At 41.2% G+C, this 60,868-nt stretch overlaps 3 protein-coding genes and 1 long non-coding RNA gene across 4 annotated transcripts; 3 read left to right on the top strand and 1 right to left on the bottom strand.

Annotated features, from left to right (window-relative positions):
• Positions 1–12,820: 12,820 nt before the first annotated feature.
• LOC311054142 (uncharacterized protein) lies at positions 12,821–43,651 on the top strand (the record flags this gene model as incomplete). Its single annotated transcript, XM_084070021.1, has 11 exons — positions 12,821–12,915; positions 13,686–13,790; positions 35,187–35,330; positions 35,786–35,964; positions 36,367–36,575; positions 36,909–37,053; positions 37,512–37,979; positions 38,614–38,887; positions 39,546–39,663; positions 40,878–41,022; positions 43,588–43,651. The coding sequence occupies exons 1-11, from the start codon at positions 12,829–12,831 to the stop codon at positions 43,649–43,651; spliced, it is 1,938 nt and encodes a 645-aa protein (XP_083926147.1). The 5' UTR covers positions 12,821–12,828.
• On the top strand, positions 31,752–33,833 carry LOC311053248 (uncharacterized protein; the record flags this gene model as incomplete). The annotated part of the gene is made up of 4 exons (XM_084068706.1): positions 31,752–32,001; positions 32,435–32,784; positions 32,895–33,457; positions 33,578–33,833. 4 exons carry the CDS (start codon positions 31,752–31,754, stop codon positions 33,828–33,830), a joined length of 1,416 nt encoding a protein of 471 aa, XP_083924832.1. The 3' UTR covers positions 33,831–33,833.
• A 257-nt stretch (positions 43,652–43,908) lies between the features above and the next one.
• LOC311053642 lies at positions 43,909–45,903 on the top strand. The gene is made up of 3 exons (XR_014601664.1): positions 43,909–44,028; positions 44,860–44,970; positions 45,696–45,903. It is a non-coding gene; the product is annotated as an uncharacterized lncRNA (long non-coding RNA).
• A 5,556-nt stretch (positions 45,904–51,459) lies between these two features.
• Positions 51,460–59,796, bottom strand: mthfr (methylenetetrahydrofolate reductase (NAD(P)H)). The gene is made up of 12 exons (XM_084069277.1): positions 59,663–59,796; positions 58,753–59,009; positions 58,009–58,247; positions 57,480–57,590; positions 57,102–57,295; positions 55,405–55,655; positions 55,089–55,223; positions 54,741–54,921; positions 54,305–54,487; positions 53,708–53,809; positions 53,345–53,464; positions 51,460–52,769 (listed from the first exon to the last, which is right to left on the bottom strand). The coding sequence occupies exons 1-12, from the start codon at positions 59,690–59,692 to the stop codon at positions 52,533–52,535; spliced, it is 2,040 nt and encodes a 679-aa protein (XP_083925403.1). The 5' UTR covers positions 59,693–59,796; the 3' UTR covers positions 51,460–52,532.
• Positions 59,797–60,868: the final 1,072 nt, after the last annotated feature.

The following is a 60,868-nucleotide window of genomic DNA, read 5'->3' as shown; positions in this document are numbered from 1 at the left end:
GTTGGAGGTGGTCTCCCTCCTCTTCCATTGAGACATTTTGCGTAGACCCTGGTGACAGGTAGGTCACTGGTTGACTAATAGAACTACCTAAGCTCATAAGCACAATATCTCCCCTGGCCAAATAGGGATTGCCTCTTGGTTGAGTGGTAGTGTTAGATTTCTCACACGGAGACCCAGATATGACATCAAAATTACAGATTGCAGCTTTAACAATAGACCGTGCCAGCACACCCTCTTAACCGCTTCCTTTTGTTTTCTCATTCAGCCTCCTGACGCCACAGCGACTCGTAGCCGCAGCCCAGAGCACACAGTAGAAGAGAGGTGAGGAGTGGCGTGGGACATCCTTCACAGGTCAAGTACCTGTTATAAGTCATCGGCTGTCACAGCCCCCAGGAAATAATTGGAGGGGACGCTCGTGAAAGGCTATATATCATGTCAGACAAGATGTTTGGGAGCCACAGACTGAAGTCAGCACCATTAGCCTCAAGTTATTCAAGGGAGTGAATGAGATGGTATTATTAGTACTACACTTTTTGGTCAGTAATAGTACTGGATTTTAGAGGTTTGGAACAAGGTTATTATAGTTTAGCTGAATAAAGAAGGCGTTGGAGCAACTCGGACGTTTGGAGCCTTTTACTTTAATATAGAACAGGGTGCAAAGCAAAAAAAACGACAATGTTTTGATGTCAGATTACATCTTCGTCAGGCCATAAAGAAATACAGGCTACGAGTGATTTATAAGCAGGTGAGAGGCAGGGGCAGGCCATTCAATTAGCCAATGCCTAGACTGCTGGTTAACGGCCAAACATGAATTGGAAGACCAGAGACAAACAGCACAATATACAAATAAGAAAAAAAAAACTAGGGAGGACAAGAGCAGGAGACAGCAGCACAGCCTGAGGGACCGTCTATGAGGGGCATCTATAAAAAGCATGAAAGGCTTAGTTCCTCATTAAGGCTCCAAGGTGTTGAGAGTATGAATCCAGTATGCTTCTCTGCATAGTAATTTCTTAATGATATCACCACCTCGTGACATGGTAGGAATTCTTTCAATTCCCCAGAATTTTAAAGATGATGGGGAGCCATGGTTGGCTTGAATATAGTGTCTTTTCTTGACGTCAAGATTGCCTGTGCAGATAGTGGTTTTGTGTTCCCCTATCCTTAATTTTAGAGGTTGTAGTTTGCCCAATGTATGCAAGTTTGCACGGACATTTGAGTAAATAGATTACTTGGATTGAATTGCAATTTATGAAAGATTTTATTTATCATGTTCTGCTAGTACAGGGGTGAGGGGAATGTTTAGTGTTAGAGGAATTGGAGCACTGGGCACAATTGCCGCACTTGAAAAAGCCCTGAGGGAGGTTGGAAAGCCAAGTGGAGGGGGGTTGGGGGAGGGGTTGTAGGTCTGAATGGATGAGACGGTCTCTCAGGCTGTGGGAGTGCTTAAAATTGTGTTTTTAATTTGAGTATTTCCTCCACCCTGCTGCTGGTGTATATTGGGTGGAAAAACATAGACGGTTGAATTGTTGTTTGGGTTTTTTCTTTAGTAGACTGTCTCGACTGGTGCATAACGCCCCCTCATATACAAGGTCGAGGTCTGCTTTATCATAACCTCTTTCTTGGAAACGGTTGGCTAATTCTGTGGCTTTGCTTAGGAAGTCTGAAGTGGAGCTACAATTCCTCCGCTATGCAAGAACTGATTAATTGGTATATTGCGTACGAGCTGTTTAGGATGATTACTGTCATCTCTGAGGAGGGTATTCCTACTGAGTGGTTTGGGTAGTGGTCTCTAAAGTTTAGTTTAATTTTAGTTTAGTTTAGTTTTTGATATAACATTATCAAATACTAAACCTGTAATTTTTCATAGTAAATATTTTATATAAAGGATTTCACCATTTTCTGCATCATTAAATACTCTCCTACCGAAACAGTTAATTTATTTTCGACTTTTCCCCTTGTGTGTACATACAGTACATGTGCATGTAGTTATGCTTGTTGTATTTGTGTTGCTTCTTTAGGTTCCTGGCATTATACACATTCCACCTCCAGCAGCGCTGCTTTGGAACCTGGCTCATGCAGTGGAGGATGTACACCCAGGCCAGACTGCATTGTAGAAAGCACTTACTGAATGCTGGACTGTCTGCTTTGAGAGGAGCTGTCCTGTCCCAACAAGCCCGCACAGACATGTTCCACAGGCGGATGGAAGCTCTGACCCTCGCCCACTGTTTCCAACAGGTAGTCAACTGCACGCCTTCCTCTAGAACAGTGGCTCTCTTTTCAGGCTGTGACCCCCCAAAATAATCATATTTGAACTGGGGACCACCCACCCTGACAAGCACTTGGAATTGTAGGAGTTGAGGCATTACCTACACTCGGTTCCACAGATAAATAATGTGGAAATAGCTGTTGTGAGCGTGTATATCAGCTATTTTCAAATGTTTTGCCTCTTTCAATTTCAATTTGTTTAATATTACTTGACAATTTGGCCAATGTTTGACCAGTTTTTATAGTATACTTAGTTTAACTTTTGATGCAGTAATGGTCTTTTTTTAAATTTAATTTATTTTCTTTATTTTTAGGTATTAGGTGTTAAAAGTCCTTGTCACCTCACTGTCATCTGGGGACCCCCCAAAATCATGTGGTGGTTGAGAACCACTGCTCTAGAACAGTGGTTCTCAAACTTTTTAATTGTAAAGACCCCCATAACTCCATTTGGTTCCATTTGTACACTCTCAGAGTTCCAGAAGCCTTCCTGTTACAATATCAAGTCACAGTATACTGTTATTGATTTAGACCTATTCCCAGACATATAAATGATATTACAATATATCTGGCTCAAGTATATTCATCTATGTAAACACCTGGATTCCAACCCAGGTCTCCCTCATGGGAAACCAAACCAAGCATGTACAGCTCAGTCAAACAGGATTCCCTCCATGGCCAACGGCGATATTAGGCTTATGGGCTACAGGCAGGGCTCTGCTTTAGTTGTCAGCGTAGTCAGATCCAAAACCCAGCCATTCAGTTAGCACTGAAAAATGTTTGCTGAGCATTGAGGCATAATTTTTTTATTGAGTAGTGTAGTGACAGTCTGGTGACATATCTTTTTTTTTTGTAAGATATTGTTTGGGGCTTTTATGCCTTTATTTGACAGGACAGTAGGCTGACAGGAAATTGGGAGAGAGATGGGGGGAGATACAGCAAAGGTCGTCGGGATTTGGAGTCAAACCCGCGACACCCTGTCAAGATGGATTACCAGCATATGTGGTATGCGCCTGGACCGCTAGGCCAGCGGACGCCCTGTTTGGTGACATATCTAAGAGAGAGATAAGAGATAACAATTTTAATTGAAACATGTTGATTAAAATCCTATCTATGTTGACATGCTGTTGAGTAAATAGAATATCAAATTATAAAGATACCGTAGGTAGTTTTTGTTTGACAAATAGCAGTGTTGACAACAGAATCGTGACAGAATGTTGTCTGTTATCCTTACCAGTCTCCATGTTCCGGCCCTCAGGCTACTGTAGGTGTAAATCAATTCTACTATGTTTTGGCACTCTGTCATAGTTGGCAAGGCTCTGAAACATTATTACGTGTCTGTGACGAGCTGTCTTGTGTGGAATGGGAGGAATGGGGACAACACAGACGTGTTCCAACTTCTGCCATGGTGTAGTCGACTAAATGTTCCAGAATGACATAAGCATACACACAGACATAGGAAAAAACACACACTCCCACCAATACAATGGAATTTTGTGTGTGTTTTCAAAATGTACCCACACTCCCCACAGACATTACATCATATCTAGGGTCTGTTTTTATGTTCCACACTGGAAATTCTTACTCAGGTTACCCTTAGCACAAAGAAAAGAGTTGTCCCAAGGGACTAATTTAACTGCTTGTAGTTGTGTCACATTTCAACCAGTATGGTTCAGCTGGCAGAGTCATTGATCCTGCAGTTACATAGTGATGAAATGCAGATCTAGAAGAGACTAGACGTTTTACATTTCAAATGTTCATCTCTGTCTGTCTGTTTGTCTGTTAGTGGAGGATACGCGTGGAGGACAGAAAGCGAGAGCCAGGAGTCAGCTGTACTTCCTACCTGTGTGACGAGGAGCTGGACGGGCTGCGTAGAAGACTGACCCAGCCCAGCGACACTCTAGCACTTAGGACGGCCCACTGCACCTGGCGGAGCCGCACCCACGGACTGCCACTCCACAGGGCAGCACTCATCCACTACCAGTAAGAGAGTGCTTACATGGGTCTAGTCAGGGACATTGTGCACCCCAAGTGTTTTAATGGGGCACTAGTTCACGTAAATTCAGTACCATTAGAGATCATCAGATTGTTCTGCATTATGTAGGGACCTCAGGTGATTTGTAATAAATTAAATTATTCATTCACCACTATGTCATTCTTATCCTTTTTTATCGCAACCAGGGGTGCACACTTGTTTGTTATAGCCTGTAGATCTGCTATTATGAATAACTACAGTTCGACACATACAGTACCTTGACTTTTTGAGTATATTGTAGACTATCCCTGGTCCAGAGCCTTAGTGAGTTCTCTCTAATGCCCTGCCAGGCTCTCTAACGCCCTGAATTCCACTGCCCTGCGAGCGCTCCCACTGTAGTAAAAATAAACAAAACTACTTCACTACTCACCGAAACAAAGACTGTTTTGTGTTGTTGAAAGTTTATTCACCAGGGTGGGAAGCCTCTCAGCACCCCATCTTCTCTGTATAATACACTTTTTGAGCATAAAATTAAATATGTCCACGAGACGGAAATTATTTATTTTCTCCACTGCGCCCTCTACAGATATGGTCAATGGTAATTATAAATAATATGCAACTCGTATTCATCCCATGATCTGGGAGAACGATGTGATGCGCTGCCTGTCGTTCTGGGAGTCTCTAACGCCTCTGGTACATTGATCATTTTGTTTAATTGGCTCGTTGGACTCTCAATCAGAATCAGAATGATTTCAATCAGAGTGAATAAATACTGTAATATTAAATAAATACTGTTAATGTAAACGCTAACTCTGAGAGTGTACAAATGAATGGTCCTTCTGTTTTTGGATTATGGATAATGTCCGTAATTTCAAGTAAAATACAGACTTCGCTCATCCAGTGCGAATGCGCCACAAAAAACACAGACGTCAGGGGGTAAATTCTAAATTACCAGAGGTCCGTGCGAATAGGGCTTTCGACTCAAATGTTGTACACATAAAGCTGCCTCCACCAAAAAAAATAACCCCACAATTACACATGGTGCACCTAGACCGGTGCCCGTTGGGCACCTACTCGGGAATGATGCAAGTTGGGAATTCATACAAGTTGGGAATTCATGCCCCACCCAGTTATGAATACCCATTGCACCTGTCTGTTGTCAGAGTACCCGTTGTACCCATAGACTCTAGAGCTATACTGTAATACCTAGAGGACGGACCGGAATCCCCGCTCATTCATTTCAATGAAGTTGCTCACCCAGTGCATGCTCCCCTAGGACACCATCATCATTATGTTGTTGTGGCAATAATCGCATGTGCATTAGTGTCCTACATCATGAACTACCTCGAGCCCATTGGTCGAGCCATGAACTGCTGTGGTCAAACTGGGTTAAACAGCAACCTTATGTATGTGTTATTGTTGGACCCCCCCCCCAGTCTGAACGTACTGTGGAAGTACTGGTTGCTGTGGAGGAAGATAGGGTGTCGTCGTCGAGCGCTGTCATGCCTGGAGCAGAGGGCAGCTCTTCACTGGGAGAACAGGCTGATGAGACTGACCTACACCATCTGGACTGGAGCTGTCCTGACCCGACAGCACCACAGGTCAGCAGCTACTGTCACCGTTGCATTGCACGTTGTGAGCTTGTAGATCAGCAATCTTTGCTATGTTTTTGACTATTTAACTATTTTTGACAATAATGCCATGCCCACAATTGAGACATCATGGTGAAAGTGGTTAGAATCTACATATTTGGGCCCCTCACCAATAGCTGTTTGTTTTGTTCAGGGCATACCTTCTTGCTACAGCTTGGAGACAGTGGCGAGATCAAGCGGTACAGAGGATGGAGACGTGGTCTGCTCTGGCCAATCGGAGCGAGTGCTTTCACAGAATGAGGCAGTTGCAGTACAGTTTCCAGCAGTGGAGAGCGAGGGCAGAGGATCAAACCAGACAGAGGAACATTCTGCTTCACAGCGGCAGGTCAGAAGCATTCTCTTCTCCTGATAGACTAGGGTATAATCAGTCTAACTCCTGGATATCTGGGTTGGGTCAGTACCATTAGGAGACTTTCCTCTGACTAACTATAACAACACCTATAGAGGTACAGAGATAGCTTTGGGGTGGCGGTAGCTTAGTGGGTAGAGTGCCCGTCTGGGTTTGCCTCCCGGCCCGCCCAGTAATTCATGTCGAAGTGTCCCTGTGCAAGACACTTAACCCCTAACGCCCAATTCACATAAAACTGTACCTTCCCCCCCACACTCATTATGACCCATCTGAGCAACCATCAGCTGGGTGAAGCTGAAAATGAATTTCCCTGTGGGATTAATGAGGCCTACAAAAAATGTTTGATTACTGAATTGAACTTACAACTGGTCGAATTAATTTGGATAGTGGCAAGGAATGACTTGTGCTCGTACTACTATAGGCAGCCCCTGGATGTTAATGTAGTTGTTGATAAAAGTGTAAACTAGAAAAAGTGCTCCTCGGAGCACAACTCTCCGCTGTTGGGAATGTTGGGAATGTTCTATCTGTATAAGTGTCCTATCCGTCCTGTCTGTATAAGTGTCCTATCCCTCCTGTCTGTATAAGTGTCCTATCCGTCCTGTCTATGTAAGTGTCCTATCCGTCCTGTCTGTGTAAGTGTCCTATCCGTCCTGTCTGTGTAAGTGTCCTATCCAATTGTTACAGTATCCGCCATTTCTCAACCATTTCGTGATTGTTCCTGTCTTACCTCACTCTTACCAGACTTGTGTTGGGAATGTTGGGAATGTTCTAATTCTTATGTTCTAACTGTCCTATCCATCCTGTCTGTATAAGTGTCCGATCCGTCCTGTCTGTATAAGTGTCCTATCCGTCTGTATAAGTGTCCTATCCGTCTTGTCTGTATAAGTGTCCTATCCGTCCTGTCTATGTAAGTGTCCTATCCCTCCTGTCTGTGTAAGTGTCCTATCCCTCCTGTCTGTATAAGTGTCCTATCCGTCCTGTCTGTATACTGTAAGTGTCCTATCCGTCCTGTCTGTATACTGTAAGTGTCCTATCCGTCCTGTCTGTGTAAGTGTCATATCCCTCCTGTCTATGTAAGTGTCCTATCCGTCCTGTCTGTGTAAGTGTTCTATCCGTCCTGTCTGTATAAGTGTCCTATCCGTCCTGTCTGTATAAGTGTCCTATCCGTCCTGTCTGTATAAGTGTCCTATCCGTCCTGTCTGTGTACTGTAAGTGTCCTATCCGTCTGTGTAAGTGTCATATCCCTCCTGTCTATATAAGTGTCCTATCTGTCCTATCTGCCAATTATGTATCAGCCATGCAGCCATTTCGTGATGGTTCCCGTCTTACCTCACTTTGACAGTGGCACAGACACTGTCAAAGTGATGCCATGTATTTATACAGTATTTCACCGTATTGTCACGTGTCACGTGAGGCTTGACCAATCGGTGTGTCATATTTAGAAAGTGAAAACAATACTCTCCTGCGGAGAGTAATAAATAGACAGAGCCCGAGGATAATTCAGTCGCCATAGCAGCACTGCAGTATGGATAAAGTATATGTAGATAAAGGACAGGTAAGGGTAGAGTACAGAATAAGTAGTAGGGTAACAGTAATTAAAATATATAACATACATGCAGTACATATCCTGTATAAATAAGGGTTCTCTCTTCAAATCTTGTCATCTCTACAGGAGGTGCATGCAACGCTGGCACGTTCACACGCACCGTTCCAGACTGCAGCGCTTGTGCACCGAAGCCCAGAGGGCATTCTCCAGCAGGAAATTAGCAGGTGAATTATAACCTGTGATTGGCTTTTTGGAAGATTTCCATCACTCAAGGTGTTCACTAGAAATCCTCATTTCCCAAAACACACCGGCACAGCAACCCCCAATTAATTTGAAACGCTGTGACAGAACATGGGAGGCAGATGCTATCGGGTTAGCGTCGGCCCACGCGCTCTATCAAAACGTCTATTTAGGAACGCGGGGAAGATGGATGTCATCCTCCCCTGCCGTTCTTCTCTCCTCCCCATTGTCTAAAATGTGTGCAATTTCCTGACTACAGATGAAAGGAGGCCGGTGCTGCATACCGAAAATAGTAAATCTGCAAGTTCGCATTACGAGGCGTCTGCTCTTGTAGATCTGCTATTTTCAGTGTGCAACATGGCACACAACCAAGTATAAATCAGGCATTAATGTGAATGCATGATATCTTTTCTGCCAACTCTCACCAGTGGCCTTTGGGGAGTGGAGACAGAGGAAGGTTGCGGTGGACGTTGCCCGTGTTGACATGTTCAGAGGGCGCCATCTGCTGGAGAGAAGGAGAATGGAGGCTGTTTTTAGGGTCTGGCACGGCAGGGCTGAAGAGATGAAAGGGGCAACGGACCTGCTGGGAAGAAGGATGAAAGCTCACCTTGTTATGTGTGTTTGGTGGCTTGTTTTTGTCTGTGACTGTGTGTTGTTTGTTTTAACGATGTGTGTTCCAAAATGAAGGCAGGGTGCAGAGTACCTGCTGGGTGTACAGGAGGAATACTTAAATGAGTTGGGTGGTGATTTGTGTGTGTGTGTGTGCGTGTGTGTGTGCGTGTGTGTGTGTGTGTGTGTGTGTGTGTGTGTGTGTGTGTGTGTGTGTGTGTGTGTGTGTGTGTGTGTGTGTGTGTGTGTGTGTGTGTGTGTGTGTGTGTGTGTGTGTGTGTGTGTGTGTGTGTGTGTGTGTGTGTGTGTGTGTGTGTGTGCGCGCGCGCGCGTGTGTGTCTCCCATTTGATGAGACTTGTTCCAAAACAAGATGTTTTCAAAGTTGTGACATCAGATCAGAACTCCAAAGGATTTGTGTCACAGACAGACAGTACATAAAGTTTTTCAAAAGCGGCGATGATGATTTTACATTAATATTTAGAGTCTGTCTGTCTGTCTGTCTGTCTGTCTGTCGGTCTGTGTGTCTGCAATTTCTTGTGCACATTTTTTGTCAAACCTCACCTTACCGTACCTTTTTCTTCCCGGAAGCGTGATACAGAGATGGCACGGCATCGTCAAGCGGGAGAGAGCGTGTGTGCGCTACCGGCACAGGAGAGACACGCTGACGGCTACACTTGCGCTGAGCGCCTGGAGGAGAGCCACGACACTGCGCTCTCTCCACACACACGTCCTTACACACCTGCTGCACGACAGGAGGATGCCCACCACACACACACAACCAGGTTGGCTCCACTCGCCGTCTGTCAGTCATCTCCTTCCGAGCCACGCGGTGCTGTTTGCAATTATAATTTGAATGTTTAGCTGAGAATGAGGCAATTTCAAAGGGTGTGGAGTTCAGGATGTAGTGAGTGTGCGAGCCGCATGATGCTTCCCAGCACATAATTAATTAGCCTAGTACATTTGTTAAGTGAACAGCTTGCAGTGCAGCTGGAGTGTCTTGTGTTCCGTCTAGACAATCAGGATCAAATTTCATGCAATATCTGTTAACAGAAAATTACTTTGAAAGTTGTTTGTCTCCTTATAATTAATTATCAGTGTCAAATTATCCATATATTCTCTCTCTCTTGCTTTCTCTGCCTCCATGTGTGGGCTCCGACACTAGGCTATACTGTTTATAGAATTGTATCATTATTTAGTGTGTAGCCTAGACGCTCACGTAATCACAGTTATAGTTACATTTATAGCGCAGTGCTTAGTGTGAACGGCCCTTTAATTGATTTTTTTTTAAATTAATCAGTAAGGCTGAAAAAATAGATGGGTTTCCTACCTTGGAAGCCATAGACATATGAATTAAAGAGTTGATCTGTGTATAATTGTATGGTACAGACCTTTACCATCTGTGCTACCCTTTGAAACGGTTTAAGAATGCTTTAAGAAGTTTTATTAGAAATAATGGAAAACTCATTATGTTGTTATAATTGTGTTAAAAAAAATGAACCCTGGCCTAATTGTAATTACAGACTTTTTTGCGATATTCACTTACTAAGTGCGGCTCAGGCGTCGGGCTAGGTGGTGGTGGACACAGCGCTGGTCTCGCTGCAAAACTAGTAAAAAGATTGCTCTGGACAAACTTCTTCTTTCTTGGTGGCTCCATCTTCATTAGCAGCAGTACTAATGACGACTAACCGCAACCACCTACTCAACTCTGTGTTTTTATACTGTGTGTGTGGATGTTGTTGAAGGCCTTATGCAAAGCGGGTGGGTGCGGTGTCAATTATAAGCACTAGTCCACTCCATACCCGTCCGGGGATATGAGCACCCAAAGTATGTGCAGTTTGAGTTATGCGCTGTGCACAGACAGTATATCAGGGATGGAAAGTGACTTTGTGCGTGGTACTGTACCTGCAACAGTTCGCACAACACACACCCACGCGCATCACGTCGCCACATCCCTGGACCCACAGCGAACACACACACACCCGCTCATAAACAGTTCCAACACACACACACACGACCTGTCACGAACCCACAGCGAACACACACACACGGCCGGACCCGCACGCTCCCGCATCACATCGCCGCGTCTTGGACCCACATCGAACACACACACACACACACACCCGCTCATAAACAGTTCCAACACAGTGAACACACACACGCTCTCGAGCCGTCGCGAACACACAGCGAACACACAGCGAGCACACACACGGCCGGCCGGACCCGTCGCACCTGGATTAGAACATTGCAAGTGTGAATCTGCATGCTTGTGGCATGAATATGATATCCAAAGCGCCCTCCCTTTTATGAAACGCAGTGTGTGTGGACACGGGCCGTAAATGAAAGTCCTTTATAAGTTTGCAGCGAACACAAACACACACACACACGCTCATGAACAGTTCCAACACACACACGCTCGCGAGCCGCCGCAAACACACAACGAACACACAGCGAAAACACACACACACGGCCGGCCGGACCCGTCGCACCTGGATTAGAACATTGCAAGTGTGAATCTGCATGCTTGTGGCATGAAGATGATATCCAAAACGCCCTCCCTCTTATGAAACGCAGTGTGTGTGGACACAGGCTGTAAATGAAAGTCCTTTATAAGTTTGCAGCATTCTCTGTCTAACAGTGCCCGTGCCCAGTTTGCAGTTTGATCATTCATGCGCTATAACCATGGCGCTATAACCATGGCGAAAAAACGGGCGTCGTCATTTGGTGAATATATGCTAATGCGTAAATGGCCATGTGCAAATTCAGATCAATTGCTCCAGCCATTGAAGAGAACCGGGCAGGACAGACAGTTCCTGTCCACAGAGGTTTCCTTAATTATATGTAGGATTAAGTGGGCTATCTGGAAGCTGTGAAAAAAGCCCCTCTGCCCCCCTTGCCTCCTTGGGTGCGGTCAGATCTATTGTTAACATTAAGTACCAGGAATGTTCGGCCTGGAGGCTGTTAGCACCTGAATGAGATTGATGAGACTGTCTAAAATGTCTGAACAGGAATGATTTGAATGAGTTGAATCAACTTTATTGTCACATCACAGGTTTACAGGTGTAAAACGTTTTTGTTATTTCCATAAAAAGAAAAGGAAGAAGAAAAAGAGGGGGCAAGGGGGAAGAGAGATTAATAAAATGAAACAAAAAAAATTGAAATATCAGGGTTTCTGTGCAATTTGTCAGGGCTGGCCCATTATGAGATGATGATCCAGCATGAGTTTGTTCATCCTACTACTCTGGAGGAGGTCTTCAACTACCTTCAGCTCCAAAGAAGCTTCCATGTCTGGAGGAAGGAGATGCAGATGTTACAAAGGGCCAGGTAAAGCACTGGAAGACGATTACTCTTGTTCTTTTCTATTGTTGACAACCAATAAATCGTTTTACTGGATCAGACAAACACGTTTTCACTCACATGAACACTTGGCACCAAGACATGCACCAAAATGTATTACAAACTGCATACACATCCACTTGTCCCAGGAGCTGGACAAACGACAATGTAATAACAGGAAGAGAATATAGTCTGCAACACGTTTACTGATCCTAAATGTGTTTAAATACAGTGTTTACTGTTTAGTATTTTGTAATGGTTTATGGACATGCTAAATCAATAAATGTTTATTTGAATAAAGTAAATCACCCTATCCCGTCATGTAAAAAAATAATGTATGTTATAGCTGCCAAATGTCATTTCAGGTGTTACTTTGTCCCCCTTCCTCCGTCTCTCTCTCTCTCAGGCTTTACTACATTTCTCACACCAGAAAGTTGGCACGGTCAGCCCTCCAGCAGTGGCACTGTGTAGCCCAAGATGCCCAGGCCTGTCGGGTGCTCAGGTTTCAGGCCAAATTAGCAGCTGGGGGCTGTCTCACCTCCACCTCGTCTTTCATCGACCACAAATCTCCCATCACCATTCAACAGGTCAGAATGTGTAACAATTATGATACAATACTGTATGGCACAAGATAATTACAAGTCAGGAATAATACAACAAGAGTACAGTACGTACATCAGCATCGGCTCACATCACCCCGGGTTCAGGATACACATGTGATTGGGATGACTATCCCAATCCCAAAATACTTATCTATTCTTAATATGTCTTTTCCACTAACTCTAATGGGTATTTTCCTGTTGGGCTCTGCAGGGGGGCATCCGTGACTGTGAGGGCGTGTTGAGATGTGTGTTAGCCCGTATGCTGCACCCCTCCCTCAGCAAGGCATTCTCCCAGTGGAGAGACTATGTCCAGGCCAATAAGGAGCAACGCTCCCTCACAAGCAAGGTAGGGACACAATGCATGGTATGTAGACATACAGTAGTGATTAGTGTTCCCCAAGACAGGGTTTGAGGTCAACATTCAGCGACTTGCCACTTAAATCATATATATACTTGACCAGAGTCCCCCAGGGCTCTATACTGGGTTCACTAGTATTTCCCTCTACAGTCTACACCAAATCTGTTTGCCGAAAATAGCTGAGCTACAAGCTCACAACACGTCGCAATGCAATGTATTGTTATTTTTTAGATCTGCCATTTCCCCCTGAATAGGTAGCCTGGTAAAGCCCCTCCCTCCAGAAAATCTCATTTCCATGAAATCAAATTGAAATGAGATTTACCAGGGGCTTTACCAGGCTACTGAATAGGGGCATGTGGCTAAGTTCACAGATTCTTCTTTCAATGATGACGTACAAGATACATTACCAAAAGGATCAATAAATTGTCAATGAATCTGCGTGAGCAAACGTAACAAGGTTTACAGTTGCTCAAACATCAGCAGTGATTTTTAATTATTGTGGAAGTGTTATTTTAATGGGCTGATAGTGAAATTGCGGGTAAATTAAAGTAAATTACTATTAATCTCAATGTTGGTGTTATTTTCGGCATGCTACTAAACTGAGAAGCTGTCTTAATGATGCTACTGTTCACCAACATCTGTTTCCACAGTGATGCTGGATTTATGGACTGCAAGCACACATTCTACCTTTATACATCATATCAGATTATTCAGATGTCCCCATTTCTAGTATGCCTACTGCTTTTCTGCTCCTATAGGTTACAGCACAGCTGGCATACAATCACAGACGGGCATTGCTGAATGCCAGTTTCAGCCAGTGGTGCAGACAGTACAACAACTACCAGAATGCCACCAAGCACAGGGTAGGTGCATTACATTTGGTTCTCTCTTTTTAGCTCAAGACCCAAAAGATAAATTAGACGTTTGCCTGGTACCCAAACTAGTGAAAATAGCAGATCTACAAGCTGCGCGCGCGCGGGGGGACCACGCGTGTGCATGTGGCCGTTGCCTGGTGGGCTAAGCCCCCAACCTAGTAGCGACGCCTCTGGTGCTCTACATGTAGCTCCAGTGAATAGATAGCCAACTGACCTTTAAAAAAGATATTTGGCCAAAGTGTCTGGCACAGTAGACAAACATAGACCAACATGGAAATGCTCCCATTCAATGATTTATTATGACTAGACCGGTGCCCACATCGGCCTACTTGGGAATGATGATGGAAACACGTGCACGACACGGTTATGTAGTACACGTTGTCAGAGAGTACCCAGGTACATATCTGTCTGGCTGTGTTCCCTTTATGCCCATATAGGAGTTTAGTGTCAGGTATGCCCAAACTGATTGGAGTCATTCCCTTCTTTATACTTATTTGCCCTCAGCAGATAGGACGATATTGCGATATACCCTGCAGGCCAGGCAGGGTGGAACAGATGGAGTAAAGTGTCTGGAGTGATTTGTGACAGAAGGGTACAGCAAGAGTGAGAGGGAAGATGTATAAGATGTTAGTGAAACGATATATTTTTTCATTGATTGAATACTTTATTAACAGTTTGCAAAAAAAGGCACAGTGGAACAGATTTATACAAAATAATGCTAAAAGGATAACCCAAATAAGCTCTCAGGGCTTGTTTCCATTAAGGTCCTGTGTATTCAATTCATCAAGACATTTAAAGACAAACAATAATATACAGTAATATGCAAAAACATCATACTGTATATACGAGTAGTAATAAGAAACAAAGATGTGTACAGTAAACAGTTGGGGGGAGTCATTTCCGGTGATAAGCTTAGACTTTTTACTTTTTATTGGGGACAGTTACAGTTTGCAGCCACCTGTAGGTGCTCTTTTAGAGCGGTTTTGAAGGAGGTAGGGAGTCACACTTTTTTATGACTGTTGGTAGGACATTCCACATTCTGACGGCATAGTAGTAGAACAAAATTGAGCCAATTTTTGTGCCGAAACTGGGATGTGCTTTTGTCCTATTTATGATAAATGGTAGAGAGAGGAAACAATGTTATTTTGTTACTGCAGCAGCAATTCTCAAACTCATGGTGGTATCTTATCTTAGATTCCTTAACATAGAAAATCCTAAATATTGTGAAAATGCTAAATCTGCATGGGTAGTAATTTGCTTCTGTCTGTAATGCTTCATGATTAGTTAGATTATGATATTCTTTTCAACGTCTGTGCTTTTTTAAATCAGTGTATCATTGTTCACTATGGTAAATTTTACTACAAAAGTAACCTTCATATGTCATCAAAGCCATCATATGTTATTTCCTGGGTGACGTCTCCTGTTTCTCTATTCACAAAATACACAAGGCTGTGTCAAACAGAAAGAGCTGCAGGTCTGTAGTGGGTCATGGGGAATGCTGAGCATTCTATACAAATCTTTAGAACATAATCTTCTGGTTTTGATCATCTTTCACGCATCACATTGCTATTAGCATAAATTAGATTAGGATATTCCTAAATTAGGACGCTTCTGTAAATATCTAACTTTCCATCTACAGTAGCAAAGGTAGACCAAGAACCCCACTGTTCTTGGGTCCCATGCATCCTATCATTTGGGGGAAACATTAATGTCACAAGTGGTCAACTCATTTCTGAACATATCAATATCCAAATGTTGAGCCCCTTCTATGAAACTAATATTTGTTATAACATACGCTGAGGTTTGGGCAGCTATGTAGCCCTCACCTATACGCCACACCGCCGTTACGCCTGATATGCCTGAGTTATAGTGTCGGGGGCTTTGTCAGAGTACCCGTTGTACCCGCCTGTCTGTGTCCCTTTTTTGTCCATGTATGGAGATCTCTGTATCTGTCTGTCTACCTGTGTCCCTTTTATGTCCATATCTCTGCATCTGTCAGTCCTTGTCTCTTTTTTCCCCCCATTTTTTTTTGCAACAGTATATGCCTATATATTGGAATGCCCATATATGGGTATATCAGTGGGATCTCCATATACCCGCCAGCCCTCCCAATAGACAATTTTAATATAGAATATATACAGTATATGTATATATACATCTTTCTTAGCGAGTTTATCGCAAACTTTCAAGTGCTAGTTAAAAACAGGTTGTCTTTATAACAAGTTGGCTGTTATAATGCAAATAGCAACTATTTGCATTATAGCAAGTTTATATGGCCCACTTTACTGTGCTAGTGTTGACTCGCAATGAAAACACAACAAGCCAAAGGGTCCTCATTGTTTTACTTGTGTGCATGATGGGGCCATTGGAGTGGACAGTTATAATGCAAATAACATCAGAATACTGGTAGAGACTCACAATGACGAGAATGAGTTGGACTATTGGGATGGACAATTATAATGTCATTATACAGCACTTTGCACATTTACATCATATGCTAATCAGCAATGCAACACTAGCCTAGTGTTGACTGACTCACAACAGAAAACACACAAATATCAATTTTAAAGGTAGAATAATTATATGTTTTGGTTTGTTTAAACAAAAAGCCTTAAAGCTCATAGTAATCATTCCTAAGAATATGTGTTCAATAACATGGGTCTCCCTGTCTATCCAACTCTTTAATAAACAGAAGATACATTTTGCATGTGGGTTGTCAATTTAATCCACTCAGGAGAGAGAACCCATTTATCAGCTTCAATCTTATAGTTTTTCAGTTCCAATTTTGTTTGCTATTAGTTTTGTTTAATCACTTCCAATTTCACTTGTTTATCCGGTATCCTGTATGAGTTCTCTGTCCTGGTGGGACACAAATGCATTTTCTGCTATGAGCTGGAGAGACAGGGAGATATCCCTGTTACTAAACACACAGAATATAGAGCTATTTAACATTTATTGCTGTTTATACCATATTCTCTCTGAAATAACACAGCACAAACTTCAGAAATCCTAAAACATGGTGCAGTATGCAGTAGATCTTAAAATGGTTTGGTATATTAGTGTGTATAGTGAGGGCCTGTAGGGCCTACAGCTAAAACTGTGTTTTCTTGCCATATGAAGTGATTTTATTCTGGTATGTCACGCTGTGTATTAAATAAGAAAATATATATTCATTAAAACATTATGGTAAACCATGACATGGTTTTCCTATTTCATATATGAAATTCATGAAGAGAGAGAAAGGTCTCTCACACACACACACACAGTTAATACTATTACTGTAATAATAATCTGCTGCTGATAGACAGACAGACAGACAGACAGACAGACAGACAGACAGACAGACAGTTGTCATGAAGCACAGGACAGATACAGATATCGGTAAGCATGAAGCACAGGACAGATACAGATATCGGTAAGCATGAAGCACAGGACAGATACAGATATCGGTAACCTTCAAGAATAAAATCCATAAATAATAACAGTAAACAGTAAAATGGCCTGCTTTACTTTACATCAAACTGTCTGTTGTGGGTCCCTGCTCTTTGATATGAGGTGTGACAAGTATACAAATACATAGACTTTACTGCAGATCAAATACATTTACAATAACACTTTCTGCTTTATCCAGAGGCAGAAGGAAGCATATGGGACATTAATGCTATTTATTTTGTGTTCTTTGTAACTAAACTAAGCAGTTTAGTCTGGGAACTATTTTTTTTTTAATCTTGTGTTTACTGAACACATCCATATTCAATATGCACATATTCACCATTGCCAACATAAATTACATTGGTCAGAATAATATTCCTTTAATGCTTTTAATTATATGTACATTTTATATTCAATTTTGTGTTAAAATAAACAATATTCCATTTGATACATCACATTGGCTTTACTCTGTGGATCAGACCATGTTAGTTTTCTAAACTTAGTATGCTAAACTTGACCACTCCCATGACAAACCTACAGTACCGGTATTTCCCCATGCATATGATAATGTCAGCTGAAACCTGTTTTTGATTGGCCCAGCCAGACAATGCTCTGTCCCTTGCCAGACTCAGAATCTGAGACTATAAATGATTCACCTTCAGTAAGACGGTCACCACTCAGGCAAAATACTGACCTACACGACTTGAACCTGCTGCTGCTGACTCTGTCAACTGGGATTTAGACAGGAATCAGGATTCAAATTGAAATTTAAACTTCAGTGAACATTCTAAAAGGAGGGAGTGTTACTGTCTACTGCTGACTGGCTGATTTCCTTTCCTGTCGTGAGCGTGTGTAGCCTCATCCAGAGACAAATGGCTTCAAATCCATCTATTTCAGGCGAGGATTTTTCCTGTCCAGTGTGTGGTGACTATACATCCTGTAACCTGGCTCGGAAGAAGCTGTGCAAGGCCTACCTAGAGGACAGATATCAGAGAGCTTCAAAACGTCAGAGAACTTCAACAGGGTCTGACGGTCTCTGCACTCTGCATGCGGAGAAACTCAAACTCTTCTGTGGGGCATGTCGTGGGGCATGTCAACGCATCGATGATGCTGCATGGGCTCACAACTGGAACACTTTACATAAGAAACTGAAGACCTTTAGTAAATTTAAAACAAAATGTGACCAAACAGCAGAACACATACCCGTCCAGACCCGGAACACAGAGAGGCAGATTAAGGAACAGTTTGAAAAGCTCCACCAGTTTCTACAAGTGGAAGAGGAGGCCAGCATCACTGCACTGAAGGAGGAAGAGCTGCATAAGAGTTGCATGATGAAGGAAAAGATTGATGGTCTCACCAGAGAGATAGCAACCCTTTCACACACTATCGAAGCCATAGGTGTGGATGTGAATGCTGGTCAACCCATATCATTCCTGCTGCAGAAATACAAGACTACAACAACACTGCAGGATCCACAGCCAGTTTCAGGAGCACTGATAGATGTGGCCAAACACCTTGGCAACCTGACCTTCAGAGTCTGGGACAAGATGAAGGACATTGCCCCCTACACTCCTGTTATTCTGGACCCTAACACTGCCCATCCAGAACTCAAACTGTCTGATGATCTGACCAGTGTGGAATGTGGAGAAAAACAGGCGCTTCCTGACAACCCAGAGAGGTTTAACGAGAATGCATATGTTTTGGGTTCTGAGAGCTTTAACTCAGGGACTCAGAGCTGGGATGTTGAGGTTGCTGGAGACAACTGGGAACTGGGTGTGTTAGAAGACTCCTATCAGAGGAAGAAGTATGTGAGAGCGGGTCAATTCTGGAGCTTAAGCGTAACTTACCGATACACAAGTGAAACTGATGAATATGAAGCTAACACTGCACAAGGGGCGACCCCCACCTTAGTGCAGCAGAAACCCCGGAGGATCAGAATCCATTTGGAGTGGAATGAAGGAAGGCTGTCATTCTCTGATCCCGATACTAACACACACATACACACATTCATACACAAGTTCAGAAAACCACTCTTTCCATTCTTTTTCACTGGTCCACCTCGGCGACGATTAAAAGGGTTTGGGAAGTTGGAAAAAGTACCACTACCAGTCAGTTTAACCATCAAACAACAGAGTTAGACACAATGATGATAATCATGATGATAAAGATGTCGATCACGATAGTTGCCAATATTATACTCAATATGATCTATTTGATTATTTGATAGTGATGTTATTGTGATAGTATTTGGGGTTCAGGGTTGCATTAGTCACGATAATAATGTTGAGGACTGGTAGCTTTACTCTACTCAGGCTATACTTTTTATTCTGATTTGCTGTTCTGCAGTAGCAAAGAATGGAAAGAAAGAAATGTTGTGAAAAGGATAAATACACTCAAAGAGATAGATAGAAGTTGTTTTTAATTGCTCATCGCTGAATTGTTCTTATATTAGCTATTTTTGCATAGTAGTTAATGTGTATTGTGATTGCATTCCAAATTTTAGTGTGAGTATAGAAATTTGATCTGAAGTCAGTTTTTATAGTGACGTTGTGGATTTATACTTTGAAATGATCATGTAAATATTTTTCTGAACATTTCCATATCTGCCATTTTTTCACAGCTCATGTAAAATGCTCAGCTAGTGAGCAGGGGAAGCATGACTAATGTTCAATGTTTCTGCTGCTAGTAATTAATGTTTGCTTTTTTGATACTTAAAAATAAAGTAACTTGCCAATAGCTGACTTTCTTGTGTAAATCATGTTGAAATTGAAATACAGTGTAAAACAGTGGTTCTCAAACTTTTCAGCTCAAGACCCAAAAGATAAATTTGATGTCTCCCCGGCACCCAAACTTACAGTATGACCTATTTAATAGTGAAAATTGCAGATCTACAAGCGTTGTGAACACCATTTTCACCGTGTCTTTTTGAAATGTATGGATTTTTTATTGACATTTTTACTGTTTTTTATATCTTTTGAAATAGTAACTTTAAAACATTGTAGGAAAGGTTAAAATGGGATGTTTACTTGAATGGGCCAGTGATCCCCCCCCAAAATGTGTCCCAACCCATTGTTTGGGACCCACTGGTCTAAAATGCAATCGGTTAAATCAGTTGCAAAGCTGAAGTACTCCCTCTTGTGGTCTAAAAGTTAATATGTGAGCTCCAGAGAAATGGTACACATAACATACACGAAAGACGAGTGACAATACAGAAAAGATTGTAACTTACAATTATGCAAGCATAAAGAGTGTAAACTTCTTCTCGCATTCTGTATAAAGCATGTTTAAATCTGTAAAGATAGATATAAGTATATCACACACACACACACACACACACACACACACACACACACACACACACACACACACACACACACACACACACATCATATACAGTGTAATGCAGTATCAGTATTATAGTATAGTATATTATATTCACTCATGCTTAGCTGTTGGGATGAACTGTATAATAAATAGCCTAGTACTGTCGAAGTGCATGGCCCACTTCAAGTGCTAGTGTTACTCACAATGAAAAGACAAGCCAAGCATTCAATACAATATGAATACAATAGTTCCAACAACAATATACCTTAACTTGGGAAATCCTAAATATTTGTGGGGGGAAAGTAAGCAATCATTTACCTACTTTCTTTTTTTTGGGTAGTTACTGGCATGGTAACTGAAGAAAGCTGTTTCTCCATTTACAAAACACATAAGGCTGTCCTTACTAGTCAGGTGTGTACAGGGTCATGGAGGATGAGGTATCTAGGCATTCTGTACAAAACATCACAGTAAAGAACATAATCTACTGGCTTTAATCTTCTTTCAACGTGGGAGTGATATTTGTCACTGCACATACTCCGTCTCCTATGGGCTGGGGCGGCATCTGTCACCAGGGAATGTTGGGCAGGAGGAGTAGGACTGTATGCGTTCTCCTGGTGGGGTCTCCTCACTAGCAGGTGAGCCAGTAGGAACCGCAGTGCCAACTCACACTTCTATTATAGACCAATTATTTGTTTACTAACATTGAGACTGGATGCACAGGTGATTGTTTCATGCAATCAATTGGGGTGCGCTAGTTAACTGGCTAGTGAGGCGTGTCCAAGCAAGACCTGATAGAATGGGTTTCATTTGGAGGCAGTTTGACGTCGTCTGTTAAGGGGTCTATTCCTTTCATCATCCAACTCCAATAAATATAACTAGCAGCCATTGAATGAATTTAAGACGTATTAAAGGTTATTACGTGCCAACCTAAATTACCTAGATTAGTATATTCCAAAATTAGGATGATACATATGATGGTTGAAAAATATGATCTTTACTAAAATGTTGTAGAGCAGTGGTTCTCCAAGTGGGGTCTGGGGACGCCCAGGGGTCCTTAAGGGGGTTCCAGGAGGTCCCAGCATCATTCATGACTCACTGTTGGGAGCTTGTAGAAAAATGTGAATATTTTGGATTTTTTTTTTTTTACAATTTAACAATTCTTGTATGGCAATTCCTGGCAAAAATGTTTTCAGATAGCTGTCCGCAGCCAAATACATATACATTTGGGGGTCCTTCACATGAAAATGTTTGAAAACCACTGTTGTAGAGAATGCCTAGGTATCATCCTCCATAAGCCACTACATACATGCAGTTGCAACTGTTTGAAGAAACGATGGCCGTGTGCGTTTTATGAAGGGATAAACATGAGAAGATTACATATGACTCCCAATATAGTTCCCACATTAAATTAATGGTCCATGTCTTTGTTCGGTTACTTTTACGGTAACATTGACATTTTAGTGAACATTGATACAAAGCTCCACCATTGATTTTAAAAAGTGTAGACTGCATAGCTGTTTGTAAAACTATCTAACCAACCATAAAGCATTCATAATAATACTAATAACAAATACAATACAAATATTATTTGTATTACTCCTTTGGGGTATTTGTCACTGTATATTTGCATTTACTGTAGGGTGAAATGTGTCCTCTGCATTTAACCTATCAGGAGCTTATAGAATGGCATCTTGTGGTCATTCTATACAGGAAGTACAGGAATGAGCAAATGATTGCCAATCAGTGTTGCCCGATTTTGTGAGAGAAATAAGCAACCAGGTCTAGGAAAACAAGCCCAAAAGAAGCAACTAGGCCACATGAGCACTTTAAACCTATATATATCAGCTATTTGAAAATAGCCGATCTACAAGCTCACGTGTCACGATGCGACATGTTGTGAGCTTGTAGATCAAATCTTGGGAAAAGAGACATTTAAAATCAATTTGTGTTGTTAAAACACATTTTAACACCACAAATTTGGTACGGGGGTCACTGGCACAAAATGTTTTCAGATGGGGATACACGGACAATTACATATTCATTTGGGGGTCCTTGACATGAAAATGTTTCAGAACCACTGGTTTATACAACATTAGACAGTAAGCCAAAATCAGCCCAAAAGACTGCACCCCAACTACCAATATTTACAAGCAACTTTACAGAAAAACAAGCCCAGAGTTGCTTATAATAAGCAGACATGCAAATTCAGATTTTACATTTCCTAATCTGAGGTAAGATAGTGATAAGATCGGAAAAAGGATTTGTTGTATAGGACATAGTGTACTGATTTGTACTTGTAATATATTGTGGTGGAAAAAACAAAAGGCATTTTTAGTATTTGTTGTTTATTGTATGTAAGGAACAAATATGAAGCAGATCACTAGTGCAAAACAAACAAAATAGGAAGCAACACAATGCTTGTATCTAGAAATAATTTCACAACAAAGTAACAACAAAACACAGTATATCTTTTGTCTTGTATGTTTGTTTTGTGTAGTAACAATTTATCTGGATCTCATATTACCCTTTATACCACAAGAGGGAGTACTTCACCTTTGCAACTGATTTAACACTACAACTATATGCACTGTATTTAATCAGTATTTCAATTTCAACAAGAAGATTTACACAAGAAAATTAACTATTGGCAAGTTAAAAATAGAAAATAAAAATGGAAGATATGGGGATGTTCAAAAGAATATTTACAATACAATTTCAAAGTAATTTTCCTCATGGTGATAAAAAAAAATAGTATTCAAAGAATAATTTAAAAAAAAGATTAAAAAACGAACAAAAAAGAATGGGATACAGATCCTTCCCTTGCTCAGTGGGAGCCATTTTCTTTCCTCAGTGGTTGTTGGTGCGCTTGTTTCCTGGCAACAAGACGGTCCAAACGAGGGGTGCGAGACAGTGACACTCGAAGTGTGTTATTTATGTCCAGTCTATTCTGTAATTCAGTTTTTCTTGCCATCATTGAAGCAAACCCAGCTTCGCAGAGGGAGGTTGTTGGAAATGGAAGCAAAGTTTTCAGTGCCTTTGTGGCTATTCCAGGATGCTCAGCCCTGACTTTGATCCAGAAAGTCGGCAGAGAGGAAGTTATCCAAAACAAACTTTTAAGGCCACCATCATTTGCAACCTCAATGAGTTGATGCTCTTCCTCCATGGACAGAGACGATTCATCACCGGGGACATTCACAAATGGATCACGCATCCACTCCTTAGAACTTTGTGGGTCTTTGGTGGTTGGAAAGTATCGCTCAAGCTCCATTGACAGTGATGCCAGGTGATCCCTCACCAGCTGGGAGAAGGATGGCACAGTCTCAGTCTCTCCAAAAACCTCTGCTAGTGAATGGAACATGTCAAATGATCCCATGTTCACTCGCCGTCCCCACAGTCCCAGTTTGGCTTTGAGTGCAGCCACTTTATCTGACATCTTGAATACATTTGCCATTCTCCCCTGAAGTGACAGATTGAATTCGTTGAGCAGGTTGAATATGTCACACAGGTATGCTAGTTTTGAGACCCATTCCTCATCACTGAAACGTGCTGCCAGTGGCGAGTTAATTTCTGAAAGAAATCTCTGCAGCGGTCCACGCAACTCAAACACTCTGGCCAGCGACCGCCCCCTGGATAGCCACCTGACTTCAGTGTGTAAGAGAAGGCACTTGAGTTCTGTGTCAATATCCCCACAAAGCTGCTCAAACAGATGGGAGTTAAGGGCGAGTGCTTTGACGTGGCTGATCATTTTAACGATGTCATTCAATACACTGTTAAGCTCAGGTGAATTTTTTTGGCTGGCCAGCATTTCTCTGTGGATGACACAGTGCGCAAGTTCGCATTCAGGTGCTACCTGTTTAACCATGGCAGTGAAACCAGACAGCCGTCCAGTCATGGCAGCAGCCCCATCTGTGCTCAGGCCAACACAGAATGACCAGTCCAACTTTCCTGACATGTAATTATCCAAAGCCTTGAACAATTCTGCAGCTGTTGTGTTGGTTGGCAGCGACAGTGCACACAGCAAATCTTCACGCACATCATCCTGAGATATATATCGCACGTAAACAAGAACGACTGCCTTGTTGTCAACATCAGTGGATTCGTCCACCTGGATTGCATACCACGGTGACGCTCTAATCCTCTCCAACAACTGTGCCTCGATGTCCTCTGCCATTTCATCTTCTGAAGGATGAACGTGTGCTCTGTTGTTAGCCGCAGACTCTCCCAATATTTCACGGAAAATCAGCTCACACGCAGGTAGAATCAACTCCTCGGAGATTGTGAATGGCTCTTCAATCTCACCGATAAGACTAGCCACCAGATTTGACAGGCCCACTCTCAGTGCAACCACATTCGTAGATGTGTACTCTGCCGACTGTCTCAACACAGACACATGTGTAGAGGTGGACTCCGACTGTCTCAAAGCAGCCACATTTTTAGATGTGGACTCAGACTGTCTCAACGCAGACACATTTTTAGGTGTGGACTTCGACTGTCTCAACGCAGCCACATTAGTAGATGTGGATTCAGGCTGTCTCAAAGCAGCCACATTTTTAGATGTGGACTCCGGCTGTCTCAAAGCAGACACGTTTGTAGATGTGGACTCCGGCTGTCTCAAAGCAGACACGTTTGTAGATGTGGACTCCGACTGTCTCAATGCAGCCACATTTGTAGATGTGGAGATTGTGGACTCCGGCTGTCTCAGCGCACTGAGCGCAGCCACATTTGTAGGTGTGGACTCCGAATGTATCAACGCAGCCACATTGGTAGATGTGGACTCCGAATCGACCGAATGTCTCAACGCAGCCACATTTGTAGGTGTGTACTTCGGCTGTCTCATCGCAGCCACTTTTTTAGGTGTGGATTTCGGCTGTCTCAACGCAGCCACATTTTTAGGTGTGGACTTCTTCGGCTGTCTCAACGCAGCCACTTTTGTAGGCGTCTTGCCACTGGTAACACTCAGCACTTGAATATGCCCCTCTTGTCCGAGTAAAACTTTTCTCTGCTCAAAGAACTCCAACGGCATGTTTTTGAGTTCGTGGTGCCTCGCTTCGAAGTGCCGAAGCAGTTTTGATGGCTTTAGTGCATCGTTGGACAGCGTGTCTCCACACACTAAACACAGAGGCCTCTGAGCGTGCGACTCACCGGCGGCGACGAAGCCATATTTTAGGTAGGACTCGTTGTATTTCCTATTAGACTTCTTCTTTTTCGCACTCTCTGGCTCTGCTCCTGTCGCGCCGCCGACGCGGGGCCTTTTGTTGCCGTTGCCCGTTTCGAATAAGCCCCCCGTTGTGGGTTGTTTTGGCTCCATTTCGCTCTCGTTACGGGACTTTTTACAGAAAGAAAGAAAAAAAAACGGAGAGAAAAATATAGCAGGCTCACGGCACTTCCTCCTTCTTTCTTCTTCGGTGTCTTTGCGGTGTTGCCAGATTATGTGAGAGAAGTAAGCAAAGGGTATAGGAAAACAAAAAGAGGCAACATAAGAAACAGTGCTATTTAAAAATAGACGATTTACAAGCTCACAACGCATCGCGAGAGCTTGTAGATCTGATATTTAAAAAAAAGTGGAATATATTTGGAATATATATATAAAAAAAAAAAAACATTCTAACAATGCAAATGCTCCCTGGCACAAAACATTTTCATGAAAATGTTCGAGAACCACTGGTTTAAATAATAATTTGGAAGCATGCCTATAAGCAACTATACTTTAGAAAAAAGCCCAAAAAATGCAACTTGCAACTACCAATTTTTAGAAGCAACTTTACAGAAAAGGAAGCCCAGAGTCGCTTATAATAAGCCGACATGGCAACACTGTGTGTTTGCTGTGTCTGTGTTTTAGAGGCTCGCTGCTGCCTCTACACTTGACACAAGTATTGCATTTGGCAACACACTGTACGCAGCAGCAAGTGTTGCCCGATTTTGTGAGAGAAATAAGCAACCAGGTCTACGAAAACAAGCCCAAAAGAAGCAATTTAGGCCACATAGTACTTTTAAACATCTACACTACAATAAGCAACTACACATTAGAAACAAGCCCCCCCCCCCCCAAAAAAAACCGCAACCTGCAACCTACCAATATTTACTAGCAACTTTACAGAAAAAGAAGCCCAAAGTCGCTTATAATAAAGCGGACTTGGCAACACTAACAGCAGCTCACATAGATAGGAGATGAATGTCAGACCTCCTCCATAATATATGCAGCTTTATTGTCTCCGCCAGGCCGAAATGCATGGCGAGAGAGTATGTTTTGCACCCGTCCGTCTGTGTGTGTGTGTGTGTGTGTGTGTGTGTGTGTGTGTGTGTGTGTGTGTGTGTGTGTGTGTGTGTGTGTGTGTGTGTGTGTGTGTGTGTGTGTGTGTGTGTGTGTGTGTGTGTGTGTGTGTGTGTGTGTGTGTCTGTCTGTGAACAGGTCATCTCCGGCACAGTTGCCTTGATCGCAGCAAAACTGTGCACACACACTCCCGGGATGCCAATTCAGAACCTTTGGCCCCAATTTTTCACATGAGCCTGTTATACCGCCAACAGGAGGCGGCTTTTTGCTAAACACATTTTTTGACAGTACTCCTACAGATTTTGTCCAAACGTCACACGAATCGGTACACAGTATCTCTATAGTCATTACACAAAACAGGTCTTTCAGATTTTTCATATTCCATCCTGATTGGCTAAAAATGGCTTCCAAAGTTTGCAGGAGTGCTCCGTTTTGAACAAAATGCCTCAAAATTTCCGTGAAATTTTTCACGCACATTCCGACTAGGCAGAGGAAGAAATGCCACGTGAACATTTTCAAATCAGCTTCATGGTGGCGCTATAACATGCTTTGCACGCACGTTTGCACTACGTTCAAGAACAAATGCCACCCTTTCAACATAGCGCCACCAGGCCAGACTTACATAAAACTCATTTTTTTATATTACTCCTTCAGATTTTATCCAAACATCACGCAAATCTGTACACATGATCTCTATAGTCAACTGATAAAGACGGATCTGTCCGATCCACCTAATTTTTCACATTCCTGATTGGCGAATTCCCAACATTGCTGCCCCACACTATCCTACCTGACCTGGCGGAGACCTGTGCTCCGAGAAGCACTTTTTCTAGTTTATGCTGTAGGAGGGCTCTGGAACAGTCAATGAAACCTAATATGCTAATTCCCCATCCCCAACCCACTGGAAAACATGAATGGGTGGGAAGGGAGCCACATTTTGCATATCATGTACAATGTTTTTTCCCATAGAGTTTTCCAAAAAAAAATATATTCATTATTTTAAGCCTGGAACCAAGCCATCCAGGCTCCTGGTGAATCATGAACATAAAACATTCGATTCTGTGTCAAACAATATTTGAAAAACACACCCATTTTTTATTATTAAATATAGGCTAGTGTATAATATTCAAATATGTTTTACACAGAATCAAATGTGTTGTGATCATGATTCACCATTCGCCACTGCTATGCCCTATATAAATATAATACATTATAATCTACTTATAACACTATAATTATAGGTATAAGCACTAATGTCTAGTGTACTCATGATGCTTCCTAACACATTACAAACCATTTTATAATGACTTATTTAAGTCGTATCATATACCACATAGTGTGTATGCTATTATAATTCTCATAGCTCTAATACATTATAGTAATTGTACAATGTATTATAGTCACTGTTATAAAGAATTACTGTATTACTATTGTTTGATATAAGTGGTCATTTGATGCTTTCAGTTTACTTCAAGTACTCAATGGCAATTAATAGTGTACTTACAATCACACTATAATGTATTATAACAGTGATTATAATGCATTAAAGTTATTATAATAATATAATAATATTACAATTATGATAATACAGAAAAAAATATGAGTGGCCAACAATTACGAAGTATGTAAGTCATTATAAAATGACCATAATGTGATATGGTTATTGTTATAAAGCATTATTAATATGTATGCTTAGAACTATAATTTCACAGTGTTATAAGATTTATAATGCATTATAAGTATGTTTATAATGCATTCTAGATATGGGCTTCATAGAAACTGTAACCATGCATTAAATAATAAAACAAAACATAGTGCAGTTTATTGCGCATCAATACCGCCCCCATCTGGCAGAGTCAGGTTAATAAACAAAAGCATTTAGCTTGCAAAAAAGCTCATGATGTTCCCATTCTAATCTTCATATAATAAGGTTTTGTCAAAATGAACGGGAAAAACACAGCTTTTCTCTCTCTTCATAAACTATATGTATTAAATACAAAGGCCATGATGTACAGCAATAATAAATAAAAAAAAAGCCATAATGTTCTCATTTAATATAGGCTCTATTTACCCCAAACCCAGTTGCTACCCCATAACCACAATATAAAAACAATAAATGGAACACAGCAGGACAGACCAAATCACATCTGATCTACAACTTCAAATGTTTATAGCATAAACACTATCTGTTTTGTGATACCATATTACAATTACTGTATGTACTTCCCCCTAGACACAAGAATTATATCAGGAGTTCAATTTAAAGCTGTTAGAGTACTGTTAATATCAGCCTAGTTGGTGTCATTTTAGTGGGAATACTGTATAGAAAACAGACAGTTTGTGGGGATGTTCTGATCATTGTCTGGATGTGTCCTGTTTGTCATTGTGAATAATTGTTTTCATTTGTGAGTCAACACTAGGTTAGTGTTGGGTTGTTATAATGTAAATACACTAAGTACTGGGTATTTACATTATAACATCCATCCCAATGCATTCTTGTCATTGTGAGTCGACACCAGCATTTTTATTTGCATTATAACAGTTCACTGTATCAAGACTCAGTTTCAGGCTGTTTTTACCTGCATCCTTTATCTAGGTGTGAACAAACCAAGTCTCAATGGCATGGCCATCCCATGTCTAATTCTTTATAAAAATACTTCTGTTTATAAATACTCATAATGTTTTTTGACTACAATGTTGACTACACAGCCATTCCCACTAACTTATCAAAGGAGACCATGTGAGATCAAATGTATTTAATGTTCTGGATGTAGTGTATCTAATCTTGTCTAAAGGCAATATTTTCATAATCTCCTCATCCACTGAAAGAAGGAAGGTGGTGTTGCAGATTTCCAAATACTATGGCATTTAATTGATTATTTGTGCACTTGCATTCTGTGGGACTACCCTGAAAATAGCAGTGGGTTGGGGTTAATCATCACATTGGAATAGATTCCAAAACAAATATCTGTTAAGGATTCGCATGACCAAAACATGAATAGTTTGAATAATCGTGTAAACGTTGAAAACCGTTAAACCGAAAAAGCTCATGTCGAATACAAATTGATGAAGTACGGATACGCCCAATTGTACGGTTCCAAATGACGTCTGCTCCCATGCTGACTGTGCATCTACCCAAGATAGAGAACTGATGTTTTGACTTAAGTTATATAAACTAAAAATAGTACCTTTCTGATAAGGATTATGGACTAAACATTCCTCAATCTTGGTCTTGGACTTAATATGTGGGACTAAGTGCTGTTTTGCTACTGATCTGACAATGTAAAAAAGAGTACTAGTTATATTATAGTTGTCTGTAAGTATAGAAAAAGCAACTAAACTAAAGCAACTAAAACATCTATCCATTTCTCTATATCAACATAATTGTTGATATAACTTTAAAGAGGTGGTGCCATGGTTTTGCACTTTTTCTGTTTTTCATGTGTCTATGAGGTTGATAGAACTTCATTAAGAACTTCATTGGTGTTTTTATGGTGTTTTATGTCTTCTCTGACTATTTTGAGTTTCTACCTGGAGGCTGAAACCTTGAGGGTCAAACGTGCCAATAGAGAAACAGCGCTTTAGTGACATAGTAAAAACATACCCTCCCCTCATTATCATAACACAACAGGTGTGGGCATGAGGAGGAGGAGGGACTAGGACAGGTGGGTGGTGCTAATGTGGTGGAGGAGGTGCTAAGGTGAGATACTTAATGAACTGGAGGCGTGTCCACATAAAAACATAATTTTAACAATTTCTGTACACTTTTTTGAAAAAAATCTTCCTCCTAGTACAGTATAACCATAATACCTGATGATTATGTTTTAGGGGGGGAAATCACTGAAAATCACGGCACCCCGTCTTTAAAGTGCATACTGAATGAAACCAGATTTGAATAGACGGTTTTACAGTTATATTGAGGACTTGGGTTCCAAGGGCCAGAGGAAAATCATAGTAATGACACAGAGAAGTCTAGGGTCTGATTGGATTTCCATGAACGCTCAAGTAAGGGCATTCTTGTTGTTTGAATTCTTGTTTGTTGTCTTGCTGTCTGAGGGTAGGTCTGTATGTCTGTCTGTGTGTACAGAGCTTGATACACACACACACACACACACACACACACACACACACACACACACAAAAATAGATGACTGACGTCACAGGTTCGCCACATTAAGTCTGAGATCGACAATGGAGCCACGCTGTGGATCCCAACAGCCACATGATTCTATTGTACACATATATTGAAGATTCAGAGTGTGGAGAAGGGTCCATCCATCTACCAGCAGATCAAAAACTGTTTAAGGTGTATTGGGTGGTGTTTTATGTAGTTTCTAGTTTATTTGTGCCGCATATGCTAATTCAGTTGTTTCTGGGTTGCCTTCTTTGGTAACATCTGAATGCAACTGGTTTATTCACAGCCAATAATTAAATAATAATAATAAATGTTATCAGATACAACACCTTTATAAACAACATACAATATATTAACAGTATACATATACACAACATCAAGCTTAATGTTGTTGGGATGAACTGCTATAATGTAAATACATTCTGTCGTATGTAGTAAATACATTCTTTGAATTTCTTTCTCAGCGAGTTCATGGCCCACTTCCAAGTGCTAGTTAGTGCTAGACTGTCTTCCTCATTGTTTCACTTGTGTGCTTGATGGGGCATTTGGAGTGGACTGTTATAATGCTAATCACATCATAACGCTGCTGCTGACTCACAATTACATGGATGGGATGGATGATTAGAATGTAAATACACAGTGCTAGTGTTTTGATTGGGTTTCGATGGGTGATTGATTAGCAGCTTTGGTTTCATTGTCCAGAGTATCGGCCAATCAAGCCTCCCTTCTACAGGATAAATACAGCGGCATGGCATGCTGCTGTTTACTTTCTCAGTCTACTGTGACTATGGAGAACGTTCAGTCTGTTGCCACCGCTGTGAACGAACTCTCTTGTGTAGAATTGATGGAGCCGTTCCTCCTAGATGCCAAGGACATCCAAAGAGTGGTGACGTTCATACTGAACTATGCGGAAGACCACGCCACTGTCCTGCCTGGACGCCACCCTGGTCCCAAGAAGATCAGTACCAGGAGGCTGCCATCTAATGTCACCAAAGCCTCAGTGTGGCGTCTCTACAGAGCTGCTGTGAAAACGCTTGGTATGTGTAAAAGATGTATATAAAGATGTATAATCTACTACAGTGTAGTAGATTGGAGAAAAGTTACATGCTTTTGTAATGAACAGTAATGTTGTATTGATATGTATAATAATAATAAACTATTCATGTATCTCTTATGAAGTGCTTATATATAAAAGAAAAACATTAAAATAAGGCAGTAATGCAAATAAACCAATAATGAGTTATATAAGACAGTACAAACAGCAAGGCAATGAATATTATACATACAATGAGAATTGATGCTATTTTTTACTGCCTTATGGGGGATTTTTGTTTTGTTTTAAAAGAACGGGTTAGTTAGTGAGTTAGATAACCTGAGGTCCTAGGACCTAGCATTTTCATTGAGTAGCTAGGTGCCTGACCAGGTATATAGACCCCTATTTAACACTCATTCCATTTTTTGTCTTTGCAGGGGAGCGTGCCATTGATCTGTACACCTTCAAAAGACTGTGGAAGTCATTGCTTCCTCAAATAACAAGCACCAGACCACAGACAGACCTGTGCTGGCAATGCCACAGTAATACCAACCAGCTGCTTAAAAGTGCCAACCTGTTGGACAGGTTGAAATTATCCGCAGGATATCTGCAGGAGCAACAAGAGCAACAAGAGCATCTCAACCTTGTTCACAAAGAGTTTTCATTGTACCAGGAGATGAATGCTGCCTGTGCCGAGACCTGTGAGGATTTTAATCTGTCTCTAGGCCCCTCCCGACCTGCAAGCAGGAATATCACTATGACCTACAGCTTTGATTATACACAACAGGTGAGAATAATTCTATTCTATCACATTGTTGATTTTCTTTACCGAACACATTTGGCAGATGTTGATTTCATTGTATCTGATATATTTTTTTAAATCTCTCCTTCTCTCAGGTGCACTTCCCTTCTGACCCTCAACAGCCTGGGCCCATGTATTTTTTGACTCCACGCAAGTGTGGCCTTTTTGGTGTCTGTTGTGAAGGGATGCCGAAGCAAGTGTGTTACCTAATCGATGAAGGGATGGCAAGTAAAGGCAGCAATTCAGCCATCAACTACCTGCATCATTTCTTCAAAAACTACGGAGTTGGAGAAACATGCGCAGACCTTCATAGCAGTGAGCAAAACAAGAGCGATTTTGTGCTATGGTATTGTGCCTGGCGTACTATGAGCAACCTTCACTTGAAGCTGGACCTCCACTTCCTGATCGCAGGTCACAGTGAGTCTGGCCCAGACTGTTGCTTTGAACTGGTCAAGGAGTGCTTCAGGGAGACCAGAGTGGAGACATTGTCAGACATTGCCGAGGTTGTGAGGGACAGCTCTCCTGTGATGCAGCTAAACATCCCCCAGCTTGTAGGACTGGAGGATGGCACAGTGCTTGTTGAGAGATACGACTGGCACCAGCATCTGAGTAGCTACTTCCGAAGGTTCTCACAGATTAAGAGATACCGGCACTTCAGGTAATTATCATTGTTATTGTATTAGATATTCTATTTTATGAACATGACCATATTTTGTGAAAATGTTGGTGACAATTGGCAATATTTTAAATGTACTGTCTTGCTTTTATTCTGTTACAGCTTTGATGCCCGGAGACCTGGTGTGGTAATGGCCAAAAAACACTATGACTCAGAACCAGTCGAGTTTCAGCTGCTGTGTAACGCTGATGTCCATCCCCCCATAGATAGTCTTCCTGTCGACGCCCCACCTGGACTGGACATGACCAGGCAGAAATATCTTTTTGAGGAGATCAGAGAATTCTGTTCTGATGAGGCCCAAAACATCACATGCCCTCCACCAAAGTCCACTGAACCCCAGAACAAGACTGTTTGACTTCAGATTTAACTTCAAGTGCAGTCACTGTTCAGTCACTTTTTTTTTACTGATCAGGTTTATTTTTTATCTATTTAATTTTGTACAGTTTTTTCTTTTTTCTTTAATACTGTTCAGGTTTTTTAATTTAATTTATTTATTTTGTACATTTTTTTCTTTTTTGTATTGATGGTTTTGTTTGCACCATTAAATTCGAGTGCCTTATAAACATTCAAATATTAGTTTTGTCTTCTTTGGAATCATCTGAATGCAACTGTTTTTTTCTTTATTTTAAATAAAGTGTAGTAAAGTAATAAATGGTATTGATCGCAATAGCACATTTAAAAACAAGTACACTGACTGTACACTATACAGTATACTGTACACATACAAGATGATTTCCACTCATGCTTAATAGAACAGTTCATGTAAATACAGTTCTACATAATTGTAGTAATGTGTTGACTCACAATTAAAATGTAAAATGCCAAGCCATTGAGAGTTTGTTTTATTATTCATAACTAGATAAAAAGTTACAGCCTTGACAGTACAATTATGACAGGTTAAAACAGGTTGAAACAAAGTCTTCCTCATAGTTTCACTGCTGTGCTTGTTTGGGCGATTGGGATGGAATATTTTATTGCAAATAACAATACAACCTTGAATCTGTAGTCAGTGTTAAAGCCATGTTCGCTGACTGTATTTTGGATTGACTGTGGTAGACTGGTGTAGGTGATGTGTGAAAGAGAATTAGAACGATCACGATATCTAAGTAAATTAAAACAGAAAAGAATCTCTAAAATGCTATTTCTGGTCACATTGTCTAGTGTTTATCTCTTTTTAATAAAGTCGGAAAATGCTTTGATGTCCAACTGGTGTGCTAGACACTGCAGCCTTATACGATTCTCTTCACTTATAGTGGTTTGTTGAGCATGATGAGGTGAAAAAGAACAAGAGCATAAAACATAACCACTAAAAATAATTAACAGAAATTGTGTGTTATAATAACACATGATTGGGCAAGTGTGTTTTTAAGTGAGCATTGTCAGGTCAATTTAAATTGCAGTCAACCTGCTGTTAAATGGAACACACACAATGAAGAGCTAGACCAAGGTTTCTATCTCCCTGATGCTGTTCACTACTGAGAAGTATCACTCACTATTTTAGGTGAATACTATGTGGTAAATTCCTCCACAGAGGTACAATAGATTCACCTGCGTATGCCACTACACCATCGGTAGAGTTATAAATTATGGGGGAAAAGCCAACACAACCAGCTCAACTCTTCTCTTCAAAAGAAAGATGCATAAGTAAAGCATTCATTAAAATTAAATGAACATTGGTACATTCTATAACTTGATATCTTCACCCAAACAGGAAAGGGTGTTGCTGACTTCCTTTGTGGCCTACTGGAGATGGGTCACCGCTCGTCGTGGGTCTGTAGTCGCCATGGAGATGAAGGCCTGCCATCTTCACACCAACCGTGTCCTCCGACACAGCTTGTCAACATGGCAGAAAAGGGTTAGGCTTTTACCTGTATGATCAACCACTCTCCATCCATAGGAAGTTTTACATGTCATGTTCCTTTATATTTGGTTAAACAGGGTTTCTGATGCATCCTGAAAAACTGTCTAAAGCAATATATAATTAAAAAAACTTCGGTGTTACAAAACACAAATAGTCTCACACCATGCATCATAATGCATGTGTCAAACCACCAACTGTTTGTTGCAGGATACTGGGCGGTCTCTGTATGGCATAACAGAGTGTTTCAGGATAGTTGTGCATTCCAAATAAAACAGCTGAAGGATTCAGTCATTTCAGTATATTGTGTTTATACAGTAACATTTCCATTTCCATATCAGCAGAGCCCTATATTATGTGGCCCTGCACAGTTCTAAGCTTGACATGCTGTGTGTAATGTTTCAGCATGACTTCATGTGTTTGCCAAACACAACGGCTGCCTTCTCTTTCAGCGAACACTGATACCGGTTCAGCCAGACCCTGAGGTCCGAGCCCAGATGGTGAGGAAGCTGCGCTGGCTGCAGAGGAGAGGGGACAGATGGACGATCCACTCTGCCTTCACTCTCTGGACAGCACGGCTCAGACAGAACCTGGCTGTCAACGCCTTCTATACCCGCCTCACAACCACCAGGTTAGAGACACTGACTGCATTGGAATAGGTTTAGACTGCATTTACGCTAAAATCCAACCATACCGTAGCTTGAATGCAGCAAAATACCACTCAATTTCCAATCAGTTGTTTCTAAAACCCTTTATTATATAATCTACTTTAACAATTTGTATTTCATTATTATTATCATTTATCTATATTTATTTATTTATTCACATTTAGCTGATGCTCTCGTCCTTTTATCAACTTTTTCGTCTCTTAATGTATTTGGGCTTTTCATCAAAAAGCTGCCACAAACATTTTTCATTGAAACAGCTGTAATCTACGCCGTAACATGCATAAATGTCACATGTTTAAATGATCAGGTGGCATCGGCTGCCAACAGCAGCAGCCTAGTAATTCCTAATATTGTCCATGTTCCAGGGTGTTTATGGCATGGCAGAGTTACATCCAGTCACATGAGGAGATGAAGCATCTGGCCCAGAGACACGTCCACAGCAGAGTCCTACTCACAGCCATGAGACACTGGAGACGGACTGCTGAACACCAGCTGAAGCTACGCAGAAGGACAGAGCACAGACTAACTGTGATGGTCAGAGACAGTCTGCATCGCTGGACTGAACACGCTGTCAGTACGTCCCATAAGATCTCCCCAGAGCCCCTGTCAGCCCTGGGCCTTTGGAATAATGTCTAACATTTGTCTGACGCTAGTGATTCTCTGTCAGATAATATTCATGCATTTTAAGTTAAGTGTGTGTGTGTGTGTGTGTGTGTGTGTGTGTTTGTGTGTGTGTGTGTGTGTGTGTGTGTGTGTGTGTGTGTGTGTGTGTGTGTGTGTGTGTGTGTGTGTGTGTGTGTGTGTGTGTGTGTGTGTGTGTGTGTGTGTGTGTGTGTGTGTGTGTGTGTGTGTGTGTGTGTGTGTGTGTGTGTGTGTGTGTGTGCATCTGTCCTCCATTTCTTTCCAGTGAAGCGTCGTCTGAAACAGCTGCTGCACCAGCATCTGGATGGCAAACAGAAACTTCTGAAGACAACATCTTGGCTCTCCTGGCTTCAGGAGGTGGACAAAGTCAAGAAGGCTCAAGACCATCACCACTGGACTGTTCTCAGCAGGTGAACCAGCCGGAAACGTGGGATGGGGTGATGGGGGTGTCATGTGGACAGCAGTGGAGTGGCCTGTATGGTTTCAATCATGCCCTTTGGTGTGAAAGGCGATGGTACCTTTAAGCCATCAACGTGACAATCCTGATTCATGTAATTTTTTACATACTAAAAATCCAGTTACATGAATGAAGAAGCATTGTACATGTGATTCTTCCAGACTTCATTCCCCACTTTGGCACGTGGTTAACCTCATGAACTCTAGCATCCCTATTCTGGGCATGTCATACAAATGGGCAAACATATGGATAAAATAGCTGATCTACAAGCTCACAACTTTGCATTGCGAGCTTGTAGATTGGCAATTTTCTTAAAAAAATATTTGGTGTAGACTAGAGGGATAAAAGATGGGGACCAAGTATAGACCCCTGAGTTGAGTTAATCACCTTTCTTTTTCCATTTCACACCAGCCACATCCAACAGTGGCACGTCTACGCTCGACACAGAACCAAAGTGCATCTCTGCCTTGTCACCGCTACAAGCCGGCGAGTCCAACACACCCTCCGCTTCACCTTTACGTCCTGGAGGGGATGTGCCCTTCGCAAGCAGTCCATGGCCCGAACCGCCATCTATCGATGGAAAAGGAGACTCCTGGAAGTCAGAGCTGCCAGGCACCATGTCGCCTGGCAGCTGTCCCACTGGTTCTACCTGTGGAAACTGGCGCTAGGCAGGAGGAGGGAGACACGGCGCATAGCTCTGGAGTTGTGCAGGGAGTGGGCGAGGCATGCCAGGCAGGCGGTGGCTGACCACGGGAGGGCCTTTGTGTTCTCACAGGAAAGACAGAAGAGAGAGGTAGCACGGAGATGGGCTTGCTGGGTGAAAGTGTATGGAGATGTCAGGAAGAGTGTGGAGTTCCATCAACAGAAGCTATGTCACAGGTTTGTACATGTGTGCACAGTATGTGTGTATGTGAAATAACTGAATGTCATGATACTTCACAATGTAAAAGTGAGAGACATTAACAGTGATACATGCAAAAAAGTGCTTTTGGTAGTTCCTTAAAAATGGAACACACACCACTGGTCTGGCATGAGTAACCCATTGAATATGACTACCAGTATATTTGCCATTATTGATGATGACCATTTTTCAAAACATACCATGGATTGTTTGACTTTATAGGAATACGATTGCGATACTAACTTGATTGTATACAGGGATCTAACTCAACTTGAAAAGTTTTGGCTAAAATTTGCAAAGTTTAGCCAAAAAGAATCCCTGGACAATTAAATTCAAATGCCCATGACTTGTAAACTGAACAATTATGTTATGCCAGCATTGACTTGATTATTTTAATGAGTCTGTTAACATTTTAATGATGTTATAGAAATCTACTGTATGAATAAAGCTTAAAGGAAAACTGTCTATATTTGTGTAGCCTACAATATATGGCCAATGCTGTGAAAATTGACATGTATTAATGCTGGTGTGGCCCATTGCCCATAATTTACAGCTTCAGTGTAAATGTTGTTCTATATTCACCTCTCGCTACCCCTTTTCTGCTCACGTTAGTGTCCTGCTAAGCTGGCATTCCAACACCAGCTCCACCGTGGCACAGAGGCAAGAGTGTGCCATGCAGCAGGCTGTCAGCACTGGGAGGCTAATGACCCTCTGCTTTAACCGGTGGAGGTGTGAGCTGGACAAGGAACAACACAGACAGGAGCAGCTGGAACAGAGAATGAGCTGGTGGAACAGCAGGTTGACTGAGAGGGTCATGAAGTACTGGAGAATGGACACTAGAGGGAGCTCACAGCTTAAAAAAGCCAACAGACGAAGACTGAAGCAGGTGAGACTCAGACTTCATGAGATGCATGACTGCGTGCAAAGCGCACATGTATGAGAGGTAAAGTGTGTCAGAGCAGTTCTCAGAATGCGTTGGATGAAATGTAATTCTCATTTCATTGTTATTATATATATATATATATATATATATATATATATATATATATATATATATATATATATATATATATATATACAAAAAATGTTTTATATATATATATATAAAACATTTTTTTGTTCTCACAGAGGAAAGGCTTTTCCAGCTCACATATTGTCAAACATTACAAGACAAAGAATATCTGTATGTTTCAAAAAATTCAGAAATTATTTTGAAAAAATAATTATAACATTGTTTTAGTAAACGTAAAATATAGTAATCGCCACAAGTCAACCCCAAAACACTGTTGTAGTTGGTTATTGGATTCATTATGTAGAGACTTACACAATGAATGAGTGAAGCAGTGTGTCTGTGGATAGAAGGCAGGATGCTGAGCAGGTTCTTTCAGCTGTGGCTCCAAGCTCCCCATAAAGAGGTGTCCATGTGGAGCTCCATTCATATCTTGTACAGGTACCACTTTACTAGTAGAGCCCGACTGCACTGATATATCAGTTTATATCTGTATTACATGCATTTTCCGTGGTGTTTGTGTTTGTTTTTCCAGTGCTTCCAGGGCTGGAGGCAGAGAGCCCACACACTCAGAGCTGTCACTGTGCTGTGTGTGCAACGACAACACAGGAACACAAAGCGGGTCCTGCGAGCCTGGAGGGAGTGGACCCGAGGTACCAAACTAACACAGAACCTTTCTCAGAGAACCTAGAACAGTGCCTTTATTTGTTTTACTGATTGTTGGACTGGGCAATTAACGGAAAATTTATCGAAACCAATAGAACCAATAACCGACTTATGTAGGTTAATCGAATAATCGAGACGTTTTTTTTTTCTTATATCAACGAATGACACAACATAATTATTATAGATTTTTTATAATCGACTAAATTGATTAGTCTGATTAACCACTTAACCCTGTATTAAACTTTGTTAATTTAACAGTATACTAGAGAATTTTCATTGAGTCTCAGTATCTATTTACTTTCTCTACGTGGAGCTAGAGAGCCATTTATTTGACACCATGTATTCTCCCTTGACTGTCCTTAGGACATTAGGACATTAGGTCCTAACATTATTTAATTTCAATGACACATGAAGTGAGACAGCAGATTGTGTTTTACTGATTTGTATTATAATAATCTAACAGGATTTTGCACATTGCCTGATTGCCTACATATACCCTTGTAATCAGTAACCTAATAAGTAATTGGAATCTGAGCACTTTCAACACTTTGGGTTATCACAAAATCAATAGACTACACCGTTAACTAAAGTAATCCAAAGAATCCGTTTATCATTCTACTCTGCGCTTCATATCTGGTGAACATTATGGGACTCATCACTGCAACCTGTATGACATAGTGGGTTGGCCTTCCTTGGCAGACAGACAAAATAAGCATGGGCATCTGTTTATTTTTAAGGCAGTTGACGGGACACTACCACTGTATATTAAATCTCTGCTAGACTGGAACCATGGATCCTATAGGACACGCTCAAATGACTGGCTCATGTTAAAGGTCCCCAACTAAAGACTGAACTGGGAATCTGTTCTCCTATAACATACGGTCAATTTAAAAATTTGATTGCACTTGCAGACCCACCCACAAATGTCTGCAACTATTTTTAACGTGTGTTGTACCATACATATAGGGTTATGTTTTTGTTTTGTTATTGATGTGTATATGAAATTGTATTTGAACTGTGATGTATCTTGACGACACACTGCAAATGAGGGCAATATCAATGTCCCCCCAAGATTAAATAAAAGTTTGAATGAAAGGTTTGAAAAGGTAATCAGATTCCATTACTTACGAGGTTACTGATTACATGCAGGTAATTAGTAATCTGTAAGTGACTACATTTTTTATGTAATCTTCCTGTCCAGAGTGTGGCGGTCAGAGGCAGATGTCAGAAGCAGTGTATCTGTGGATAGAAGGCAGGATGGTGAACAGGTTCTTTCAGCTGTGGCTCAGGGCTCTGCATCTCCATAAAGAGGCGTCCAGGCGGAGCTCCATTCATATCTTGCGCAGGTACCACTTCACTAGTGGCCAATATATCAGTTTATATCAGTTTCATTTACCTTTTTACTACATCTGTATCAGCAATTGTGCAACTGATGTGTAGTGAAAAAATAATTAAAATAAAAAGGTTCACACTGTGATGCGTTGTGAGCTTGCAGATCTGCAATTTTTGATTGAATTGAACTGAATAGCGGTTAAAGTGGTTAAATAAAATGTTCAGGTTATGTGTATTTTATATTTACTTTCTTGTTCATTGTGTAATTCATTCATATACTTCATTTAAAGTATTATTTGTGTTTATTTTTATTTAATTGTTTATCAGATTATAAGTTAAATGTTCTGTTCTTTATAGCCTTCTGAAAACTGCATTTTATGTATATTAAGTTTTGCAAACTCTCAGAAACGTGGCAGTTACACGTGGGACTGGGAGTTAGGTTACAGTTACAGGATAGCAGATACTGTATGACTAATTGGACTGAATGTCCAACACGCAGACAGAGACAGCGGATGAAAACAGAATCTTGGGCACTGGTCACAATTAAAATAAATGCATCTTTGTAAGTAGATTTAAATATGGTCTTATAGTCTTTAAATAGTCTTAGTCTTTAAAGTGATCTAAAAAACAGGAGCATCTGCTTAGCTGACAAGACAACTCAAGTGAAAAATATTTCCACCAAGGCACTCCAAAATAAAAATCTACTTTGCTCTGATGAAGGTCACACGCTGAAACACATCAGATTAAAAGAACATGAGAAAAGGTCTTTATGTTTAACTGTTTCAGGAGCTCAATTTCAATTATCTTTTTTTTTAATTGAAAATCCAAAGAAGGCTGTTGAATGTTCCGTAGAGTCTCACTTGAGTACAACTCTACATAATCAGTTATGCAGTTTGCGATAATAGCTGTGCACTCCACCACCCCACTGCTGCTCTATAAACATAATGTTTAACCACTTGAACCCTAGCATCATTATTCTGGGTGGAACATTGGCCAAAAATAACAGAGCTTGTAGATCGGCTACTTTCGGCGATACTCAGTGTAGCCCATCGGAATGCGGTCAATTAATGCACAGGGTTTAAAGTGGTTAAATCATAGATATGTCTGATGTCATAAACTGGCCACATGGTCCAAGATCCACATGGGATCATACCGTTATTAGACAGTGTCTTTTTTAAACTAGTTGAAACTAAATTAAGGGTTTCTTCTTCCATTAGGACAGAGCTAAATACCGGGTCTTGGATAATGAATAGACCAATTATTTGTTTACTAACATTGAGACTGGACGCACAGGTGATTGTTTCACGCAATCAATTCCCAACCTGTTATTTCGGGCTGCGCTGGTTTCAGCGCACCCCAACCCCCTCTTGTGTGTTGGCTAGTGAGGCGCGTCCTAGCGAGACCTGATAGAATGGGTTTCATTGCACGCATACTGGTTGCACGCATACTGGTTCTTATCAGTGTGACGTTGTCTGTTAAGGGGTCTATAGCTTTAATTTAGGAATATTGTGTTGTTTTTAATATATATGGGACCTGTCCCTGACTTTAATGGTTCCCCCATTGAGCAAATCTCCATTAAATCACTGATCTGCCTTGCACTTCCTTACATTTCCGACCTTCTCACCCCTTACGCGCATCCATGAAATCCTAGATCCACAGACGCGCTGTTACTCACGGTCCCCAGCACAAGGCTCGTAACAGAAGGCAAAAGGGCTCCACATTTGTGGAGCTACCTCAGTGTCCATTTATATATTTAAAAAAAAATCCTCACCTTTTCTATGCTTTGAAGAATAGACAGCAAGACTATGCTTTCATTCTTATTTCTTGTTTCATTGTCTCTTCTATGTTCTTATTTATTGACTGCACTGCAAATATTTTTGCATCATCATCATCATCATCATTGTCATTATTATCATATTGTGCTTTAATATCCCCCATCCAGGTTTATTCAAGCATGGCGAGGGTCTGTGGTGGAGCGAAATTATAAATTACAGATGGCACAGGCTCGGATAGGCGCTCGTCACGTCCAATCAGCTTTCAGTGTGTGGAGGACACGTGCTGGTGCATCGGCATTGGCAGAAAGACAGAGGTCGTTAAACCTCACCTACTGGTCAGAGGAAACGTCAATCAGAGGCACTGGGATGGAAATGGGCCTCGAGACAAAACTGAGGTACTGTTTTTACTTTACTTTACTTTATTTGTTTATTTGGCAGGGACAAAGCACATTAATGAAACTGAAACAAGATTTATGTGTTACATACACCTGATTAAGTGTAAATATGCAGATTTAGCGTAAGCTGATTTCCAACCGTGGTCCCCAAAACATTAAAACATACAAACATCATAATAAAAATACATACCGGCACATAACAAAACACTCAATTACAAGCAAACAGAGGCGTATTAAAATAAAATTTAAGAAAGCCTAACTAGAGTATAACTACTCTATACAATAAACTTTAATAAGTGGTCGCAAGTCTGGTTATTTTTTAACCATTGTTTGTTGGCCTTTGAATGTTGTGAGGGTGGGGCTTTCTCTTGGTGTAACTGGGAGTCCCAATGTATGCATCCTTTGATAGAGAGGACATTTTGTCCAAAGGTGGTCCATCTGTGGTGGACCTCGCAGTACCCTCTGGTGTCTGACCTAGTGTCACGTCCAGTGTCTCTTTTTCTGTGAATAAATTCACTTAGGAAGGGGGGGGGGCAGTCCGTGTAGGCATTTATAGATAAAACAAGCACTTTTAAAAGCTCTTCAATTTTCAAAACTTAAGAAGTGATGTTTTTCCACAATCTGTTCTTTGTTGTGTTGTTTGATTCATTTGCAGTTAAATGACCTAATGTTCAAATATTATTAGTTGAGCCGTCTCTCTCTCTCTCTCTCTCTCTGGTTACTCCGTAGGGAGTGTGTTTGTCGCTGGCGATGCCATGCTTTCCAGATGAGGATGGGGAGGACGCGAACCCAGCTCCTCTGGGACAGCTGGAGAGACCAAACCGCTGCTGTGTTACTGTTGAGGACCATGGTACACACAGAAGCACAAAAACACATTGGGTTCAACTGCGCCCTACCAGGGCTCAATTACGGTTCCTTCAATGTCGCATCTACATTTGTTGTATGGTGTGGCTCTGCAGGAGGCTAGATGTCTAAACAGTGGTTCTCAAGACCCCTACATTTTGACCCCCCACATTTGATAAGAGGGCCCCCATAACATTTGTGTTGTTAGACATTTTCAAGATTATTCCAAATGTATCACAATTTGTCACTTTTTCCCCTTTTTTTAAATCTACAATATTGTAGATTGGATATTTTTTAATAGCTGATGTATACCAACACATTTCACTAGGGACCCCCTGGAGGACCCCTCAAGGACCCCTGGCGGTCCCAAGACCCCTCTTTGAGAACCAATTCTACAAGAGGGTTGGTCTGCATGTGTGTGCGTGTGTTTTTGTCCAGAGTTAATTTCGCAAACCACATGACCGATGCCAGTATAGGCCAACAAGAACCTCCACCTTTTTTCACAAAATGTCTTATATGGTTTAAAAAATATATAAAACAACTATAACCATTTAAATGCAGCGTTTGATGCACATTTATGAACCTCTGTGTTAGCTGCTAAAAAAATAAATGTTTAATTGACGGTAAGTTCACATGAGTGAGGAAAAGAGTAACACAAAGTACACATTGAGTAAGGCGAAGGGGACCCCACAACCCCATTTCTTTCTATCTTACGGTACAGTTCATAGTCATTATGTTAATTGCTTAATTAACCAGTCAGGGAGTGAATTAGCTGCTTGAGTTTCTGTGCAGCACATAGACATACTTAACCCCCATGTCTGTCGTCCTTTTTGGGAAGCACACAGACAGACTGCGGCAGGCGGCATGGCTCACTTGGAGAAAGAGGTACATCACTTGGCGGGTGTCATGTGACTTCTCTGCACACTACAACAGGATGCTGCTTGCTCAGGTCAGAGACATTCAGTGCACTTTACACGTTCTAATCAAATCATGTAGTGACGATGACATTTGAAAGCTGCACTTGCGGAAAAGAGCACTTTTAGATGATTTATGAGAAAGAAGGAAAGAAAAATAAATAGACGCAAGACATGACTAAAAGATATGTGCCCAATAGCAATTTTAGACTTACATAAAACTACAATTGAAATTGAACTTTTAATGAAAAATTAAAGTTAAGGTTGAAGATGCCATCTGAAAGTAAACTGAAACATCAGCTGCAAGGAAATACAACTTGAAAAATGATGCTTCGCCATTTTTAGAACTTAACATCAGATCCTGAGCCATAAAGTCCTGATTTGTCACGCTCCTTGTCGGTAGTGATTTTGTGTAAGGCTACCCGTACAGCGTGCACGTGCAGCCATTCCACAGACTTGTGACAATTCCACGTAGCTTCATTTCCACTTATAACAATTCCACAGAGCTGCATTTCAAAGTATGACAACTTAGAGAAACCTTTTATGCAACAGTGGTGACATTTGTCTTCAACTCTGTTCTTTGGCCTTTGGTGGACCGGAGCCAAATTTGATTCCATATTCTGACCAAACCTAGATTCACATTCACATCTGTCTTTAAAACACACACACACAAAATGTGAAGTGTCTAAACCTTTTTTTTTGACTAGGCACCAAAAGCACGATTATTCTACAGATAGTTAGTTTTGTCTGACTGTTGCAGGTCTTTATTATGTGGAGGAGGAGGAGGAGCAGCATTGACTCTGGTGTGACTGGAAGGTGAACTGTGGCCATCTGGATACTGACATTACTTTTTAATGCTGCAATCATTTTCGTGAATAAAACGTTATTTTAACCAATATGTATGGCAGAGTATGTTAATACAATTGAGAATTTTAGATCCTGGTGTCAGTTAGGAATCCTACGCATTGACAAAGCTCACAACATTATCTGTTATGTGAAGATTCACACAGTGATATTTAAAAATGCTTCCTTGAAAACTGTTTCAGATAAGGTCCTGATTTGTTACGCTCCTTGTCGGTAGTGATGTTGTGTAGGGTTTACAACGGAATGACTGCACGTGCACGGGTAGTGCACGTGCAGTCATTCCGTTGTAAAATTGAAAAATTAAAGTTAAGGTTGAAGATGCCATCTGAAAGTAAACAAAAACATCAGCTGCAAGGAAATAAAACTTGAAAAAAGATGCTTCGCCATTTTTAGAACTTGCGTAACTCAGATCCTGAGCCATTAAGTCCTGATTTGTCATGCTCCTTGTCGGTAGTGATGTTTTGTAAGGCTACCCGTGCACGTGCAGTCATTGTGTTGTACAAGGCTACTCGTGCAGCCATTCCACAGACAATTCTACGGAGCTTCATTTCTACTTATGGCAATTCCACAGAGCTACATTTCCACTTATGACAACGAGAAACCTTTAATGCAACAGTGGTGACATTTGTCTTCAACTCAGTTCTTTTGGCCTGTGGTGGACCAGAGCCAAATGTTATTCCATATTGTAACCCAACATAGATTCACATCCACCTTCTGCCATTTCGCTGTGTAAGGCAACGTGTCTAGCCATTTTGTGTAAGGTTACGTGTGCATGTGCAGCCGTTCCACAGAGTTACATTTCCACTTATGAAAATTCCACGTAGCTTAATTTCCACTTATGATAATTCCACAGAGCTACATTTCAACTTATTAAATGTAGCTCAACAGTGTGACAAATGTCAACAGTTATTTTGACCTGTGGTGGACCAGAGCCAAATTGTATTCCATCCACATCTCTCTTTAAAACACACACACACAAAATGTGAAGTATCTGGCCCGGGCACCTAGGACAGCGTGTCGTGGGTTCGACTCCTGATCCCGACGACCTTTGCTGCATGTCACTCCCCGTCTCTCTCTCCCCGTTTCCTGTCTATATATATACACTGTATACTATCAATAAAGGCACTATTATTCTGCAGATAGCTGGTTTTGTCTGAATGTTACAGGTCTTTATTATGTGGAGGAGGAGGAGGAGGAGGAGGAGGAAGAGCATTGACTGTGGTGTGACTGTAAGGTGACCTGTGACCATCTGGATACTGACATCTACTTTTTAATGCTGCAATCTGAGACTTATTTTTGTGAATACAACTTTATTTTAACCAATATGTATGGCAGAGTATGTTAATACAATTGAGACATTTAGATCCTGGTATCAGTTCGAAATCCTACTGGTTGACAAAGCTCACGAAAAAAAAGAAAAATGTCTCAAATATTTTCAGTTTTTACATTATCTGTTATGTGAAGATTCACACAGCGATATTTTAAAAATGCTAACTGTTTCGGATAAGATTGAAGTCAAGTGTGCTAGTAGAAGCTGAGCTCACGCTCATCTTGACTGCTGGGAAGACATTACGCCAGTTAGTGTATCCTCCTTGTCAACAAATATATATTTATATATATCAGCAGGCAAACATTGCAGTGCTGGAGTGGCAACACACACATGCTACACGTTCTTGTATGGCTATATACTATACTGTATAAACTAACCTCACTATTTCTAACCCTATATGAAGGTGAGAACCAGTGAAATGTCTTCACTTTCTGTGTTAGTTGACGTCGTCCAATACTTTTGGTTCTCAGAAAGACAACAGTACAAGTTAAGTACACACACACACACACACACACACACACACACACACACACACACACACACACACACACACACACACACACACACACACACACACACACACACACACTTTTCTAGAGAATGCATCAGAGGCAGAATTTAATTGTGTTGCTATTGAGCATATCTGTGTTATACCTCTCTATATGCGTTGGATGAGCAGTTTTCATTTAAATGAATGGGTGGGGATTTTGTTATGCCCTCTCCAGTTCTTACATAGCTCAGGGTCATTAAATGTGTAGTACTAACAGAATAGAATATGTATTGCACACACGCCATATCCCTCATACATACTATGTAAGGTGTTTCCAGTTAGTCACAGTCAGTTAATTATACAGTTATAACAGTACATGTATCCCCCTCTCCACACACACACACACACACACACACACACACACACACACACACACGTCCACTTGGCGTCGGTTCCACAACACGCCACACTGTTTCAATGCTATCTTTGACGTGGAAACATTATCACTGTTTCAGGTACTCATACACGTGGATCTCACATGTCCAGATAGCATAAACACAACTCTTCATTTTGATTAATATTTACAAAAATATTTGGCACTAGAACCTTTAACTGGCTTTTGTTTCAATTTCATTATTGTAAATATTTAATTCTATGAGGGTAAATTGCTGTTCAAAGTCTCAAAAGGTCCTGTCACACATATAGTACAGCACAGTACTGTGTAAGGCGTTTCCTGTAAGCCCACAGTCAGTTCAGTGTAACGTTGTATAACTACATATAGGATCTCAGCTGTCATCTCATCAGGCACTTACTGTACATCCACTCATGCTCCCCGTTCTCCCAGTCCAGCCAAGTGTTTGGATCATGTACAATATATAGTTTGCTTTCATGACTTTCCAATGGACCCTCAGGAGGCCCAGGCAATAAATCAAATTGTTCTTTTTGACTACGAAGGGTAAACCAGAACTTCATGACCTGGAACTTTCCAGAACCATTAATGTTCTGTCAGGGTTTTTTGTTGTTTATGTTTTTATTATAACCAGAACTAGGGAGGTACATATAAATACAAAAAAAAAATGAAAATAGCTGATCTACAAGCTCACAGCGTGTCACTATTTTAAAAAAAATGATTTGAAGGTACAAGTTCTGAATAGAACTCAGTGTTAGTACCTCCTCATCTGAAACCCGGCGTATGGAAACAAATCCAGAACCCGTGAAATACATTAGATGGCACGGCAAGGTTCACTCATTTCTTGTAGTCGAAAATATTCTTCAATATGAGAGATGTATTTTAATTAAGCAATATGAGAGAGAGTGATAGATAATACATTTTAAGCAATGTGTGTAGAGTGCAGTGAAACACATTAGGCATTGACCAATCACACACAGACACATGCACACACGAATGCACGCCTATACACTTGCACGCACACGTACACACGTACACACGTACAGTCCACACAATCTTTTTCATGGCAGCCATATCGACACGACATAGTAGGATAAACAAAGGTGTGTTACTACTAATGATACTAATCAAGGTTTGATTCCAATTAGTGTAGCAGAGACTTTACAGTGAGCTAACATGCACATTAGCAGCTCGCTTGACTCAGTTTTTACCTAAATGGGACGGAACCATAATTAGTATTGGTAACACCTGGGTTTACACTACTACTGTATTTCATGTCAAAATGGCTGCTGTGAAAAAGGTCTATCGAACCACAGCTGTTAGCGGCGTGTCAAGGTAGAGGGATGAACACTCCCCCTTCGCCACATTTAGTCATTACCAATGCGATGCCCATTCGGAACGCATGCCCCTTCACTTATGCAATATTGTAAAGCAATGAACTATAAAGTCCATGGGCGGTGGAATACTTTTTATAGCCACCGACAGATAAATACATTTGAAATATAATCTGCTTGCATGTGTAAATGTGTGTACCAACATAGAGTATTGCACATGCATTATGACCCTCACTCTTACTACGTGTGGTGGATCCGTAAACCATGTTGTATAACTGTAAATGCCCCTTACATCCAATAATGTTCCCCATTACCAGTCTAGCGGGGGGTTTAATTCATGTACAGTAATATAGCAGCATGCTCTCCCAGCAACATCGCTGTGTAAGTCGTAAATGTCAAGGACTGACTGCATCCGATGAGATCGGATCGCTCCCTGTATACATTAGCGTGAGGAGAAAGTCCCTGTGGCACCATCCCAAAACAAGATGTCCTATTCTTGAGGACTACCAGAACTGGCAACTACACAGAACTAGCAATTACACTACTTGAGTTGTAAGCCATGTGTGGGCCAAGAAAGCGCCTGCAGACATTATGTTGTACAGGATTTGCAGTCTATAACTTACAGTACGTACATGATATGTATTTGCATGTAAGATGTACCGTACAAAAATAAAAGTAAAGCATTCTTTAAAAGCTCTGTCAGACATTAGTTCTGTTAGTCACGTGGCTACAGTATTTAGGAGGGGACTTTATTCTGTAGTTGAGCGTTAACATCTATTTAAATGTACTATAATGTAAATATACATATATGTATTTAAGGACCTCATAGCCCAGCTGCCCAGGGCCAAGAATTTTGCTTAGTTGCGCACAGAAAACAGTACATCTACAAGGTCAGAACACGTCCCACAATGAATTGTGAACTTGTAGATATGCTATTTTCGGTGTGTAACACCCGCACGCAACTAAGTATAAATCAGGCATAAAGCACAACCATGCACACAACTGACACATGATACTTTATCAACACATTTCCACATAGGGAATTTCACTGGTCACGTACACAGTGAGAGCTTTATTGAAGCCAGAGTACAGCTCCCCTCCCTCAGTATTTATCAGACCTGTCGCTTCAAAGACCTGTTCCACATGCATAGTTACAGCCTGACTCAAAAAGAAAAACATCTATTTATGTGGGCCAAACAAACTCAGGCAGCATGTGAGCCAATTGGCAAAATCACCAGTTAGGTCAATATTGTGCTGATGTTTTCTCAAGGGTTGAAGTGACCCAACATTTTGTACTTTTCCTTTTTTTTATAGAATGACCCAGAGGGGTCTGTGTGACAGAAGAGGCTCAATCCATGTGGCTTAGATGTGGTTGATGTCAGAAGGTTCACAACAAGATAAGAGCTAGTATAAGTATACAGTGGTCTGACTTTATCTGCAAAGCTTTGTTTGGAAATGAAGGTTGCATCATTATGTTAAGCAAATCGCTGATATGCACAGGCATGGGAAATCCCCAGTATGTCAGTGGAGACAGGGTTAAGCCAGGGAATGTCCCCTGCCATGACCTTTGTATTCCAAGTTATATTTTATAGTAATGTACTCCTCATGTAGTTGCCATAAGCTGTTTACGTACATTGGGCCCGTTGGGCACCGGCCTACTTGGGAATGATGCAAGTCGGGAATGCATACACACAGATTGTGTATTAATATATGTGGTACACATGGATAAATTATTGAAAATGTGACTGAAGCTGTAGTCTTAACCACTTAAACTAAATACAGGTAATAAAGGAAATGCTTTAATTGAGCAATATAAACCATCTGAAATACAATAAATATAAGTTTTTTTTAATAAAAACCTGTCTCAAATATACAATGCTTAATATTTTGTCCAATACTAGTCACTTGACAGTGTGCAGTCAGAGAGATTTAAAGGGTAAGACCACTTTGGTAGAGGTTTGGGTTGTGTAGTTACCTTGCCATGATGTAACTCCAAAGGTGGGCAAGAAATAAAAAATAATTGCTCCATTGATTAGAAATTGATAATTCAAAATATGCTCCTCATTGACTTACATTGTACAGTAAAACTGCTCTCAAAGTCACTCTTTTAGCACAAAAACGAACGCAAATAATGTTGACATCATGGCAAGGTAACTACACAACCCAAACCTCTACCAAAGTGGTCTTACCCTTTAAGTCTATGATAGATTACAATCACTCACTCATCTGTGTCTGGTAACATCTGGTATCTCATGATGACACTGTCCTACAATGTACATTTTATATGAATAAAAAACACCATTTTCATTTAGTCACAACACACTTGCATAATGTAAACATCCTAAAATGCTTTCTAGTCTTATGCGTACTCTGCAGCATTGACATTTTAATTTAAAAAAAACAATACATACCATTTGAATTACTATTTGGCATCTTATTGGAGAAAGAATAAACATCTGAAAACAAAAACGTAGAAAAGAAATACAAAACCTTTCCTACCGATATGCATTTTGGGGGATTCTATTTGAGTCATCATTCCACTATAATGCCTTTTAATTTATAAGGCATTTCTCTAAAAGACATATTTTTTTAGTTAGTTAGTGCTCCTAGTGATGTCATCAGGATACTTATTCCATGGCATGCTAAATACTGCTCAGGAAAATGATGAAAATCAGGCAATGGCATGGCTACTGACACATGACAAAATACATACTAAAACACATTTTACGTTACAGAACTGTTTGTGTATTATTGGTGAAACGCCCCATGCACATTTGCTAATTTCCCTATTAATAATGCCTGATTCTAAAGCATATTAAGATGAACTGGTGATGGTGACCTAAATATATGCCAATTTGCGGTCAAATACTTAATGTTTAAATCCTGTTAACCTCATGCTTTGATTGGTCTAGCTAAAATGTTCTCCATTCGTTGCCCAATACAAAGCTAAACATACAAACAAAACACAGTTGTATAAAAAGTCTTTAAAAAAAAATTCACATCCTGAAGTAAGAATACTCCAGATTTTAAAATACCTTGCGGTGTTCCGAGTCAAGAGCCCTACAGTAGGCTCTCAATAGCAGCAACCAAAAGTACAAAACAAACAAGTCAAGAGTCACATCGCTTTTCCCACTTCTTGTCAGCAGTCAGGTAGGCCTTGAAATCTGACATTATTCCGAGATAGTTCCCTCGTCGTAGGCACATTCGTCATGGTGCTCTAGGGGCGCGTCAATCAGTTCAAACATGTCATCAATGACCTGCCACAGGCAGTTGTCCAGGGGGAAGTCATTGTCCACTAGGTTGACCAGGAAGTAGTTGTCGTGGATGTATTTAATGATCATCCGTGAAGGCGACTCGTCTTCGTAGAGTTTAGCCCACTGCTCGATCCACAAAGCAAAGGCCTCGTCCTGGTGAGATGGAAAGAGACACGCGTCAAGACGATTATACTTAACCCTACATATTTAATTCTATGCCAAATAACAAATAGCTTGTAGATCTGCCATTTTCACTGAATGTTTTCTAGAAGGTTCACCCGTTATGACCCACCCAGAATAGGGACGCTAGCTAGGGTTCATGTGATTAAGTCAGAGGGAAATTTGTAGATTGTAGGCTATTCTTCATGACTAATTGTCAATCATTATCAGTTTTTAAATAAGGATTTTACAGAAGGGGATTGCTCCTGTGGGACTGTAACTCCCATCCAAAAACCGTGGCTATGATTTATAGTGCCGTTTCTCAAACTGTGGATTGAGACCCAAAGGTGAGACGGGAGACGCAGTCTTTAATGTAAGAATTATACAAGTGGGTCCAGACCTCATGTCAATGCAGAATGCAGGTCACAGCATGAAACAAACAGAACACCGCCATTTTAAACCAATGGCAATTTTATCTTGAAACGTGCATTCACTCCCTTTAACTTTTTCTCTAAATACCAGAGAACAAGTGACCACCACAGACAAAGTAGGAACACACAAAGACTCACCTTCCAATACATGAAGCTAACAGGGTCTACTACGGTAGGCTGGACAATTTCCCTGCCTGGGAAGATACCCCACGTCACAGCATTGGGCTGCATTTCATGAGCATTGGTCAGATTACGGCCCTGAAGAGACATGTAAAAAGACCAGATTAATAATAATATTTTATTTGTATAATATGCTTCATGGAATGTAGCTCAACATACTACAGAAATCGACAAATAAGCCACTTTACGGCAAATAAATTATCAGCACAATATTTAAAAAAAACTGAAATTACCACATCAACTGGATACATTTCAAAGGTAGTTTTCAACCAGTCACACCTATGGTAAATTATGTAAGTGACATTTCTTGACAGAACTCACATGTACGTTGACGATTTGGTAGTTGACTCGAGGCTCATATTTCTTCAGTACTTGGAGGAGAGCAGTCACGTTTTCACTTGATGTGAAGAATTCCAGGTAGGACTATTGCATTTGGAAAAATGTTATTAAAATTACATTAATATTTAAGCACTTAAACCCTATATACTTAGTTGTATGATACCTATACCTTTTCGTGAAATATAGCTGATCTACAAGCTTGTAGATCTGTTGTTTTTTTTACATAAAACAAAAAGGTATTTATATTTTGCTTATGACATGCCATGAAAGGGATGCCAGCGTTAATGTGGCCAAAAAAGAAAAAAACATCAAGATGTTCCACTTCCGACTGTACATTTCAGCTCTGAAGGAAGTTGACAGAAGGCCACGTTGATTATATATCACGTTTACTAAGCAGTGCTACAAAACATTATCCTGGCCGTGCAGCATTTTGAATGTCCAGTTCATAATAGCTTGTATAGTACTGTCTGTCTGAAGGTCCTAGTCCCCAGTAAATTAGCAATTAATAGATAGCCAGTTAATTGGCAATTAATAAGGAAAGTGTATTGTACTGTGTGAAGTAGAAGAAAATGGTCTTACCTTCTGGAAAACATAGCCTCCAGCAGGTCCCCAGCCTACTACAGGGTCTGACGAAGGCTTGCCATTGATGTTGGGCTGGGAGTTAATGGTGAGCACTCCACGCCGGTTCAGCTTCTCCAATTCATCTTTCAGCAAGTTCGTTTCTTGGGCCAGGGGCTCGTCATTCCAAGGCAAACACATCACCTAGCGATAAGAAGCCACAGTTCTCAACAATGGCATCAAATGGATCCCAATGAAATGTTATATGCTAAAAAACATTTTAATTGTTCATTAACCTTTGCTTTCTGAATACAGTCCTGTTCTAAGCTACATAGATTTATTGAATCTAATGTCAAACACACACATGGCCACAAGAGCTAACAAGGGAAATTATTAATCTAGAAACAATTGGTCATTTGCCACACCGAGAAGAGGACTGCTTGTGTGCTGTGGGTACCTTGTGTCCGTTGCGGTTGGGCTGGTTTGTGATGTAGGATGTGAACACCTCATAGACACTGGCCTCACTGGTCAGTTCCTCGCCCCACATCTGCAGTAGATCATCTTTAGATGACTTGCTCTTAAGGTAGAACAGGTAATAGTCATTGAGCTCGCCGAAGGCTGGAGACGAGGAGTTGCCCCTGAAAGAAATGTATCAACACAGGTGGATATTTTAATACCCATTGACAAAACCAAGGTTCATGTGCCATTATACATTTTTCCAGAGTACCCAGGCCCAATATCTTGATTGGCCTGGGAGGATACCATGTGGATCCACATGAATGACGACTGTTTTTTTTTTTTTTACCATCTGCCGTTGGGGAAGTCGTCCCAGTCCTGGGTTCTATAGATGTAGCTCTTGGGTCTGGAGGCCCAGAATATGGGACGCACGTCCTCCACCTTCCGTTTGGGGTTGGCACTTGTGGCCCAGGGAAGAGACCGTCTGGCAAATTACAATTTACCGTAAGCTCATCAGAATGGAGACAGACTACGCATAAACAATAGAATGTGTGATTCCAGGTGCCTCTCCTTCCCCATCTCTACTTTGAACGTTTAGTCCTAAAATACTGCATTTCATTTCAAGACTCTTTCAAAACAATAGAATTGAGTCTCTGAACACTGACCTGGGGTCTTCTATCCACAAGCCCAGCTTGCGGAGGACCTCCATGGTAGCCACCTCGCGGTTCAGTGTGTAGAAGTGGAGGCCAGGCACTTCGCCGCTATTTAGCAGGACGCGGCACATTTCCACTGCCTGGTCGATACCATAGTTGCGGATGGCGGCGTCGTTATCTTTGATTGGCTCGATCACCTTGGTGATCTCCTCAGGAATCTCCAGCTTGGACAGTTTGACGAGCTGACGCAGAGACTGGTAACCCTGGTGTGGGACAGGTTTATCCCATTAGATGTTCAAATATAACAATGATACGATGATAATAGGTCAGACAAGATGGGAACCTATGTATGTGCCCCCATCCTCGCCACGTTTAAAACCACACTAAAAACCCACCTTTTCAGACTCGCATTCCCTACCTAATCATAATCTTTTTTTTGTCTTTCTGTAAAGCGACTTTTAGTACGTAGAAAAGCGTTATTATTGTATGCATTATTATTATTATGTTGTAAAGTTCTAGAAAGGTGGTTCCCAACCAGACTCTTGTTTTGAGGCATCCAAAAAGAAAACTCACTTTCCAGACTATTTCTAAAGGAATCCTTATCTAAATCTATCTGAAAAGATGCTTTTATTCCATCTTCATATATTGAGCATATTAACGTTAAGTAAAGTAATAAAAGTTGTTAAATTTAAGCCTGTGCCTGAAACACAGAAAGTTAATAATAATAATTTATTCCCCTTTGGCTTTGGTTTTGGGGGACTTTGTAACTTTACATATGTGAAAACTGTCCTCTGCATTTAACCCATCCAAACTATTAGTAGCAGTGGGGAAGTGCCATTAACATGGATTAAAGCAAAATAAAATCTCACGACTGATAAAAATGTTTGTTTCCAGGCCATTTCCTAATATGCAATTCGTGAAACAGCAATAAAGGAACACACACGCACGTTGTGTTTCATAAACAATTAGCACAATATGTATAATTATGATGTTTTGGTAGCTATACAACCAACCAGTTGAAGAAATTGCAGATTGATGCTAAAGTCAGTCATACCAGCCCTGACAAAAAAGGTCATTTAAAACAAAATGCCAGACGCCAGAGGGTTAACCTTGCTTTTATGAAATATCTGAGATCATTAGGATTTTCTGGAGGATTGAACCACTTGTTTGACCAGTTTGACCACTTCAAGTATTCTTTAAGCTAACAAAAAAAGGTCATTTAAAACAAAATGCCAGACGCCAGAGGGTTAAACTTTGCTTTTATGAAATATCTGAGATCATTAGGATTTTCTGGAGGATTGAACCACTTGTTTGACCAGTTTGACCACTTCAAGTACTCTTTAAGCTTAAAATAGCGAATAACTGGAAATAGACAATCTACAAGCTTACAACACGCGCAGTGCAATGCGTGGTAAGCTTGTAGATAGTCTATTTTCGGTGCATGACATGCTTCCATAGAAGACATGCTGACTTCTATGGAATCCAAATGACTGAAATCAGTCGTGGAGACTGAGAACTTGAATCCATGCATTAATATGGTGCCCAGGGAGCACTTGAAGGTGTGTTGCTTAAGGATACTTCGACACATAGACGGGGGTGGAACAAGGCAATCTTCTTGTTACCATACGGCCTCTCTATCCACTCAGCTATGGCTGTACACAGATGCACTTATTTGCTGAGGTAAAGTCTAGTATTTCCACTCAAGTTACCTGGATGGGGAATATTCCAGGTATGATGGGACATGTGATGCCAATGGCCCTGCAGTCTCGTACAAACTTAAGGAAAGTGTCGGCCAAGAAAAAAAGCTGTGTGACGATGAAGTCAGCCCCGGCATCCACCTTCTCCTTCAGGTATCTGAGGTCGCTCTCATAGCTTTCTGCGTCAGGGTGGCCCGTTGGGTAGCCTGGGCACAAATCACACATTGTACACAGCGGTTATTATGGGCTTTCAAATTCACGAAACCTTCTAAATACCCCACCACTTAAATTGTACTGAAATGTCTCCAAAATATAAAAGGGCGGCGTTAGTTGTCACCCGGTATTTCATCAAGGGTGTGGCTAAGCCTCTCGATGAAAACAGACACCTACCTGCAACACAGACATCAAAGTAGTCATCGAACTCAGAGCGGATGTGTTTGACGAGGTCTGTGCCATAGTTGAAACCTCCTTCCTCCTCCTCCCAGTCTGATCCAATTGGGTCTATTGAGATGCGAGAACATACTCATCTTAATTAAACTAGACAAAAAACACAGGAGAAGCAAACATGAAGCCGCTGGAACGCAAAAGTAATTAAAAGTCCAGTTAAATGTATTTATAGCAAATTTCACACAACAGCACTAGCTATAGACGCCATGCCCTTGAAAATAAATAAACAACAAACTATTCAAAATAGCCTACCGGTATATAAGGCCCCAACAGTGAATTATACATAATATATAATTATTGTAATAGTGTAATCGTTTATGCTTTTGTGTGGCTTAAGTTATACAACTGTAGCAGTTGTGTGGCCAACGGCCAATCAAGTATTACATTACAGTGGTAACACTTTCAAGACGTATTGCCTTTCATGGAAGAAGCTCAACCCCGAAAGTCCTGGCTTCAAACAAGAGTCCCCTACCTCCTCTCAGTGCCATGATGTTTTTGAGGCCCAGGCGCTTGGCTTTGTTCAGGTAGCCAGTGATCTTCTGTCTGGTCTGCTGGCAACATGTCATGTGGAGCACGGTTTCCAGACCGCAGTAGTTCACAGACGTGCTGGCGATCATCATGGACGAGGTCTCCTTGTCTGAGCCTGGATCTCCCGCTGGGTGCCAAGTGATGTCGATGAACAGGGGGCCTCCAGAGCCCATGCGGTCGAATCTTTAGAAATAAAATAACGGCACACTTAAAAGAAATGGCCTTCTGACGTTGCATGGCGACGACGAGTAGTCTAATATACACTGAGGATGCACACGGAATCCAACAATCCTCTTGAACATCCTTTGATGTAAAATAAAAAAAGAGAAAAAAAGGGGAAACCCCAGCATGAAGCAGTGTTGCTAAGCAGTTGAGTCAAGGTTCTCTTTGGATGGTCTGATCTCTCCCAAAATTAGAAACAAGACAACCGAGAGTCTAATATGAAATGTTAAGCGACACTTAGAGCTGCTTGGACATTGTGAATTTTTCAGGGTCTGTCATAATGGACCAATTCCAGAAAATAGCCAGATCGGTTGTAAAATCCCAAGGAAATGCATCCCCCTTCTATGTACTGTATGTTACACCATACATAGACGATGGAAGAGCTTTATCAGACACCACACATTAATAATATTGTAATGTCCACAGTTACAGGTGTGACATGCCTGAATACAGGGACAACACACACGCAACATGCCTTGAGATGAGGTTGACGGCTCCACTGGCAGTTCTGGGTGGGAAGAACTCTAGGGAGAACCAGAAGTCTCCGCTCTCAATCCTCCGGCGCATCTTTTCCCGCAGCCTGTCCGTGCGGTCAGCGTCCAGCAGTGGGGTGGAGCACCGGGAACTCTGATTGGAGCTGCAACTGTCCCCGCTGTTACTGCTGCTGGCCCCACTGGAGTCGCTTTTAAACACCTGATTCACCATGTTGTCCTCTGTTGTTGACTGGGAAGGAGAGAGAAAGCATATCAATATTGGTAATAAGACATGTATAAATCCCCATAGAGAAAATGTAGTTTTCACTATTTTTAAAACACAGACATGCACATGGCCTAATAAACACGGAGTGATGGGCTGCAAGCTGAGGCGTCCACCGTCCAGGAGCAGTTTAAAGGGATTGGTGCCTTGCTCAACAGCACCTCTCCTGCTACCAGTCCACACAAACTCCTTAGACCATACAGTGGACCATGCTGGACTTGAATCGGAACCCCTCCATTTACCACGGCAAGCAAAGTCAATAGTGACTAACTCACTGCCCCTCTCCCCTCTTCATGATTACTTTATCTAGACGTCTGTCCGCTGTTCACTCTGTTGCTTCTCTCCTCTCTCTATGTCTGTCTGTCTGTCTGTCTGTCTGTCTGTCTGTCTGTCTCTCTCACTCTCACTTTATTAAAAAAAAGCATGATATCGCTCATAAACTAAAAGTCATGTCGGCGAGGCAACACAAAACTCCGCTCGGCTAGTTAGCTTAGCTCAACCCACATTGAATGCCAAAGTAAATACAGTTAGTTTGCAATCATACACTACTAGCTCAGCTGTAGTCCTGCATGCGCGCTGTTCATGCACATGGAGCTGGAAGCTCTGTCAGAGTGAATTACCCGGCTTTGTGGAGTCTTTGTGGCCAGCATGTAGCTAACGGGTCTTTTATATGCCCCGGTGTCCCGATAGACACTCCTCCTCTGGCCCCAAAACAGGAGCGTGAAACTGTTCAAAAGAACTCCCGCACCACCAGAGTATCATGTATCCCATAGCCTGGGGACACGGCTCTGAGCCCGGGAATACGGTCCCACTGTGATTGGCTAATTTGTTGTCAACAATGTTCCAGGGGGTTGTGTTGTGGGTTCCTGTTGTTTAGAGCTAGCCTACAGGCCAGACCGCACCAGTGCAACTACTAGTCGCAACTCCTTGCAACAAAACAGTTTTAAGGCCACTCCACACTAGCCCTTTAATGTCTGTGATCTTACATACAAATTGAAATACATGAAATGTATGTAAGATCACAGACATTCTAGGGCTAAGTCCACACTAATGCAACTCCTTGCAACTGCCATTGGGGATAATGGTTGCAACTTGTATTTAAGTAATATGTATTTATTTGCCAAGCCTTGACTTACGACTTGTAAAACTGTATTTATTGTAAGCTGTGGAAATTCAATAAAATACTTTAAAATCGCAATTAGTTGCATGTTGCAAGGTGTTGCAAGGAGTTGCATTGGTGTGGACTGGCCTTAAGACAGTGTCAGTCAGATCAGATGTATCTTCATATCTTGAGCATAAAATAGGGCTTAAGTGGTTATAGCACTCGCATTATTATCGTTAAGTAAAGTAATAAAAGTTGTTAAATTCAATAAGCAAGTCTGAGAAATACTTGTGTGCGCCTGAAACATAAAAAGTTGATAATAATAATGTATTCCCCTTTGGCTGGATCAATGGTATATTAGTCTTTATCGAGTCTGACTTTTACTTTCGTATGCATATGTTAAAAATCAAAATCGATAAAAAAAAATACTTCTATGATAGTCTTGATCCAAGGCTATATTTGCACCGCTGATGCTTGCAGCTTGGAAACAACAACACTGGGGAAAAACGTTGTCATTGTACACTACGCTCAGCTGTCTCCTTAACAACCAACAAGTAAGCCAATGACAGTGCGAATGCCCCTCGTGGGAGCCGGATTCAATTCAACCGTGACGAGAGACCATAGATAGACAGTAAAACGAGAGACGTAGGAATATCAATTTACTTTCTCTCTAGCAGCTCAAAATGTACCCATAACATAAGCATAACCACGTATAGCTCCATTA

The sequence above is a fragment of the Gymnoscopelus microlampas genome (assembly GCF_963454915.1).
Source record: "Gymnoscopelus microlampas genome assembly, chromosome: 10".
Classification (NCBI taxonomy): domain Eukaryota; kingdom Metazoa; phylum Chordata; class Actinopteri; order Myctophiformes; family Myctophidae; genus Gymnoscopelus; species Gymnoscopelus microlampas.
This window is presented reverse-complemented; position numbering and strand designations above follow the sequence as displayed.

Bases quoted from the DNA above. Each gene is read 5' to 3' on its own strand.
- mthfr (XM_084069277.1), bottom strand. From the start codon at position 59,692: ATGCTGGCCACAAAGACTCCACAAAGCCGG. The intron at 58,248-58,752 runs GTGTGTGTTGTC...TTATTTCTAAAG, and splicing joins CTCATCTCAAGGCATGTTGC to ATTCGACCGCATGGGCTCTG. The intron at 57,591-58,008 runs GTAGGGGACTCT...GCATCTCAATAG, and splicing joins CATCATGGCACTGAGAGGAG to ACCCAATTGGATCAGACTGG.